The sequence below is a fragment of the Alosa pseudoharengus genome, unplaced genomic scaffold, assembly GCF_046254945.1.
Source record: "Alosa pseudoharengus isolate Yale_2024_CS ecotype anadromous, Long Island Sound unplaced genomic scaffold, YU_APseudo_1.1 YU_APseudo_1.1_scf_1, whole genome shotgun sequence".
Taxonomy (NCBI): domain Eukaryota; kingdom Metazoa; phylum Chordata; class Actinopteri; order Clupeiformes; family Clupeidae; genus Alosa; species Alosa pseudoharengus.
The window spans coordinates 58,454,319-58,518,126 of NW_027468564.1; the positions used below are offsets into that span (position 1 = coordinate 58,454,319).

The 63,808-nt window shown below is 41.4% G+C and overlaps 5 protein-coding genes across 6 annotated transcripts in view; 2 read left to right on the forward strand and 3 right to left on the reverse strand.

The window, feature by feature from the left end:
* Nucleotides 1-3,893, reverse strand: part of cct6a (chaperonin containing TCP1, subunit 6A (zeta 1)) — a 5,808-nt gene extending 1,915 nt beyond the window's left edge. Inside the window, exons 1-7 of the mRNA XM_076295529.1 lie at nucleotides 3,695-3,893; nucleotides 3,142-3,205; nucleotides 2,803-2,937; nucleotides 2,532-2,705; nucleotides 2,232-2,335; nucleotides 2,008-2,118; nucleotides 896-1,055 (exon numbers count right to left, since the gene is read on the reverse strand). Of these exons, the coding sequence (XP_076151644.1) occupies nucleotides 896-1,055; nucleotides 2,008-2,118; nucleotides 2,232-2,335; nucleotides 2,532-2,705; nucleotides 2,803-2,937; nucleotides 3,142-3,205; nucleotides 3,695-3,831 (885 nt within the window). The 5' untranslated portion in view covers nucleotides 3,832-3,893. The remainder of the gene's footprint in view (nucleotides 1-895; nucleotides 1,056-2,007; nucleotides 2,119-2,231; nucleotides 2,336-2,531; nucleotides 2,706-2,802; nucleotides 2,938-3,141; nucleotides 3,206-3,694) is intronic.
* A 2,981-nt stretch (nucleotides 3,894-6,874) lies between these two features.
* Nucleotides 6,875-24,405, reverse strand: vps54 (VPS54 subunit of GARP complex). Of its 2 annotated transcripts, none has more exons than XM_076295546.1 (23): nucleotides 24,320-24,405; nucleotides 22,937-23,110; nucleotides 21,879-22,120; nucleotides 21,596-21,680; nucleotides 21,099-21,133; nucleotides 20,857-20,985; nucleotides 20,125-20,510; nucleotides 19,522-19,648; nucleotides 18,534-18,641; nucleotides 18,353-18,408; nucleotides 14,269-14,365; nucleotides 13,718-14,121; nucleotides 13,263-13,389; nucleotides 12,968-13,149; nucleotides 12,756-12,868; nucleotides 12,597-12,660; nucleotides 12,356-12,461; nucleotides 12,014-12,101; nucleotides 10,382-10,503; nucleotides 10,042-10,122; nucleotides 9,839-9,946; nucleotides 9,490-9,584; nucleotides 6,875-8,801 (listed from the first exon to the last, which is right to left on the reverse strand). In XM_076295546.1, the coding sequence occupies exons 2-23, from the start codon at nucleotides 23,079-23,081 to the stop codon at nucleotides 8,696-8,698; spliced, it is 3,006 nt and encodes a 1,001-aa protein (XP_076151661.1). In that variant the 5' UTR covers nucleotides 23,082-23,110; nucleotides 24,320-24,405; the 3' UTR covers nucleotides 6,875-8,695. The 2 variants fall into 2 exon arrangements, with proteins under 2 accessions (XP_076151661.1, XP_076151652.1); XM_076295537.1 differs by having other exon boundaries at nucleotides 13,263-13,392.
* Nucleotides 24,406-26,328: 1,923 nt separating this feature from the next.
* peli1a (pellino E3 ubiquitin protein ligase 1a) lies at nucleotides 26,329-39,255 on the reverse strand. The gene is made up of 7 exons (XM_076295571.1): nucleotides 38,469-39,255; nucleotides 34,014-34,234; nucleotides 32,829-32,958; nucleotides 32,237-32,338; nucleotides 31,703-31,912; nucleotides 30,620-30,808; nucleotides 26,329-26,985 (listed from the first exon to the last, which is right to left on the reverse strand). Exons 2-7 carry the CDS (start codon nucleotides 34,121-34,123, stop codon nucleotides 26,356-26,358), a joined length of 1,371 nt encoding a protein of 456 aa, XP_076151686.1. The 5' UTR covers nucleotides 34,124-34,234; nucleotides 38,469-39,255; the 3' UTR covers nucleotides 26,329-26,355.
* Nucleotides 39,256-43,472: 4,217 nt separating this feature from the next.
* aftpha (aftiphilin a) lies at nucleotides 43,473-53,530 on the forward strand. Its single transcript, XM_076295584.1, has 9 exons — nucleotides 43,473-43,613; nucleotides 45,345-47,090; nucleotides 47,411-47,565; nucleotides 47,717-47,846; nucleotides 48,317-48,373; nucleotides 48,795-48,917; nucleotides 50,005-50,065; nucleotides 51,056-51,179; nucleotides 51,996-53,530. Exons 2-9 carry the CDS (start codon nucleotides 45,384-45,386, stop codon nucleotides 52,141-52,143), a joined length of 2,505 nt encoding a protein of 834 aa, XP_076151699.1. The 5' UTR covers nucleotides 43,473-43,613; nucleotides 45,345-45,383; the 3' UTR covers nucleotides 52,144-53,530.
* A 4,150-nt stretch (nucleotides 53,531-57,680) lies between these two features.
* On the forward strand, nucleotides 57,681-60,412 carry mb (myoglobin). Its single transcript, XM_076295597.1, has 4 exons — nucleotides 57,681-57,748; nucleotides 59,054-59,139; nucleotides 59,428-59,647; nucleotides 59,869-60,412. Exons 2-4 carry the CDS (start codon nucleotides 59,057-59,059, stop codon nucleotides 60,007-60,009), a joined length of 444 nt encoding a protein of 147 aa, XP_076151712.1. The 5' UTR covers nucleotides 57,681-57,748; nucleotides 59,054-59,056; the 3' UTR covers nucleotides 60,010-60,412.
* Nucleotides 60,413-63,808: the final 3,396 nt, after the last annotated feature.

The window sequence follows — 63,808 nt, forward strand, 5'->3', positions numbered from 1 at the left end:
ATTTGGGAGGCATCAGAGCCGTACACCAAAAAAATAATAAAGTTTGGGTACACAGATTATGTATCTGACAACGAAAAAATAAATGAACAGCAGTCTGCACTGTCTGCAACGCGCAAATTAGCAACATAACCACCACCACGTCGAATTTCATCCGTCGGAAGTTAGCCGTGATAGAGACCTAAACGTCAAGTTTGAGGCATATTAAGAGTTTCTTTGAATCGTTTATGCTTTTTGAAAATGTTTTCTTGTCTAAGCATAATCCTGATTTGTATCCTAGCAAAAACATTGGCAATTAAAGCTAAAGTAAGCCATCTCTTTCTCCCTTGCTCAAACACGTCCCTGTTCCATAAGTTACAGTAGTAGTAAGTCAGTACATAAACTGCCACCAATCGGCATAGAAATGTTTTACATGTTGGGCTTGTGCATAATATTATATATTATATATGCAAGCGTTGAGGGTCCTAAAATCTCTTCCCCCTTTGCTTATGCAGCTCTAAGGTTATGCCGTCGCACTTGTCAAAGTTTGGCAGACATCGACCGCAGCCTCATCTTTTTCCATGTGGGGAAACAAACAAAAAAAGCAACCCATGGCTTCTAAAAGGTTTCCACGACAATCGTGTGACACACTGGAGCAGTTTTTGCACAGAGCAGTGTCTTTCAGGCATCAACTACCTCCACTGCTAACACAAACAATGTGAACACGTTCTGGTGGGTATCCTCTTAAAATGACGGATGTTGTCCTCGGGGGCGGGGCGCTGTGTTGTGACGACGTCTCCTCATTCTCAATATGTGTTCAATATACAAAAGCATCAGCAAAGCTACACTGAATGGCCTCAACTGTTGACTGCATATCATTTCAACAGATCCAAGCTGACTGAACAATGATTTTCAGTACCTTCTGATTGATGACCACAAAGCCTTTGGAAGCATCTGTGCACACTTTGTCCTTGAGGGCAATGATCTTCTTAACACGCTCCTCAATGAACTTCCTCTCAGCTTTGACCAGTTTGTCCCTCTCCTCCGCACTCTTATAGAAGAACCCAGAGTTCACCTCTCTGTGGACACAGAAACACATTAGAACACACATACACACAGACTGCTCCAATCACGCCAAGTGATTGGCTACAACCAGAATGAACATTCTACAAACCACTGTGCATCTTTACAAATGTAGTAAGGTCATCACATTCGTATGTGGAACACTTCAAATTACAGCATCTACACCTACTGTAACTAAGAAAAGTGTAGCTATACGCTTGATTTACGCCACCTATTGCATGTGAGTGAGCATTTCAACAAGATCTTTTTAGGTAATTTGCATAAAATCTTGCAAGTTAAATGGAGTTAAATGCAAGTTAAATGAATTTTGCTATTTGCTTTAAATACACGGAATAGCACCCAATCCACAATGTGACAAAGGTTGATGGCTTATTCACATAATCACTGCACCATTCGCACAATTTCTCTGCCTTTCATTAGAGTTCCCACAGCTGTTCACAACTCCTCACAGGGGTGTCCATTTTAAGTTTGCACAACACAGCTGACGGAAACTAGCCTAGTATAACCAGACCAGAAGATTGGTTCTTGGGTTTTTGGTGATTCAGATATCGCCAAAAGAGACTGACCTATAGAGCAACTTGTAATGCACTCACAGATTTGTCTGGATTCACCCAGGATAATAATAATAATACTCATTATTCTGCTAATGCAGAAGTGTCGGATCATTCACACCAGGAAGACTTGACATTCAACAGTTAAATCTTTTTAAGTCAGTCTTTGGAAAGTGAAAAACAATGTTTCAAGACTTGTAGTGCTGGCTGAGTGCAAAAGTATTTTTCTTACAAAATGTACCTGTTTAGCTTTAGAATACATTGCAAGTCTACATATTGACCCCAATATCTACACACACATCTAGCATCCTGAATATTTACTGCTGGTCTATACATCATGCACATCATCACATTCCAGTCACACTAACTAGAACAGAAACAGAAGCGCTCCACCTACGTTTTCTCATATTCCAATGACACATTACAAGTGAGGATGTAGGCATCTTCCACTCTCTTCTTCATGTCGGGGTGCCTGGCTCCATGATCCAGCACCAACCCCCTGATCAATCTGAACAGAGAGGGGCCACAGAAACATGAATGGCAGATCACTTACCCAAAACACTGTAAAAAAGGAACAATTAAGGCCACCATTTCTGAGACCAATCTGAAAGGTATACTCACACTGTGTCGCTTTCTGTCTTATGCTTCATCTCCATGATCTCGACCATGTAGAGGTCAATCGGCTCATTGGGCTTACGGATAGCCAGCACTGCATCCACCACAGCCTGTTAACAAAACATGAAACCCATTAATATATAATGTGGGCAAACTGAGGAAGTACCAAAGAAGCACCGGGACACAACCATCTAATTTCCAAATGAAACAACATTTTCCCTTGTTTCTTGCTGGTAAGTTGCTAATACCAAGAAATGCTATGGCTGTTACATGCATGTACAAAAGTAGTCTTAAGTTCTGCGTTACCTCAGTAAGAAGATCCGCAAGTTCAGCATGAACCTTTGTCCGAAGGGATGTTCTAGCAACATTGATTAGAGTCTCTCTGTCCATCTCTTTAGTCACCTTCAGCTTATCAAGAACTTCAAGAGCCTTATCTTTAGCAGTTTCAAAGCCTTCTGCAATGATTCTAGGATGGACCCCCTGTTTAGGAACAAACACAAACATGTGAAATATTGGACAGGGGTTAAATACAACTTGAAGTGATTTAATGACACTTTACCTTAAGGGGAGTACTAACCTCAGAGACATAAAGATCTGCCTGTTTCAGGAGTTCACCAATGATAAGCACATTGGAGGTGGTTCCATCACCTGTGATGTCATCTTGAGCTGTTGCGACCTTTGCAATCAGGGATGCTGTGGGATGTTGAATTTGCTATGGAAAAAAGTCCTTTGTTATATTTCACACAGCCTCCACTCAAAGCAGGCCAAACAATTATATTTCTGACAGAATAAGCCTTCAATGGCTAAAGTAAAGAACACCCCTAAGAAGAAATGTAAACACTACACAAACAAAAAGATAGAAAAGATCATTCTACATTAATATTCATTGCATAATAATATAATAAAATATGTTTACCATCTCATGCAGTAGAACATTGCCATCCTTGGTGAGCTTAATGTCTCCTGAACCAGATACAAGCCTAAAAAAAATATAAGGTAAATTTAAGGTGAGGTTGCATTGGCAACACAACGAAACAATTCCAACACTTATTAAGATCGCATTCAGCACACTATTAAAAAATGTCTTCTGTACATTTCAATCTGTACCTTTCAGACGCCCAAGCCTCAATACTATCAATCACTTACGCCCCTTACAGGATTGCTTAGGGACCATCAACTCGCTTAGTAGCTTGATAGCCTGGTAGCCAAAAGAATTAGCAGGCTAGCAAGCTAACTATCTGACAACACAAATGTGACGACTTAAGTTATCCATTAACATTACAAAATAGCAGGTTGCTAAAAGACTAGTCGATCAGTTAATTAAGCCAGTGTCCGAATCATTTATGTTTAGGAAAGGAAATATATTTTATCTTCGTAAGTTTGAGATTAGCGTTAAGCTAGTTGGGCATGCGCTTAAACACAATGGTTCCGGTAGACATGACGGTAGGCATGATGCTCACAGAACTCACATTTTCATGGTCCCCTTTGGTCCCAAATTGCTTTTAAGCACATCTTGAAGTCCCCGAGCGGCACTGATGTTGACAGCAAGAGCTGCTTGTGCCCTGGCTACTTCGGCTTTCGGATTAAGTGCTTTCACAGCAGACATGATGCAGCCGAACACGAGAAACAACGGCGTGCCGGGTGATGCTGGCTGAGGAGAGGGTGGGGAAGAGCTTCGCTTCTAGAAACCTCCCTGCCTCGACGTGGTCCTGCCCTTTCTCCACACTCACAAGCCAAAAAGGCAAGCCTCTGATTGGCTGGTGGACTTGTCTGTTACTTTTCCTTCAAACCGAGCAAGCGCTTTGAGCACGTGTTTTCGTTTATGAACGGAACATCCTTTTTTACTGTCTATGGTGGTGATATGGTTCAGACCAGACTGCTAAACTAGCGCCACCACTTCATGCCAGACAGGGGAGTGCTACCACACGCCTACCATAAATGGTAGCCAGGGTCTTTTAGATCTAGGCGTTTTTAAAATATATAAAATAATAATTTGGCAAGTAACCGACGTGATAGGCTACCGATATGTTTTTCTTTGTATAATTGTTTACATTTTGTTGTTCATTTAGAGTGGAAATAAAAAAAAAATTCATAGGCCTATCTTTCAGGCCTTCATAACAACTGCGGAGATCCACATAGGTTTGGTCATTGAACCTCGAATGCCAATCAATCAATTTATTGTTTATACCACCATGCATGGTCTTAATACACTTTACACAAACAAATTAACAAAGCCATGAGGTCACTGTAAAGTCTTCATTTGTGTCAAGTGATTAGCCAACATCATCAATAATGTTAAAGATCAAGAAGGTTATGAGGTGAAGGTTTTTATTCTGCATGAGTGACACATTTCTTTTAAAAAGGGTAAATTATGTTCTGTGTGATTAAAATGTTTACCAAACACCATTAAATAATACAAATGATAGGCTAATATAAACCATTACATTTTCATATTAATGTTATAACAATTGTATCATTTTATGTATTTATATTTTTAAAGATGGTGCCCCCACCCCCCTTTCCTGTGAACATTTTTGGCTAAGAATCATGTTTTGTGATATCATACAGAAATCAAATTTTACATTGCAGGAGCACCATGGAAACAAGTTTTACTTAGTACAGTAAACACACTAGATAAGAGTGTGGTTGATATTTGAATTTGCTCATTCATTTGTTGTGTTTTACTTCTCCAAATGGCTTTGAAACGCCACCATCATTGTTTGGGTGTGTGCCCTGTGCTGGCTTGAACCAGGGTTCACTGGCTGGAATGTTTCAACATTCCTAACAGTGCCCAAGCAGTGGGCCAGTACTCCCGGCATTTCACCGGATCCCTTCAGTGCTCTGAATCAATTCGCCCTGCAGCTGATGCTCAAACAGGTACACAATGCTCATAAGAGAGTGAAGGTAACCCCATTTAGACCCACAGAGGTCGAGCCCCGCTCCAAGGAGCACGAGCTCATCATGAGAGGACCAGGCATGGAGGTGAAGGAGCTGCTGTTAGAGGACACAGATATGAAGTGTTTAAGAGAGAGAAGAAAAGCAGTCAGCCACAGCAGAGCTAACAGCTAGAGTCCTGAGGTGTAGAGAGCAGAGAAGACGTCTCTCCACGGGACAGCAGTGACAGATCCTGTCCACAGAGTGGAAACAGAGACTAACACATCGGGTGCAATTGTATATGGGTGATCTCCTTTCATCGCGTGTCTGCTGGCTACCATGGGCCTCTTGGCCAGGATCACCACCTGGATAATTGTGCAGGTAAAAACACATGGCAGAGGAGTAGGAAAACAAGGGTGATTAGGTTTAGTTCGGAGTCCCGAGTTTGAACCTTAAAGTTAGAGTTAGGAAAATGTGTGAGATAAGTTGTTGCTGATGTTTTCCTTCCTCTCACAGAACACAGATGCGCCAGATAAGTCGTCCAAGTCTGAGGGACAAAGAGAGTAGAATCGGCCTGGTAACTGCCCCATCACTGTGGTCCAGAACAGACCTGCTGGTCCTCACGCTGCCACCACCAGGAGAAAAAGGGAATAAGAGGGATGCGGAGCTGCAACGGCTGCTAACCTTTAACCTTTAGCCTCTGCCCATCAAGTTATTATCTCATATTAGACTTGAAATAACATTAAACTTGATTATTTTTCTGTAAACTGTTTCAAACAGTATTTTTTCAATGGAATTATGAAGAAAGTTGTGTTCAATTTTATAATATTTTACATTTTCTTATCAGGGATTACCTATAAACATGAATAGCTTTCAACTCATACAAGTGAAGTCCATTAGCCTAGAAATCTAGACGCGCCCCTAGCGGCAGCAAATTACATTTGCTGCCAGGGCTAGTCTAGCAACTCTCCGTTGGCTTGTGAGCTCCAGAAATCGAAACTTAATCAGGCATTGAAATCGTGTATAGAGTCGTTTGGTGGGCTTAACATAATGATTGATGGCAGAGTTGCAACGGTTTGGCTTGAATTCCCTGCTACTTGAAAACAAATATCCTGTCCTATTGCGTGCAGAGGGAATTTGAAATACAACTGATTATCCCGCCCCTCGGACTGAGCACTGCGAACGGTGAGTGCCCAGACCCTACATTTTAATGTGGGTCTGGCTCGCCAGGCTAGAAGTCCATATAACAGAAAAGAGTTCTTAGATTCCAGTGTTTACATAGCATACTATAGGGCTGTAGCAACATGGGGGATGCAAAGGTGCACAGCGGTGAAATCAGTTCCTGCCATTCTATAAAATTTGGTATGGGGTGGTGTTTTCTTTTTTCAATAATGTGTAAAAGGACTGTTTCCCGTTTTCATGTCATTCTATCTGTAGGCTAAACCATATCTATAAACAAAAATCATATTAACACAAATATACAAAAATATACAGATATTGTGGCCAAAACTCAAAAACATGAAATTTCATTTAAAAAAAATCATTATTTCTTAATAAAAGATTACTTTTATTCAAAATAAATACCCCTTTGAACCTCTTAAGGTTGGATTTGTCATATTTTTCAATATTTAGGTAATGCATTAAAAAATGCTTTTACTCATATTGGGGTGCCAATATGGAGGGCACTACTTTGCCACACAATCACACAATACACATAAAAAGACAATGGCAGAAAACAAAAACAGTAGAATAATAAGAATAAAAGCACACAAATAAAACGTCCCATATGGCTTTATTGAAAAAAAAATAAAAGAAAAAGAAATCGCTTGATTTACCACATTTTTAAAAAAAAATGCTCAAGCATGCTCTAAGATTTTGTTTGTCTTGCACTTCCTCACTGGCGCCCATGAAGGGGCCAAGATACACATACAGCAAATTCACATGCACTCCCTTGTTCGCACGCACACACACACGCAAGCACGCACTCACACACACACACACACACACACGCACACGCACACACGCACACACACAGAAGAGTGGTACAGTTAGGCACTCTTTAGAGTCTGATAAAGTCTATGGTATAAATCAAAAGTATAGGCACTTTTGAATTCGACAGCACTGTTGCTTCTGACTGGTGCAGTGCTTTCCAACACACTGTGAATACTTAATACCCATAATTTAACACCCCCTCGCCCTCTCTTTGCCAACACCAAGATTTGATCAGTCGTCAAACACTACAACAGGACATCATACTTGGACCAAGGTTAATAAATATTCAATCATGAATGAAAAGATAATCAAGCATGTAAGCAATTGAAACAAATATTTGTATAGGGACATTTGGCAGCAAATTTCTCTGGTATTCTGATGGTCTGAGGTTTAGATTTCAGTGTCATTCTTCTTTCCAATTCAATTATCATCCTCCTCCTCTCATATTTCTGGATTCCCTTACACAGCAGCTGTTTATGCATTTGTCTGGGGAGAATGCTTGGAAATACATTTTGCCATCATGCATAGCAGTCAGTGGTCTGTGTGCATAGATATGGACTGACCAGGGAAAAGGACAATACTTCACTAACAAGCTATACACATAATCCCATCTATCAAATATGAAGACATACTCAAACAAACAGAGTGTCCTCTATAACATTTTTTAAATATTAAGATATACTTTTAGAGTTTTTTTATTTTATTTTACTGATAATCTTGGAGCGGTCTGTCCAAGTGCTTGTTTAAATCAAGCATATCAAGAGCCAAGAGGTCAGTTAGTAACTTAAACAATGGCTTCCATGAACGCCTCTGTACTGTTTACAGAAATATTAGAATTCTGTTAAAGCTGTGGCATGTGACATGTATACATTATATTCCCATTTTAAACAATTTTAAACAGAATCTTGATTTCCATTTCATTGAGATCTAGGCTACATGTGTCTGCATCCATCTGGACAATTAGCTGACCTGATCATTATTTCTTCCCCCTCTTCACATCCAATCTGCTAAAAACCACAGTTTAAAACCTTAGAAAATGTACAGGAAATAAAATGATACTTAATGTTTTTACCATTGTTGAGATTAACTCCTTCTTAATCTCAAACATCTTTGTACATGAGTCGATCCTCATTTATTTATCCTCATTGCATTGCACACAATGGCGAGATATACTGTATCTTGTGCATGTAGTGACAGAAGGAGGCACTAGTATGCACTCAGAAAAATGACCCCTGTCCAAAACAGGAAGGAACAAAATAGAAAAAAGGCTGAGAGAAACGCTGCCTTTCAGCAATGTCCAGTTTGGTCCCCACATATTAATGCAAGTTTTTCCTCAATTTTGTTTTCTCCCAATGTAAAGACGTAACGACCTTACCACTCCAGGCTCTCCCCAACCACTTATGCGCCCTTCTGGGTAGGACCAGAGAAAGGCAAGCGGGCAAGTGACTGGGCATTGGGATCCCGGACATGCTGGGTGGTAAGACAGATACATACAGCCGTCCTCTCGACAGGAGTCTTGATATCCCTTTCTTGTGGCGCTAAATGGCGTGTCTGTCAGAGAAAGCGTAGGAATAGCATCACACTACTATGCCATCCAGCTGCCATCACCTCTTCTGCTCCCAGATTGCAGCCATGTTCAAGTCCAGCCTCTCTAGAGACCGCAGAACCTGGACATTCTCTGTGTAGAACGCTACATCAACAACCACCAGCCTGTAGATGAGGGGAGAGAGACACACGTCAGATGAGGAGATAAAGGTGGAAGAAGAGGCTTCATCCTCTTCCAAAAAGGCCACTTTATCACTACAAAACAATTGCAATCTCACAACCGATTTGACTGAAGGTTTGTTGTTAACTCAACAGCTAATCAAATGACATCCCATTCTACACTCCTGAGAGTTGTTTCTCTAGACCAGTGTTTCTCAAACATTTTCAGACCAAGGACCACTTAACCAATAATAATTAAAAAAAACACACAATAGGCCTACTTGAACCACCTTGCTTATTGTCTTTGCACCTTGCTTACGGTGTCAGGCATAGCTTACATGGGCAGTGTTGCAGAACTGTTTGGATTTACATACAAGTTGGTTCAATACTGCAAAGAACTCATTTATATTATATTTTACCACGTCTGCTCACGGACCACTTGGGGTAGTTTGCGGACCACACTTTGAGAAACACAGCTCTAGACTAACTGGGATGGTGTCTGGCTCATCTGACCAACTCTGTTTCCAGTGCCAGAGCCACAGAGCCAGGACTTGGCACATATAGTTTGGAGTGTTAACACTAGATGGGCAGCTAGAGCGAAGTGAGGAGAACTGTTCTGAACACAGTGAAAAGTAGAACATGTTATAACCATGGGCTGCATCTATTGAGGGATGAAGATAAAAAATAAACTGACCCATGTTGAGGACCACCGTCGTTGATCACACCTAGTTTGGCCAATTGCCTTTTTAGGTGCATTCTAAAGCTGGCATTTATCTTCAGAAACAGCATCTACAAACAAACAAGTGGGTAACGGGTCAATTCTACCTTTTTTCAAGGAAAATTATTTAATAAGCTAGTTTTTTAAGTAAGTAAGGTTAAGTGTTCTGCAACAAGCAATCATTACATACCATACTATAGTGGATGTTTGAGCATGAATGTACATTATATATGTGCTCATTTACCTCAACACTTGATAAACTAATTTAACACTTGATAATTACACCAAACCTGTTATCTCTGTATTTCTGTATATCTGGGGTTACCTGAGTCTGCTCTTCTGGCAGTAGATCAGAGATGGCCTCATGCATTTTAGCCATCTGCTTACAGATGTTTCGGAAACAAGCTGAAGGCATAGGAGCCTTTACTTCATACTGTAGCAGGGTAAACGTTGCATTAAATTGCACATTTAATTAATATACCAGAATTACAAATGTTCTGATTAGCATTCCCACCTAGGGAGACTTACCTTTGACAGGACTTTCTCAAACAGACTGTCCATGATTGCCACCAGTTTGGCTGAAATTTCAGCTATATGATCATTGTAATCCTGCAACGAGACAGAAACTATAATATCTGGAAACGCGATTTCTGAGAATGCTTCAAAAGGTGCCAGACTTGCAAGACACATAACCGTGCAGATGTCACAAGACGGACTCATAACTATACTGAAACAAAACTATTCTCAATTAAATGTAGTGCATCATTTTGTGTAGGTATTTACTATTCAGAATCGAACTGCAATGATTTTTCTCTTGTCTGTGCATGTAGATTTAGCCAACTCCTTGAGTGTATGTACATAAGCTTACCTTTGTGATGTGGTCAAAGTGCCTGAGGACACTGTACTGTTTTGGCTGCAGCTTGGTCTCAAAATGGGCCCTGATTATGGGAATGTAATGAACCACCAGCTGCAGACAGCGTGACACCAGGGCTGTGTACAGAAGAGAGAAGAGATAAAGATGATCTTGTCACACTGCTGCTGCTAGTATGCCGAGCTTCCATGTACATTTGATTGAATTGGCATTGTTGTTTATTATTCCTATTCTCCTAAATATAGTCTGACCAACATCTTAAATTGTCCCCTTTTAAATTTAAGTATTATATTGTTTTGTATTTGTAAGTTGCTTTGGACAAAATCCCATAACCATAAACAGTTAAGGCCTAGTTAGGTTCAAACAAGTAGGATTGGTTCAATTATATAAGAAAATTCACACTAAGGCCATTTACAGTTTTTTTCAGTCGCTAACAAGCATTTGTCTAACCGGTTGTCACGTTTTCAAAACTCTAAACACAATTAGCACAGCATCAGTCTTTTGTGGCCATACCATTCACACATTTCATGCCGTTTTCACACAATATGCAGTCAGTGAACACATTTACACAATGCTTACATTTTCTTAACAGACAAGCTATACCTCCCAACAAAACTATGGATTGTTTTTGTAGTATTTACGAATGTTAACACACAACATCCCACAATAGCAAACACAATATTCCAAACATTAGATACACTATAAAAACCTCTGCTTCTGCTCTGCTTCTGCTACCAAATGGTTTTATCCCAGGTGCATCGCCTTGGATAATATCAGATGCGATGTTGATGAAAACATGTGGCCTAGCCCTGAAGATCGCAGAGACTAGAAACAGTAATTTTGTGTTTTTTTTTAGCCCCCCCCCCCTTTTTTATCTGGGCTTTTTGCTGTTGTTTTTTTGTTCAGAATGCTGTGTTTCATGGATATTTTGTTCACTCTAAGCAATACTGTAAAACTTTTTCTGTTCTATCATACTGTAAACAGTATTTATATTGTACCTCCTGTAGTAAACAGTATAGGGAAAAAACTGATTTGCTTTTTACTAGAATGCTTTTGAATGTGAACATTACATGTGGACATACAGTTCCCAACCAAGAAATGTAGTGTAAAAACTGTGGATAGAGCATGTTTTGCATGCAAATACCTGTAAAACTGAAACATAAAAGTCTATGCAGTTTTTGTAATGTCAACAATAGCCAGTATTTTGAAACCTGGTGTACTTTGATTGACTGCATGTACCTCGTGAAGTGAAAACAAGGGTTATTCTTTGACAGAATAATTTCATTTTGAGTCAGATTTCCAGTGTTTTGGTAAAGTTAGTGTGTGCAGAGAAAGATGTGTTCTGTTTTGAAATGAAGAGTTAGTATATATTTAACAAAATGTGTTTTTGTGAAGAAAATGATCCATTTGGCCAATTGTGTTTTGTAGGTGTGAGTCTGTGTTAAGAGTTTAGAAAAAGTAGCTGAAGTATGGGTACGCGCTTGTTAGCGATTAAGTTGTAGTAGTTCCATTGACTTCTACTGTTCGTATCAATTTGTATGTCACATTTCAGATGAGATTTTCAGAAATCCCTAAGAGGTTGAAAAACATTCTAGCATCATGTGTGGCTCCATGAGACTATAGGCGTACCCAGGTTCTTTGTAGTGATTGTCTTCAGTCCAACAACCTGCAGCGCTCCGGCTCCTAGCACAAGCTGACAGCTCCGTGAGTTGAAGTGCTGTTACCACATGCACAGAAACAAAGAAGAAACTCAGTTTCTCATGTTTGAAAAGCATAACCAACTTAAACATGCCATCACAAAATGAACTATAGATATAATTTTTACGGATACACTGCCACTACCCTTCACCGATTTATTGACTGTTTAAGTGAATTAATTGATAGTTCTTTGAAAACATCAATATAATAAATCATTCAAATGACAAGTCGGGGAGAGTGAGGAACAAGCATGGCTTAGAATCCCGGTCTTACCTTAAGTAAATCTGAGAGGCGAGTCAGCATATCTGTGGCAATGGAGGGGATGTCGTTCACACACTGGCAATACTCCAGAAAGATCCGGATTAGCAGCAGTACAGTGCTAAACAGTACAGTACAAAAACATTAGTTTAATTGACTTGGGCTTTTCCCCTGTATAATATGGAGTGGATCCACACACACACACTCTCTTTTAGATGGGTTTTGAGAAAGATGGTGCTCAGTATATACAGCATACCCAACAACAGCATATCTTTGTCCATCTACGGTTAAGTAATCACTTGGTTTTCGCTCTTCGGTGCCTGGAGTGGAGACAGGAACTGAGGGTTAAAATGGGCCTGCTGGAGGGCTTGAGTACAACATATAAAGGGACACATGTGAAGTGTGAGAGCTGTACCTGAGGGTTTACGGTCAGGTAACGTGATCCTTCCATCAGCAATGGAGTTGACCAGGTCCTGAAACTCTGCAGGTACCTCTGCCTGCTTCCAGCGCTCATTGTCCAGCAGCAAACTAAGAGAGCAACAGGTCAGAGAAAGAGACCAGTCAGGACGCCAGAACATGGACAACTATTTTTTCGCCTGCTTTTGGGAGTGTGTTTTGTGCTCGAACCTGAGCTTGGTCTTGCGCTCCTCGTGGAAGCGGTGGACGAAGCGGTTGGCCTGGCTCTGCAGGGCCCCTCTGAGGGAGACGCTGCGGCGGCCGCACAGCTCCTCCGTGTCCTTCACGAAAGCCTCCACCGCCTGGGACAGGCGCACAAACTCCGCCGAGCTCAGCCGCTCCAGGGAACCATCCTGAGAGGCAGAGACAGACATGGTGCATGAAGACACAAATAAGTCTTGCAAAACAGGCCATTCCACCCAACCACTGTGTTCTGTGCTAACTGAGCCTGCCCTGTGGGATGTACCTTGGCTCTGGTGATAAGAACCTTGACACAGCGGTCATGGCTGACGTCCGAGGCAGTATATAGCAGCTCCTGGACGTTGTTGGCCACGCGACCCAGCTCAAGATCTGAGGGCATCACGTCTTCACTGCTGCTGAGTAGAGATGAGAGGTGCATGACAAACGACACCCAAAAAGACAAACCCGCTGCAGCTACATTCACGTGAATCTTATGCATCATATGAATCTCTAAATCATAGCAGCATCCACCCTACAATGACACCATTGAGACACCTGCATGGGGCAACAGCCCAGACCAATGAGTAGTGAATCAACATTAGCTCAACTGAGCAGAGTTTTTAACAATAATATTTGTGCCAAAACATGACCTGTAAGTCAAATAACAAGACTTAAGTCTATCCAATGAATTAACAGTGTAACGGCATAACAGCATTCAAAGTGCAGGTAGATGTGACTCACAGGCCAGTGGCAAGCCCTCCTGGCAGGGTGGACGTAGTGTTGGACGTGTGCTCTCTGCTTGAGGAGGATTCAGTGGTGGCCGAGGCGGAGTCGCTCCCACACACGTCCCTGCGCGTCTGCGTCAGGGCCTGCGTGCTGGTGCTGCGCACCTCTGGCTGCTGCTGCTGCTGCTGCTGCTGCTCCGCCTCATTCATGGCGTCGCTGATGAAGAGGCCCTCGTGGGTGAGGTAGGCCAGCTCCGACCCCGCCCGCAGATTGCCATCCAGAGGCTCCTCCTCCTCATCTTGGTCTCCTCCTCCTCCTCCACCCGCCCCCGCCCGCTCTCGCCCTTCGGCCATCTGCCGGCTCCGCTGGCTGCTGTCCAGCACCTCCAGGACCACCGCCCTGACCACGCTTAGAGTGGCCTACAGCATCGCCGGCACAGAGGAGGACACCAGAGGAGACAAATAAGCTACAGGTGAAGACCCGCTCCCTGTTTCACACACTGCCATGCTGTTGCATGCAGAAGTGCAAAAAGACAGTTGTGGAAACATGCTCATCTAGGCCATTACCTTGATCCTCTTGAGGAAGAGAATGAAGTGCTCAAATATATCCTGCAGCAGCTCAAACCACTGGCAGAACGCCATCAGCCGCATCTGGTCTGGCAGCCTGTGGGCCACACAGGACATTCAACATCATCTAAACATCTTCCAAAACGAAGGTGGTCATCAACTAACACATGACTACATGTACAGACATCCTAGATCCTGAATTAAATGAATCCAAACATCAGTGTACATACAAATAATACGCAAATGTGGAAATACCAGTTCCTTGCTATACCATTCTTACCATTCTATGATGACACTTGAAATACTGAGGTTGACAAGTATCTTCTATTCATACAACAGTTACACCAAGTGCATCAACCAGTACAAAGAAGCACACAACGTTTATAATGAGGTGCAAAGTACAAAGTGTATAGTAAAGTTGGTGTCGTGAGTTTTTAGAGGGGGTGGTGTTTTTAAGTGTAGCTGGACTAAGTAGATTCTTAACGTTAGCTTTACTGAACTCAACTCGTGTTTTTTCTGGATCTGCGTCCGCACTTTTATAGTAATTTCATGGGAGTCTCGTGCTGTTAAGGGATTTGTTTATGTAGTTGTCATTGTTACAAGTTGGTAAACTAGTTATTAGCCGTAGTGGGTAGTGGTAGTTGATTTTGTTTTCATTACGGCTGTCTGTTTAATTGCGCTTAGACTGGCCTTGGTGTCGTGAGTTTTTAGAGGGGGTGGTTTTCCACGTGATCAATTAGGACTAGCATTTAAAGTGTTTATTGTGCTGGAGCGTCAGCAGAGGCGTCAGCGCTCGTGTGCAGCCGTCCTCGTGTCAAGACTTACTTGTGTCAAGACGAATTGAGTCTACCTGCGACGAGTCCACCGAGCAAGGACACAAGCAAGGCACCTCTCAGATAAGTTTCACGCTTGTTTCACCTTGTCTTGTTAGCTGACAATCCTTCTAATAATGTGCCTTCAACATATCCCTGTATCCGGTCAGGTTAATAAGCGCACTGGTGTTGAAAGGCAACAATCAGTTCAGCAAGCTTGTCCTACTTTTTCTGTAGGGTTGTGGAATTGCCAATCTGCAGTAAATAAAGCGGACTTCATTCCTGCTCTGGCCTCACAGTTATCGCTTCAATTGCTTGCGCTTACAGAGACGTGGATTAGGCCAGAGAATACTGCCACACCTGCAGCGTTGTCAACCAATTATGCTTTTTCGCATACCAGTCGTTCGTCTGGTAGAGGAGGCGGGACAGGCTTTCTCGTCTCTGATGATTGGAGGTTTACACAGTTGCTGCCTGCTCAAATCCACAACTCGTTTGAATATCATGCCATCATACTTGGTGGTTATTTATCGCCCTCCAGGACAACTTGGGAACTTTGTGAATGAGTTGGACATTCTACTGTCTGCTATTCCAATGGATGCATGCCCATTATTAATCCTTGGCGATTTTAATATTCATTTGGATAACTCGTCTTCAATTGACTTCCTGTCCTTACTCTCCTCATTTAATATCACACGTGTCCACAGTCCTCCTACTCACAAGGCTGGTAAAGATCTTGATTTAATTCTGGTACGTAACTGTAATACAGACAACGTTTTGGTTAATCCATTACATGTATCGGATCATCACTTTATCAGATTCTCTGTGCGTCTCCTGGATAACCCAGCAGCTCCTCCTCCGACAATTTCGTTCCGGCGTAATCTCAGAAGCCTCTCAAGCGACCATTTTGCAACATTAGTAACATCTGCTTTACCTACTCCTAGCTCATTCTTGGCACTGGAGGTTAATGACGCTACAGAGACTCTCTGCTCTACACTGGCATCTTGTCTGAATGCAGCATGTCCTCTTTCCTCAAGACCTACTCGTTCTAAACCTCGCCATCCATGGCTGACGAACAGTATAGTCTCAGTACGAAAGGAACTTAAATGCTCCTATAAGGAGGGCTTTGCCTTGTGTTAGTATGACCGCATCACTCTTTCTCTCCTCTTGATGAGGAGGCAGTCTCTCAATTGCTTTAGCGATGTTGTCCAACAACATGCCCATTAGATCCTGTCCCGTCCACTCTTCTACAGTCTCTCTCACCCGCTGTTCTACCAGCAGTCACACATGTATTTAATGCTTCACTCAGTTCTGGAATAGTTCCTTATTCTTTTAAACAGGCTAGGGTTACACCTCTGCTAAAGAAAAGTACACTTAATCCAACTGAGGTGAAGAACTACAGACCTGTCTCCCTTCTTCCTTTCTTGTCAAAGGTTTTGGAGAAAGTGGTCTTCAAGCAAGTTTGTGACTTTCTTCATCAGAATAATCTACTAGACCCTATGCAGTCTGGTTTCAAGTGGTCATTCTACTGAAACTGCTCTTCTGTCTGTGACTGAAGCATTGAGAGTAGCTAAGTCCTCTGCTCAGTCATCAGTATTAATTCTACTAGATTTATCTGCAGCCTTTGATACTGTTAACCATGACATTCTCCTATCTATACTATCTGAACTGGGAATTTCTGGAAAAGCTCTTGACTGGTTTGAATCTTACCTTAAAGGCCGTTCTTTCAATGTGTCTTGGCAGGGACAGGTATCTAAGTCTCATGACCTCACCACAGGTGTGCCTCAGGGATCAGTATTAGGACCCTTGCTTTTCTCTATTTACACCACTTCCTTAGGTGATACCATTCGCTCCCATGGATTTGACTTTCACTGTTATGCAGACGACACTCAACTTTACCTGTCTTTCCCACCTGATGACTCTAGTGTTTCCCACCGGATTTCTGCATGCCTTAAGGATATTTCAGCCTGGATGAAAGATCGGCACCTTCAGCTTAATCTCTCAAAAACAGAGTTTTTGGTGTTTCCAGCTAAAACAGCTATTCCCCAACAGATTAACATCCAGCCTGACTCAATTTCACTGACCCCAACTAGATCGGCACGAAACTTGGGCGTTGTAATTGATGACCGACTTAACTTCTCTGAGCATATAGCTTCTATTGCAAAATCATGTCGGTTTATGCTTTACAACATTAGGAAGATCAGACCTTATCTGACAAGATTCCACACAACTTCTTGTTCAGACTATTGTAATTCACTATTAGCTGGCTTACCCGCTTGTATAACAAGATCATTACAGCTGATTCAGAATGCTGGAGCACGCCTGGTCTTCAATCAGCCAAAGAGGACACATGTAACTCCTCTCCTAGTTACTCTCCATTGGCTCCCTATAGTAGCCAGAATTAAATTTAAATCTCTCACTTTGGCCTATAGGACACTAACTAGATCTGCTCCTAGTTATTTTAATTCAATAATCAAGCCTTACATCCCCAACCGCCCACTGCGGTCTTCTGGTGAGCGCATGTTGTGTCGACCAGTCATGAAAACTGGGTCTAATTCCAGACTCTTTTCTTCAGTGGTTCCATGTTGGTGGAATGAATTGCCCAGTGCTCTCCGTTCCTGTGGTAGTTTTGGGTCGTTTAAGAGGGGTCTAAAGAGATTCCTATTCAACATATACTTAGTTGTTTAAGCGCTTATGTGTTATGGTTTGTATAATGTTGTTTTATTTTAATTGGGCTGTTAATTAATTTGACATTATTGTTTATTATTGATATTCTCCTTAATGTAGTCTTAGCATGTCATTGTTTTTATATTATCGATTGAATGGACATTATTGTTTATTATTGCCTTTCCCCTTTTTTTTCCATTGCTTTTTTATTAGGCTATTGATTGAATTGATATTATTGTGTACTATAACTTTTCTCCTTACTATATTTGACCTACATTCTAATCTGTTCCCTGTTCAATTTTAAATATTATTATGTTGTTTTGTATTTATGTGTCGCTTTGGACAAAGGCGTCTCCTAAATCCATAACCATAACCATAACCATAAAGTATAAGGAAGTACACTAAGTCTTTATGGCCAGTGTTATATACATCTGTAGCACACACACACAACACACACACACAACACACACACACACACACACACTTAGATTACATCTACATAACTGCATTTCATTGTCTTTGTGCTTGTACTCTACACAATGACAATCAAGTTGAATCTAATCTAATATAAAGAAGAACCCTTTTCTGGACCAGGAGTCCATACTCACTTCATGACCACGTCTGTGTCGATCTCATCAATCTGAGACACGGTTCGGAGGACACACTACAATTGGAGGGCAACAGAGGTGATCAGAGAGCATTTCATTCACAATACTTCTTTTGTATTCATTCTGTGAAACTGCTCTTCCTCATTCTGAGCATTCCACGCTGCCACACGACTGAACATACCTGTCGGACTATTCCCTTGGCCGCCTGAATGATCTCATCACTGTAGATGTCCAGGAAGTCCAGCTTCCTTTGCCTGAGCAGCCCAAAGACCAGAGACTGCAGGCGGTCCTGTAGGGAAGCACACGTCAGACTGACCTGGAATCTGTATGCAACTGCACTGACCACACTCAGTACATTCAACTAGACATCACAACTGTACAGAGAACTGTAAATACAGGAACTTAAATTGATTAAATGATGATAGGAATCGTGCAAAATTGATTTTGTGTTGTTGGAAAATCAATATAAATCTGTAAAAAATCCTTGGATTCATTTCCAAGTGTACCAAGTTACTCACTCCTCCCCAATCATGGTGCTTATTATTTGTCAGACTTCCACACACTACAGTAGGCACGTTTACATGGACAATCTGACCCATTCCGATTAGAATTCTGGAGCAGGGATTTTTATTCTGATTCAAGTGTTTAAGAGAATTTGTATTCCCATTGAGCCGTTATTCCTTTTCTAATGGGATTAAAAGTGTCCATGTTATTGTGGCTAGTGAGGAACAGAATTACAGGCCACGATTATGATGATTTAGAATTACCAACAGACCATTTTCCTCATTACCAATAATGCCCTCTGAGCTATTGTTTCCAATGAGGGGTTAATTAGTTCTTCATTGGTCTACCTCAGCATGAAACACTCAAACAAACCTTTCCCCTTGCATTGTTGTGGTTTTTCAGAGATGCCAAAAACCAACCTTGCGCACTGGTCTGACCAACCTAACCAAACCACATACGAGAATCAACCCACAGAGGACACACAATTCCCTCAATAGAGTACTAGCTCCACACATGCAAACCTAATTCACACTTTTGAACATGACCTTTGCAAGGCTCCTATCATACGGTGTCAGAGTAACTATGAGCATTGGTAGAATAGACTGCGTATCAGAGTAACTATGAGCATTGGTAGAATAGACTGTGCATCTTGTGGGGCCTCGTACCTTCTCCAGAACCTGACTGTCCTCCTCAAAAGGGCGGTTCAGATCACTCTTGGCGTATGTGGTGAAGTCTGCCACCATCATCTTATCAATGAGACGCTCCATCTCACACAGCTGAGAGCCCAGGTGCCTGAAGAGGAAGTGGAGAACAGGAAGTATGGAGCTATTCTACCTTGTAGAACTAGATCCTTCTATTTAGTTCACAATCACATACAGTGCAGCGGCTGGATTGAGCAGTACTTAATTAAGGTGACAACAACAGATCTAGAACAACACAAAGAGCGATCTGAGGCTTCATATGAATGAAAAAAGACACAACATCTAATTGGTGTGTGTTTGTGTGGATGAATCCTAGGCAGGTATAGGTGTAGGCATCCATGAACTGTATACTAATAATATTACTCTGAGCTATACATTAGACATGTGTGCTGTACACTATTACTCTGAGCTATACATTAGACATGTGTGCTGTACACTATTACTCTGAGCTATACATTAGACATGTGTGCTGTACACTATTACTCTGAGCTATACATTAGACACGTGTGCTGTACACTATTACTCTGAGCTATACATTAGACAGGTGTGCGTGGGCGTTTTATCCACCTGAAGCTGTGTATGCCCTGTAGCTCCTGCTGCAGCACCTCCTTGGTGGTGGCGATGAGCTCCAGCGCTCCCACAAACTCGGAGGTGGAGAGCAGCAGCTGCACGGTGGGCTGGGTCTGGTGCACGGCCGCCATCAGCTTCAGCTTGTCGTGCAGGCGCACGCAGTTGCTGCGCGTGAGCGTCTGCTGCAGGGCCTTCAGCGGGCCCTCGCACATCACCCGCTCCATGGAGGCCATGCGGCCGCGCAGAGTGGACACCGCGTGCGCCGTCTTCTGCAGCCGGTCCTGCAGCTCGTGTTGGGAGGACATGGCGTGGAAGAATGCCTCCGAGCGCAGGGAGATTTGCCGAGCGATGCAAACCTCCACCACATCCAGGTAGTGACTCAGCTGGAATAAGGGAGAGGAATGTAAAGAGGCGTGAGGTTATGAGGTCCACGGGGAAAGGAGAGCGATGAATCACTTACATCCAAAGAGTTTCTTCAGTGAAACCCAACAAATCATGACATATTACAAATGCAACTGTTTATAGTCTAGGACTGTCATTATTAACATATTATTTTGGAGCATATAAATATAGTTATAGAACTTCTATGACTCATTCATAACCATTTCTTAAAAACACAAATGACACTTAGAAAGCCGTGTTGTGTTTGGCCTTGTTAATCCTCAGATCTCTTCCATGAAATGAACACCACAACAAACGGCACAGCTGCATGTGTGCATGAGCACTCACCTTTTCTTGCAGTAACCGGGACGATGCCCCATCCCGATTCTTCCCACTGGCAACGCTGAAGTGTGACCACGGTAAAACGGCATTGAAAGTCACAGGGTCATTCAACGCAAAATCTGGCTTCATGAAGATCTGTTAAACAAGAAGTGGTTAAAAGCTGAAGAAGTAAAGGACATGAGACAGAGAGAGAGATTAAAGGACCGCCTCTCAAAAAGTAGAGAGTAGAGAAGACATGCAACCCTCACCTTAGGTACCTGCTCCAGTTCTTCTCTGGCCTTTTCTGTGGAGAGAAACACAAATGTCTGATTAGAGGAGGATCAGTCATTACAGCACATAAAATGCTAAAACGTCATTCATGTAGCATAAAGCATGTAAAAGCATGGCTATGTAGTACAAGCTGGTCTGTCAGGTAAGTCAAGGTGGGATCACAGTAAAATTGCAGAGAGTACATGGGTTTGTGTATGGGAGGGTGTAAGTCAAGTATTCTCACCATGGTTATGTGTTATACTGGAGACAGAGTCAGGGTTCTCACCATGGTTATGTGTTATACTGGAGACAGAGTCAGGGTTCTCACCATGGTTATGTGTTATACTGGAGACAGAGTCAGGGTTCTCACCATGGTTATGTGTTATACTGGAGACAGAGTCAGGGTTCTCACCATGGTTATGTGTTATACTGGAGACAGAGTCAGGGTTCTCACCATGGTTATGTGTTATACTGGAGACAGAGTCAGGGTTCTTACCATGGTTATGTGTTATACTGGAGACAGAGTCAGGGTCGTCCTTGTTGGGACAGATGGCTTTACAACGCTCATGGATTTTCTCTTTCTGATATGGAACAAATAATTATTTTTAAACACACAAATACACATAAACATTTCCATTTCTCTCAATATGAAATAATCTCACAATTTTTTTTATTAACAATGCAACATTTTGCCAATGTCGTCCATAGTGAACTACGGCTAACAGTGACTGTCAGAGACGCTGAATAATTGAAGTTGGAGGGACGGGTTTGGACGTTACCTGAGCCGTCTCCTGCAGGTATGGAGTGAAGTGCTCCTTTGTGATGTTGGGGAGGTAGAAAGAGGGCATGACTTCAGTTTCCACAAAGTCAAGACCCCAGGTTTTGGTGAAGAAGTCCGACTCTCTCTTGGCCAGACGAGGGTCATTTAACGCAGCCGGTAGATTAACCTTTGAACTGTAGATGGTCCAGCGGTGCTGATCGGCCACCACAGACGGGCCGTCACAGAGCCCACGGGCCTCCCCTGGAAGACAGAGCGGCATTCACATTTCTCAATGAAAACACGCTGCATGCTGCATGCTCACTCAAGCAGAAGGCCTACTACTGCATTCTGCTTGCTTGATGAGCAAGCAAGACCTACTTCAGCAAAACAAGCAGGAGATCCACCACATTTGCTTAAGTGGCAAAGAAATGAGCACCAACTTCCTCTTTGTGCTGGAATATGTACAAAACCGTAACATTTTGGAGAAAACATGTGAGGTCATACCAGAGCAGCTCATTATAATGAAATATACACAAGTAGGCTGATATTCAAAGCTAAATAATTACAGATAACCATCTTCCCCACACTATACAAACACCATCACCTCTAGTATCACCATGAACATCACCAGGACTATCAAGCATCACTATCGCACCTATACCCACCAACAGCAGCAACAATACCAAAAGCAGCCCTTCAATTAATCTTTCAAAGGGAAAATACCATCCTGTCAAGACAGAAGAACTTTGCACTTGCTGAACACACTGGACCAAAGGAGGCCAAAGAGTTACAAATTCCCATCTATGGGCAACATTTATTCATGGTTGTGAATATTACTATTATTAGCAGCCTAACTTTCCATTCTAGGGCTGAATTATTTCTCAACTCAACACAATACATGAGAGGGCAATTTAAGCCTGAGAAATAAAGAATGCATTTGCATTTGCAAGCTTTTTACCTTTACAGGATTGCACTGGGCAGTGCACCAGTCAGCCTTAACCAGTACATTTCTCAAGTTAAGAGGAGCCAAACCGTATGCTTTCTGAGGTTGCCTACGAGCTGCTGTTGCACTCTTACCTGTGGGCTCTTTGGGGCAGACATCAGGCAAGGAGCAGACAGATCGGTAGTGTCTAGATGAGGGTTCTGGACCCTTCCGGTAAAACCCATCACTGCTGCCTCTGCTTGAGTGAGGCACTGGAGAGGAGCCGTGGCTGGACGCCATGGCATTGGGCTCCTCTTTCAGGAGGCTAGCTGAAGAGGCAGACAAAAAGCAAACAACACCGCTCAAAGACAAGTTTCACCCTGAACTATGAAATGCTCTTATTGTGTTTGTGAGTTGGCACACGCCAGAACACACAAGGCAAGTCAAAAATTGATACACACCACAAACTTAAAAGAGACTGTCGATTCAATGCAAAACATATTGTTGAACCTGAATATCCAGGAAATTATTCAAATCGAAACAACTGAGGTTTACAGGCAAATGATAAGCAGCAGGATGTGATGCAGTAACAATAACAGACTGTATTGTCTGATCATTGAAAAAAGGCTAAAAAGGTCAGCTGCAACAATTCGAAGGTCCCCTAAATGGAGTCGAAAGTCATTAAGTCAGAAGTACTTATAATGTATGTAATACCGGCATTTCAGAGGTGTTTTCAGTCATGTATGGACTGCTTTTGTCTTAACGTTAGTGTGATTTTACCCGTGATTAAACCAAACAAATTAGTTACGTTCCTTACTTGGGCATAACATGAAAACAAACGCAGAGCGTGACTTTTTAATGCATCTCTGATACATTAGTGAGACTGAGATAGCATGCTAACGTTAGCTGATCCTACTACCGTTCAAACCCTTTCCAAACCAGTTATCCTAGGTGCGTTCAGCGTTGACGTGTCGTTTGCCAAATCAAGAGGTAGCAATAACGTTATGCCCTTTGGAATGCAAAATACTCTGACATTTCAACAAACGGCAACCAACACTAGTTAAATTCAAGCTAACGTTAATCAACAGGGCGACTGGCAAGCTGGCCATAGCTATTACTCCTAATATGAAGTTAAACCACCTCACCGAGCAGGCTAACTTTCCCATAGCTCCCTTGCTAAACTGGATAAACACAATTCGTTAGCATTGCTTTAGGTAGCATGTTGTCAAATACACACAACATATTAGATATTCTAAACTGATCAAGACAAATCGATCTGTCTGTCTTCAATTTAATCGTATTCCATTCGTACAGTGAGGCCTTCAGACAACCAAACCACTAACTGCACGACAGTCAATCCCTTGCTAGATGCTAACTGGTTGACGTTAGTGCTAACGTTAGATAGATCTAGAGACCTTGCTACCCTGCTGCATTAGCAGCTACTAGTATGATAGGCTACTTGCACAGAAACAAAACAAGCCAGTGGTGGTTTACACTTAGTATGGAAAGAGAAGATGCTGAAAACACACGAGAAATACCTGTTGTTTGTAACACAGCAGCTCCTTTTCCTCACATCCACCATCACAATCTCATACACAACAAGCCAACTACAACAAGCGAAACGACCGACCCGGCACAGTACCCACAATGCAACGCCAAAATTGATTCCTCGAGTCATATGCCTCGAGTCCAATTCACAAGATTAGCCATGGAAAAGAATAGAAAAGATAGGAAACTATCACAATTTACATTATGCAAATTGCAGATATGTGACAACTGACTACATATACAGTGGACTGTGATGTGCTTATATTAGACATATATGTATTAGCCAATGTGCACCATGGCAAATTGTCTTAATCAAATATTACTTTTTGTAGGCCTATGGCCTGTAATTGTCTAGGCCAGAACACCTGTAATTTCTATAGCCGTTTCTAACAACAGGATAGGCCTTATCGTTGTCATAAAATACTGAGAATCTTTGTTAAAGAGATAGAGAGGACTTGCATTGTAGGCTATGTCTCATTGGTTCATGCCATTCAATAAAAACTTTTAAAAAACAGCTTGCTAATGGAAACAAATGCAACAGATAGGGTCATTCGATGCCAACAACTCACCTGATGCCTATGTTAGATTTGTACACATTTTTATTTTGCCTACACACATGTGCACTCACGATGCACATACGAATCTTTTTTTTATTTATTTATTTTTTATTCATATTTTCATTATAGGCCTATGGGGTGCTTACTTCACAGAGGTGAAAGATTCTCGCTTGCGTTTTGGCATGGATTTGACAGCAAGTGTTCAAGATTCAAGATTGTCTTTATTACATCTCATTATATGTGTATAAGAGAAATAATATTAAAAATAAATAATAAATGTGGTGTGTGTGTGTGTGTGGAGAAAAAGAAAAAAAAGAAAAGTGTTGTAGTGCAATGACTGACAGTACGCACAACTCTTTGTAGTGCTTTTCGTTTGGTTGCAGAGCAGCTTCCAAACCATGCATTGATGCCTCCAGTCAGGATGTTCTCTGCAGTGCCTCTGTAAAAGGCCTTCAGGATCTTGGATCACATACCAAACTTCCTTAGTCATCTGAGGTGGAAGAGCCGCTGTTGTTATTAATTATATTATTTTATGTTGGGGACAACAAAACTGACATAGCCTATTTGTCTTCACATGGCTCTGTGCAGCGTATACGCTATTCACGTATGCACATACTAGGCTACCCACGTTCATGTAATTAAGGACATCTAATTTCTTTAACTTGAGAGAGGAGGAGAGTACAGCAATGATTAATAATAATGATACTGAGCATCCTATGCAAACTGTGAAGGGCCCTCATTTTAGGATGTCAGGTCTCTAGCTCGAGTTGCTGCAGCCAACAGCTAGAGCTACCAGGCAGCCATAGTGCCACACTCTCGAGGCATGTTCATGTTTATGCCCCCAGAGTGTAGCACTATAGCTCTGTCAAGAAATAGAGATCTACATGTAAGTGAAAAATATCCGGAATTCTCTTTTAATAATACATAGCCTCTGCATGAAATGTGGATGTGGCGAACAATTTTCACAAGGATTAACCAATGACAAATATTACAATGTAAAATGTTGACCTATAGCCTGGCAGCACATGAGAGATGAAATCACACAGAGGCACGCATTCATGCAAACACACTCCATTTTGCATGTATACGGACGCATACAGGTATACACACACAAACACAGACACACACCAGTGCACAAATACATTAAGAAGCCGGCACACAATTGAATCATCAAACAGGCCACACCTGCCTGATACTGCATAATTTGCATCAGTACATCGATTGCCAAAACATCTTGCTACGATTCTAGGATTCTCTAAAACCACTGAAAACAGTCTTTTTGAGTTCACACATAACAAATTGCTTACAGTTTCAAAAGGTCATGTGAAACGACATGTTTAGAGACAGGAGACGCTGTCCATCACTCTCACGTATAAAGGCTGCATAATGTATATTACATGAAAATTAGAAAAATGAGGGGATGACCCCCCCCCCCCCCCCCCCCCCCACACACACACACACACACACACTTAGTCCAGCGGTCCCTGAAAGATGAGTCTGATGTATCGCCTCTCCCGACGCAGAGGCCGCACACAGAAGGGGCAGGTAGCATGGAAGGTGTGTGTTCCTTGCGGCAGTGGGATCTGACTCCAAAATGCTGCCGTCTTCTCTGAGCACACGTGGCCGCAGGGGACAAACGCGTGGGTCGGAGGCGCTGCGTCCAAGTAGAAGGCTGACTCGCACCCAAGCCAGAGTGGCACGTAGGGCCCACGGGTGCGACACATGGGACACTCCCGCTCCCTGGAGCCGAGGTCCTGTTCATTCTGCCCAGGCAACTCCTCCTCCTCCTCTTCCTCCTCCTCCTCCTGAGACTGCTGAGATCGGCCTGACCAACCGTGATAGCCATGAACGTGTCCACACTTCAGGTAAACCCAGGGCTGCTTGGCGTCCAGGATCTCCCTGCTGCGCAGGCTGGGAAAGGCCAGTGTGTTGAGGCCCACCGGACACTGGGGCCGCGCTGCGTTCAGCTCCTGCCTCAGCTCCTCCAGGTGTTTGACCGTGGGAGTCTGGGCCAGACCTTCAGCGGTGCGCCAGAGCAGGGTAGCACCACACAGGTCAATCAGGGAGCCATCTCGCAGCTCGTGACTTTCCTTCTCCACCTGTGTGGAAAAATGAAGGTTTGAGTTTTTTTATGCAATGAACACATCTTCAGCCATTCCTATACATCTGTCTGTCCACATGCAGAGGACTGTATGGAGACTGAGACTTTTTTTACAAACTTATTGTATACATTATGTGACTCTTAAATGACTGTCCACAGAACCACAACTCATTAGTATGGTGGAAGCATCACATTCATAGTTCTCGTGAAGTTGGTCAGGGAACCGCATCTCCTCCAAGGGATTTGGTCATTTGGACCATCTGAATGCACCAACAAGTTCGCCATGATCCCATGCAGAGTAATTGTATTCAGATTTGCAAATAAATAAAGCATTTATGAGATATCTTGCGATATCTTTTTCTCTAACAGGCATTGTGAACATGGTGGAAAACATACAAAGATATCAGACATGCAACTCACAGTCTATAATAATTAAATGTAAGTATCTGTTACAAATGCTACACAAGAGATGTTAGGAAATTTGCTTTGCATAACAATATTTCTTCACTGCTCTAAAATCACTGCAAACCTCCTTTGTGTTATCGCACAACACTAACAGACATCTGATGTCATTGATTAACCTTAGTGTTACACCATGCAACTGCCGAAGGCGCATCTTCCACTAAACACTCTAGTTTTCCTTGCAATGTTGTTGTGCCTACTCTAGAGGGAGCTCCACTACTTGGTCATGCTTCAGAGAGTTTCACACAGCAGTCATTGACTAATCATCTCTAAGCAAACAAGTTCATCAGCTACCCCATCATTAGAGTTTACTCTCATCTCATAGCTCATATTAACTTAATGAATGCAGTGCTAATATCAGGACCCAGGCTCACAAGACAAATCTAACAATGACCACACATATTTTTGACAACCAACTTCTAGGCAACCACCACTTTCCACATCTATTTGCAAAACACGGATCAGAGAGATGGGGATAGGAATGGGCTAAAGAGCCCTCTGGGACAGAAAGAATAACACTCTGCAGTTTGGGCAACACTGAACAGGGAAATCAGCTTTTGAAAAATGACAAACACAGCCCACAGCAGCATGTGGGTCGGGAACTTCAGATGGCAGATATGTTATCATGCATCGTCAGCCAAACATAGATAAGAGAAGCTATGACAACGGGCAAATATAAACTTCATCCATTATTACTGTAAATAAACACTTAATTAACAACATCAAGAGAACAAGAACAAGAGAAGCACATGCGGTGTGCTGATTAGGAGTGTGCTGAGGGGTCATGGGACTCAGTGGGAGTGACTAAGTGTGGGAATGTGTGTTATGGCTGTGTGTGTATGTCACCGTGGAAACGGGCTAGTTTGTTTTACACGTTGCATCTGCCAGTCCAATTTTTTGGCTTTGGTTCAGGGAAAGGGTGTGTGAGTGAGTATGAATGTTTCTGTGTGTGTGTGTGTGTGTGTGTGTGTGTGTGTGTGTGTGTGTGTGTGTGTGTGTGTGTGTGTGTGTGTGTGTGTGTGTGTGTGTGAGAGAGAGAGAGAGGTAGGGAGGGAGTTTGCAAATGTATGTGTGTATGTGTATGTGTGTGTGTGTGTGAGTTGGTGAGTATGTGAAATTCTGTGGTTAAATGTTCAATGACAAGACTGCATTAAACCCATTGACTTATGCTGTAAATTAATGGAAATATTGCAGTTCATTTGTGCTGGTTTGTGCTGATTACATGGAGGACCAGCTTCACAGAGGAGCTGAATTCATCAGTAGCTGCATTACCTTTTCTCTGAAAATGTGCTCATAGTTGTGAAATATTTGGGTTGTTTGAATTCGGAAAAAGAACATCAGACTTAACAACCGGATAAGTATGTATTAGAACCATACTGTCTATGTTTAGATATGACTCCAAAACGACATAGATAGAAACCATAAATCATGCATTTCTGTGGTCATTTTCATCCCCATACTTGAAATTCCCCAAATGCTAATTCAAACATTTTCAAGCATTCAAACAAAAATGTTCACTGTGGGGGAAACCCCTGAAACCTCTCAATGTTTTTTCTTGTTTTCTTGTTTTCTTGTTTTTTCTGTCACCAAACGACTATGGTCCTCTTGAATCTATGTGTCAGTGTATAGAACAAATCAACACCTGGATGTCTCAAAATTGTCTTCAGCTGAACAAAGAAAAAACTGAAGTAATTATATTTGGTAAAAAGGAGGAAAGACTTAGGGTTGCCACTCTCCTTGACACAAAAGGGTTGAAGGCAAAGGATACAGTTAAAAATCTTGGTGTATTAATTGACAGTGATCTAAATTTCAACAGCCACATGAAAGCGACAACTAAATCAGCTTTTTACCACCTCAAAAATATTGCCAGACTCAGAGGGCTGATGTCAAAATATGACTTAGAAAAACTCATTCATGCATTTATCTCCAGCAGGGTTGATTACTGCAATGGACTGTTCACAGGCCTTCCTAAAAAGACTATTAAACAGCTTTAGATGATACAAAATACAGCAGCTAGGATTCTAACAAAAACTAAAAGAACTGACCACATTACTCCAATTCTTAAGTCCTTGCACTGGCTTCCAGTAAGTCACAGAATTGACTTTAAAGCTCTATTGCTTGTTTATAAATCAGTAATTGGAGCTGGACCTAAATACCTGTCAGACATGCTTCAGCAGTACACACCTTCTCGTCCTCTCAGGTCCCAGGTGAAAAACCTGCTAGTAAAACCTACTGTTAGAACTAAACATGGTGAAGCAGCTTTTAGCTGCTATGCGGCTCAGCTGTGGAATCAACTTTCGGATAACATCAAAAAGGCCCCAACTGTAGCCAGTTTTAAATCTAGACTTAAGACCAAACTGTTCTCAGATGCTTTCTGCTAACTGTGCCGAGTTACACATTCTGAATCTGCCTTGATAATTATTCTACTTTATCTTTTATTACTTTTTTTACTACTTTTGCCTTTGTTTTTTGCTTACTAATTATCCTTTATTTTTAAATTATTTTACCTTGTGTTTTATGTTTTCTTTTTATTATGATCTTTACTTTTTAACTATTCTTTGACTATATTGCCTTTCTATGCTTTTTATTTGTTATTATTGTTTGGTTTTGTTTATGTAAAGCACATTGAATGACCTCTGTGTATAAAATGCGCTATATAAATAAACTTGACTTGACTTGACTTGTTACAAAAAAATTACTTATCATTCACCATTAAACTGTAAAATATTGCCTTTTGTTGTTGTCATGGTTGCAAGTTAACAACATTGTAAATGGACCGCATTTACAGCATTTCTACTGCTCCAAGTACTCAAAGCACTTACAGATGAATGCCCCCACATTCACCCATTCACACACCAGTGGTGAAGCTGCCATGCAAGGCATCAACCTGCACATAGGGAGCATTTAGGGGTTCAGTGTCTTGCTCAAGGACATTTCAACAGGGTCAGGAGGAGCCAGGTGCAAACCAGCAACAGTCAATTGCTCTACTTCCTGAGCCACTGCTGTCCGTGAACTATTGCCAAACAGTGTCTTTTCATGTCATCTACAGTACGACTGCACCACCATCACACCCCTGCCCACTCCAACCTCATCCCACTGCCCAGGCTTGGCCCCTGCTATGTCCAACACCTCCCTATGCCACTGTGTGCATGTGAGTGCCCTGTGCTCACCATCTTGCCACGCTGCTGTGCCGAGCGGGTCTCGCGGAGGCTGAACACATTGCCACAGACGGAGATCTCTCTCCAGGCACTGGGCCGGGAGTCCTGAGTGAAGCCATGACGGGGGTGCATCACAAGAACACCATTGGTGGTCAGTCCGTCCATCAGGCCATCAGGGGTCTTCCACTTGGCAGCCTTCTCCTTTAGGATTGTGTAAAGCAATTCACACATTTGGTTATATGCCTCTAAGTGTATGTGTTGTAAACATAAATGATACATTCATGGAATCCCGTTCTTCTGACCACTCTCTCTTCTTACATCTCACCCCCACCCCCCATATTAAAATCTGTAGCAACTGGATTAATAGTTGTAAAAAGGACATTTATATTCACAATGACATCACTGTAAACTATGGTTATGTACAGTTGCCCCCAGAATTATTGGCACCTCTGCTAAAGTTGACTAGTATAACATGTGATGGGCAAGCAGGCCTCTAGCAGTAACCTTTCTTCTCCTTACTCTAGCGTATGTTGTGTCGACCAGTCATGAAAACTGGGTCTAATTCCAGACTCTTTTCTTCAGTGGTTCCATGTTGGTGGAATGAACTGCCCAGTGCTCTCCGTTCCTGTGGTAGTTTTGGGTCGTTTAAGAGGGGTCTAAAGACATTCCTATTCAACATATACTTAGTTGTTTAAGCGCTTATGTGTTATGGTTTATATAATGTTGTTTTATTTTAATTGGGCTGTTAATTCATTTGACATTATTGTTTATTATTGATATTCTCCTTAATGTAGTCTTAGCATGTCATTGTTTTTATATTATTGATTGAATTGACATTATTGTTTTATTATTGCCTTTCCCCTTTTTTACATTGCTTTTTTTATTAGGCTATTGATTGAATTGATATTATTGTGTACTACAACTATTCTCCTTACTATATTTGACCTACATTTTAATCTGTTCCCTGTTCAATTTTAAATATTATTATGTTGTTTTGTATTTGTGTCGCTTTGGACAAAGGCGTCTGCTAAATCCATAACCATAACCATAACCATAACCATACTCTAGAGTTGGCTTGGTCTGACTCATGCATACCCCCAGAAAGATGTTCTTGGACGAGTCGAAGCCAGCTGCGTAGATGCGGGCAGTGTACGGCGGGTGGCGTTGGCATATGATCCGGCAGGCAAAGCGCGAGATAGTGCTCTGTGACGACAACGTCGTGCTGTCGCTGTAGCCATGGCTGAGTCGACCCGGTACCGTGTCAGTCACCACAAAGTCAATGGGGCTCTCGGTGGAGCGGCCAATCTGTCACACGAGGAAGAGAGGAGTTAGGTCCTTTTCATGCTGCTGTTTTTTTTTGTCATTTTCATGCAGTCGTTTTTGACATGTTCATGCAGTTAATTATCTGTGAGGTTGACTAAATCATACAATTACAGAGATGATTGTGAGTTCTCAAGAGTTTGTACACGCCAGAACTCTGCTCTGCTCTGGCATACTGATTTTATACATTTTCATCAGGCCCAGCCAGGGCCCAACCAGTCAAAATTAGCCATACAGAGCAGACAAACCACTTCATGAAATCCTACATGTCAGAGTTTGTATGGCTGAGAGGATATCAGTGTTGGATACCTGGAACATGTCAGTGGTGCTGTCATGAGTGTACTCCACCACCACGGTCTGAGCTCGCGACAGCGTGTACGAGATGCTGTGCTGGTCCTTATTACTGATGGCCTACAGAGAGGAAAGTTAGACAGCATGACTAACAGTGCTCAAAGACGCTCACACACGCAGCCTAGGGCTGTCTGTCTGTACAGCAAACAGCAGTCTCCCTGGATAGCTTAGAAGTGCCGTACAATAAGGAAGTGTAATTCTCCATATATAGAGAGAGAATCTTTAAAATTCAGACGGAGACACATTTTGTCACATAGAGTGGACTGAAGAAAGGCTAAGAAATCTTATTCTAAATCTATTATTAGGCAACTTTGCAATGATATTGTTATTGTTTATAGTAATATCTATATATGTTATTGTATTTTATGTATTTTAATTATTGTATGTCATGCACATTGAGACCAAAGCAAATTCCTTATATGTGAAAACTTACTTGGCAATAAACCTGATTCTGATTCTAATATGGTAGTTTGGGCTCATAGACTCACAGAACTATTGTAACTCTATTGGTGTAAGAGAAAGTCTTTGCTCAACTGCTGGGTTCTTATACCTTGGCAGCCTGTGGCGAACAGACAGAATGAACTGTACTGGGCTTCACCCCATTGGCTCTGGGCCTCTTAAAGAGAGAGAAACGACTCTTCCGTCGGCCTCGATCACCGTTTGGAAGGGAGCCATTGTACCTGTGAAATGTAGCATCATGTTTAGGTAATAGTTGCAAGGTAAATGACCTTGACTGGGGCTATAAACTTGTAACAAATCATTGTTAACAGCCTTTCTGCAGCTCAGCCGGATGCCTACCTGTTTTATGGTTGATGACAACTTCATGACAAGAATCTAACTGTGTTATGGCAACAGTAGCAGTGTTGTGACAACGCTGACCTTCCAGTTTTTTGTGACAGGTGAAGGTTTTCTTTAATTGATGCAGTTGACACACACTGTACTATACTCCACCAGTAACAATGAGAGTCTTTATGCTGTTGTTAGTCTGGCCACTCGCCTGAAACCAATCCGGTATGGTTAGACCTTCCAGGGACCACAGTCCCCTCCGGCATAGCTTTCAGGGTCTTAGAGGCACACAAGCCTCTCCACCACGACAAGGTCACAGCATGAGGAGAAGTGAGACAAGTACTGTACACTGAGTGCTTATATTAATAACTATATCTTTATACTGAGTAAACACCAGGATAAATGAGTCAATGTCTGGGTATTGGGTGTGGATATTGATGAAAAATAGAACACAATACAAAGTTTGGTAATGTTCATTGTGAATATGGTGTACAAATAACATAGTTACACTTCTTTCAACTGAAGAGACTTTCCAAGAGACCAAATGATTAGCAAATACTTTTCTTGAGTGCAATAAGTTCCGTGGTTGACAGAAACTTGACACTCCACCAGGATAAAGATCATTTGCAGCAGAATTATCAGAACTATTTAACATAAAACAAGTAAGCCAAGCAATAACATAAGGACCCAAAATGATTTTTGAATCGAAATGTTTTAAGGACTTCTCAAAAGAAAATACAGATTTAATCTACGACAACTCCTCCCTCTTTGACTGCTGTCAATAAGCATATTTTGGTTAAGATTTGTTTTCCTGATTTCCAGTCTCAGTGTTTGGGAAACATTTAACTGTTAACACTCTGGCTTGTTCAAAGACTAGTAACAAACATCAAGTCAACATATTTAGCATTAAGCATTAATATTAGGGAATGCCTTTCCCGATCTCTCTTACCCTAAAATAATGAGCTCCCCATACTTGATAGGTGGCTTGCTAGGCATGGTGCAGCTTGAGATGTCCTGTTCCACAGAGAACATTGGTGAGGCTATCAGATCTTCCAGCATAGAGCCCTTCCTTCTTCTTAGCTCGCAAGCTTCTCCTCCTCACCCCTCTTCTTTTGTCTTCTTCTTATAAACATCAACTGCTTCTTTTTGCTGTTATTTCCGGCTACCAGCCTAATAAATGAACAGAATAGATGGAATAGATTCTATTTGCTTTAATATATAAATACATGCACACACACACACACACACACGCACACGCGCACACGCACACACACACACACTGACAATATGTCTGTTGGTCAACAATCTGAAAAAAACATTTTGTGCACACACTGACTCACTCTTTGACAAACAAATCTGACATCACTTCATAAGCCTAAACTGGATTGCTGTTGTTGGTGAGGGTGTTCTTTGGTGAGAACTGCTAGTGTGGAGAGTCTGACCAGTGGGTGTGGTGGTGAAAGCCCCACTGCTCAAAACCTATTGGAACATGATCAAAACCTATCCCCAGTCCCAATCCCAATTTAAACATCACATTGAACATGCTGGGGAAGTGATGTAGGTCACAATGCACACAAATATAGACCAAAAAAGAAAATGCTGTTAACCAACTGTCAAAATCCGGCACATTGTGAATGGAAGAAAACATTTGATCTCTGAAGCACTTTTTCTATCCTCTTGTCTGTCTGCTTCAAATGATGTTTGAATAGCTAGGCAACAAGAACACGTCAAAAGCTGCTTTTGAAAGAGTCCAAAATGAACAACTGAATTTGGAATGAGCCAACATGTTCAACATGTGAAAGAGGACAACTGGATTTCTAAAATGTTAGCAGTTAAAAGAAATGTGTATCAGTTTGTAAACATGCCTGCTTTAACAAAAGACAACAGAAACAGCTTCTTTGTTTGTTTGTTTATAGCTGCTGCTCTTTAGTGAATTTTGTATAAGAAACACAAATGTGGCCAAGTTCAAGATCAGATTCATATGTTGGGTGGTTATTGAGATATTGCAATGCATTAGCTTAGCAGTGATGACATTTTACTAATTTGGCTTGTGACTGAGTAAATAAAATGTCATGCAGTTTATTACAAGCTATTGGCTGTGAAGTATTGCTGGGCCACACCTTAAAAAAAATATCAGTTCAAGTATCAAGTATATCAGTAAAATATCAGTATCAAGTATCAGTTTTGCACAATTTCACAAATCAAAATTCTTTTGATCATTTTTTTGCTAACAACGCCTTGCCACTGCTGCCACCAAGAAGTTGAAGCTTGAAATTTAAAAACAGCAAAAAATATTTCCAGGTAGACACCTGAATTGGGATTTCTCAAGGCATCACAGGAAAATAATGTTTGTCATTTTGTGTTTGACAAGCATGTGCATAATTAAAGCAACACTAAAGCACTTTTCCTCTGTTGCACACATGCTATTTGTTTATCCAGCATCTGCTTTGCAAATAACAATGTCCACAGACACGGTACAGTATGATTTAATGAAAGTATGATGTATTGTGACATCATACATAACAAATTTGTAGTTTCTTATGTCTCATTCTATCGAACTACAGATCCGCTACCCGATCTGGCAAACTTACATAGTGCGCTTATAGCCAATAGAGGGCCAATAAGCGAATGCAGAAGTGCCGTTCACCCTGTTACGTGTTGATGAACCACTGAAACGATTTTGGAAACATTATATTAAGGTACAAAAAACTCTTTGGAGTTGCTTTAATCTAATCTGGTTAAGATTGAATATACCTATAGGCTAATTGGGAAACATGGGTATGTGGTATAGCCTACAGCACCTCAGAATAAAACACTGTTCAAGAACAGAATGCACATAAGGAGTAAAGAGAGCAAAGGGAGATAAGCAAGGTCAACTGATATACGCTTAGAGGGCAGTTAGATCAATTATGATTAACCATGGCACACTTCCCCTGTGAAGTGCAGAGGCACTGGCACATAATGATTCTCATTCCAACCCCTGACACTGGGTGCCAGGCAGAACAGGCAACACATCTCAGAGGAGTAGATAATGCAGCCACTGTTCTGGGGGAGAGGGTCACACACCCCACCAAGAATGTGAGCCAGAAGCTCTAACACAACACACACACACACACACACACACACACACACACACACACACACACACACACGGGCACATAATCCCTGAATTTATGCTGTTTCCTTTTTCTCCTCTCATTTCAGTCTGTCTTTTACATACACACATAAACACACAGACTTAACGTAAACACACACACACACACACACACACACACACACACACACACACACACATCCGGCCTGTTTCTGAATCAGCGTCAGTCTAGGACTGGCAGAGGCATAGAGTAAAATAAACTGGTTTGTTTCCATGGTGACATGCATACTAAAAACAGTGGTGAAATCTCAGCACAGTACACACACACACACACAAGGGACAAAGTATTACACACATACAAGGGAAAGTGTTGGCCTGATTACCAATAAAAACACTTATTTGAAAAATGCACTCATCTTTACGCCATGATGCTCTAAGAGTAGACTTATTCATAGTCTCAAACTTGATCTTGTAACAGTCAGGATATTGGAGCAGGATGTTTCTTTGTCTGTAGTGCCATGGGTTGTTACAGTTAGACCCTGAACTTATTTGAAAAAAAAAAAAAAAAACACTCATCTGAACACATTTGTGATCTTGGCACTCAGAGTGTTGGTGAATAAACTCAGTATCACAGAGCCTCATTCACACAGCACATGGACAATGGGACCACTCAGGACCTTGCTCAAACCACACTCACAAAGGCTTTGGCTTATCTCAATTGCAACTTCTTTATCAACTTCTTGGCTTATTTCAATTGCAACTACTTCAACTTATTTTACGTATACAATTACGAATACAATATATATATATATATATATATATATATATATATATATATATAGAAGGTTACAATCACTAGCCTAGGTGACATACTTTAAAGGATCTAGGCATATGTGAAAGTCGAGCTGAGACGTTAAAAAAAAACTGCAACTGCAAAGGTTATGTAATGTATCTGTCTGTGAAGAGTATTTTAGTATCACCCTATACTGACAGCTTACAGCTTGAATGAGGTGTCTCACTGCAGATGGAGATACAGTCACATAAACTGAAAACATTAACTGACCTTAAAATAATATGATAAGAGAGCTTACAATGCTGTAGGCTAAACAACAGCAGTTGAACATATTGTATCCTTATTCTGTATAATTGTCTTATTCGTATGGCTTATTCATGGGTAGCCTAGCCTACATCTTGACATACCGGTAGCCTAATAGGCCTAAGCCTATAATGCCAAAAACATTGGGGAAATATGGGAATAGTAGGCTAAAGCACAAATATTGCAACTTAAAATATGAATAGCCTATACAGTAGTACTAGACTCAATCAGAGGCCAATTCTTCAAACACAGTTTTTTCTCAACCTTCCATGAATGCATGTTTACATTGGGGGAAATGCACATGATTTCTTTATGAACTTTTTTACTGACGGCCTACAGCCTGCAACCTACTGACAGGGATGTGGTACACTTGGGATCAGTGCATATCATAGGCCTGTCAAACTCCATCCCACTAGATTAACAACAGCGACATTAACTTGAAAAAGTAATTCAAACCTTTTGAGGCTTGGAACAACCTGTGTAAGAGTGATATGATGCAGTTATTTATAAACCAAGTAAAGCATCCAGGCTAATGCAGACAAGGCTCGCTGCAGAGAAGGCAGTGGAAGACTCGCCCTATTTGAGCTGGGGGTCAATGGCGTGTGAACCCACTGGCATTGTTAATGAAGACATTTACTAAGCCAAGGAAGAACATCCTAGATAATCAAATGACAAATTCAAATGAGTTAAGATGTAACAACCTGGAGAAAGCTGGCAACAGAATAAAAAGGGCAAAAAGTTATTTGTAGTTAATTGCAAATTCCAATATAATTTTATGACCCAAAGTAGGCATAAATTCAGACTCCCTATATCCAATGAATTTCATTTCAATATAGGACTATACTACAACTGTACAGTAGCCTAGCTTCATGTCTCATGTCTAAATTCATAGTATTGCAACAGTGACCTTGTCTTGGCCTGCCTTTATATATATATATATATATATATATATATATATGCCAAAATATATGCCAACAGTTCTGTTGTTTATCATCGACAATTGTTTATTGTCGATATTGTCGACTATCACCACGACCAGTCTATTTGTCCAAGTTGTAGCCTTGCCCATTATTGTAGGATAAGGTCTTATACAATCATTCTATACAGCTTAATGATAGCCTACTAATTCGTCCTACAAAATACAATTATTTCAATTTGACAAAAAAAGGCTTGCGTGTATGCCGCAACAAAAATACTGAATCAAAGCCACTTACCAGACTGAAAGCCTTGAAACAGTTGTCCACTGAATGTGGGACTGGTCGATGCAATTTCAATTTCAAAGTTGAAGCTCCCTACTCTACGTGATAAGCTTCGATTGTAAGTAGCCTAAAGGTTTAAGTAAAGGTTTTAAAATAAGGAATACATTTAATCGACACTGTGTAGCTTCACTGACTGTTCTGCACACATCCTAGATAAACCGAGGATGACCGGGGCACGCGCATAATGAAGGTGCAATTTTTGTGTCTCCCCCTCTTCCCAACACACAACATTGCGTCACATGTCACCAGCCCAATTAACGTTGCAGCTTCGTTCGGCTATATGAAATATTTTTAGTCTATATATACATATAATTTAGCCTACAAACAGAAGTATGTTTTTGCTAAAATCATAAATATAGTCTAGCCTACAACCCAGCACAATCTATCTTAAATAATCCAACCTATCACTAATGTATGAAAATGAAATTAAGGAATTGCCTAAAATCCACTGTGGTGAGGCTATAGCAACTGCCTGATGGAAGCTAAAAAGTTCATTGCCTCAGTGAATTACTTTTTTAAGAGACAAAATGTAGCCTAACTAATAGACGGCGAAATCTATAGGCTAATGTCCTAACTAGGATGTTCCGAAACGTAACTCGACCCTGGCAATAATGCATTCATTCAGTTCCGCAGTCCTTGCCACACTCCCCAGCTCAAACCCCGAGGCTTTTTCCCCCCCTAGCCTACTCCAGATGTTCCCTGAAGGAAGCGCTTGAACTTGCGTTTGTTGGTGCCGTTGCACTCCAACACATCAACATAGCAACAAGCTCGGGCTAAGTGTTCCTGACTTCAATGAGAATGCAGAAAGCTTGCGCAGTCTAAACGCTCTGCTGCTACGGATTACATAATAAAAATGTTATGCTAACGCTAAGCAAATATTAAGTTTCCCTGGCTGCCAAGTGCCTAGGCAGGCTGTGGGCTGTTGTCATGCCGCCATGACGACAGTAACCATGCGCACGGCTATATTTACAGTGTGTTTAAATACCCAGGACTTGGGAGGGAACAAAAGACTTGGCCGGATTCCTCTGTGTGTGTGTGTGTGTGTGTGTGAGAGAGAGAGAGAGAGAGAGAGAGAGAGAGAGAGAGAGAGAGAGAGAGAGAGAGAGAGATTGATTAACCTATGCTTAAACAGTGACTAAAATGGTGAAGGGTAGAATCTAGATAGAGAGACAGAGAGAGGATGCAAAAATGTTTGCTGAACTTAGACTAAGATATGTAAAAATGGTAGCCTATAGAAATGTATCCGATTAGTGTAGACCTATCACATTCAACTGCTCAACTTCAGTAGCCTAGGCCTATTATGGAGGCTAGCTGATAGGCTAATGATTAACACATGTTTAATTGTCTTTCTAGATAGCCTAGGCTACCACACAAAAAATAAACCCACACTATTGAAGTCCTAATTGGCTTAGAACAGGGTGTTCTTGAGTGGATCTGTGTTAACAGCCCCACCTATTGGCCAATGAAAAATAAACATTGTTGTGTGCAAGGGTAGGCCTAATTTTTCTATAACCTAAGATCATTAGGCTACCATTTACTGTATTCTAGGTTAACTCTACACACTGGTGTTAGAGTTAGGTGACCTGCAAAATGGAGAGGAAGATCTACAAAATAGATCGCACCCACTGTCACTTGGAGGGCCTGACCTGAATGAAGATGGAGATTGTCTGAGAGTTGTGGTTCCATTTCCACAGTGTTCATCACCACCTGTCAGAGACCTGAGAGTCTGCTATCCTCAGGGCACTGGCAAATAAAGACATGCTCTGCCTGGGTGCTGATGCAGTGCCTATAAAAAAGTACTCACCCCCCTTGGATATTTCCCCTTTTATTGGTTTTATAAATGGTCAATTTAAATAAATTATTTTTTATTTAAATTAATTTATTTAATTAAAAATATATAATGCAAAATAAGTGATTGCATAAATATTCACCCCCTTCAAGTCAGCATTTAGATGCACCTTTGGTTGCAATTAAAGCATGGAGTATGCGTGGATAGGTCTGAATTAGGCTTGCACATCTGAATACTGCACTTTTACTCCATTGTCTTTGCAAAACTGCTCAAGCTCTGTCATGTTCAATTCAATCCAATAAAAAAAAACTTTATTTATCCCTGAGGGGCAATTTCTCAATGCAGGCATAGTGACATATCAGGCATAACACAACATATAAGACAGGACAAAAGAAACAACAGGACAGGGGTATTAGTCCCAGGAGAGGGAGGAGGAGGGGGCTGGAGCATATTCAAGTTCAAAAGGTGAATAGTCCCAAAAGTAAAGCCTTCCTCCTGTTAGTCCTAGCCAGAGGACAGGGCAGACGCCTGCCAGAGGGCAGCCATTCAAAAGCTCTATGTACATGGGTAGAGTCTTCTAAGATGTAGTTGGCTCTCCTTAGTGTTGCCTTGTCGTGCAGTGATGTCAGAGACTGAAGAGGGTGGCCAATGATTTTAGAACATGTGTTCACAATGCTCTTGAGGTGTTTCTTATTTTTGATTGAGAGGCAAGGGTATCGGGTGTGAACAGCCCTTTTCAAGTCCAGCCACAGATTTTGTATTGGATTTAGGTCTGTGCTTTGACTCGGCTTCTTCAGAACGTTCACCTTGTTGTCTTTAAACCATTTCTGTGACGTCGATGCTTCGGCTCATTGTCTGAAAGTAATTATTGTCCCAAGTCGTAGTTCTCTTGCAGACTGAATCAGATTGTCCTCCAGAATTTCCATATATTTTGCTCATTATGTCATTAGGTAATTCATTTTACCTTTACATTTACAAGCCTTCCAGGCAGAGCCTGCTATCGAGAAGCATCCCCACAGCATGATGCTACCATAACCATGCTTCAAATTAGGGATGGTGCATTTGTGGTCAGAAGTTTCCACCATTTGACCCTGGAGTCTCACACATGTCTTTGGGCTTTTAGACGAGATTTAATAAGAGCTTTGGCACTCAATAGAGCTTTGACTGGTGAAGAACTCTGGCAATAGTTGTTGTATGCAGAGTTTCTCCCATCTCAGCTGCTGAAACTTTTAACTCTTTCAGAGTTGTAGATGCCGTGGTGGCCTCCCCACCAGTATTTTTCTTTAATGGTCACTCAGTTTGTGGGGGCGGCCTGCTCTAGGCAGATTTATACATATGCCATATTCCTTATATTCCTTAATAATGGATTTCACTAAACTCCAGAGGATGTTCAGTGATTTGAGCATTCCCCCCCCTTTCCCCTCACTTATGCTTTTCAATTACATTTTCTCTGAGTTGCTTAGAGTGTTCTTTTGTCTTCATGGTGGAATTGTATACAGGAATCCTGATTATCCAGTGACTGGACTTTCCAGACACAGGTGTCTTTATATTGCTATACTATACCAAAGTCCTTTTTAGGCATGTACCCCCACTCGGCGGCCATGTTGCAACGCACTTTGGGCAGCTATTTCAGCAGAACTGCGTGTGTGTGTGTCCAGCTGCGAGATCATAACACATGACTGGCACAATGTATTCACAACATAGGCTACCACATGATTGGCACGGTGTATTCACATGTCGACTTCTGGCAGTGGAAGAGGCGGGATATAGACAGCTGCCATATTGACGTTACAAACTCCATACATTTCTATGGAGGAATCTTTGAGTGCTGTGTCTCCTCATTAGAAAATCTCTGACTATACACATCCACTGCACTTTCACTGATTGTGAGGCTATAGCACCAATTGGCTGGACTGCTATTGATATAAGTCAGTCACTTTAAGTTTTATACAACCACTTATTCTACATTATATATTTTTTAATTAATTAACTTTGTAGAAATCTGTTTTCACTTTGACATTGATTTTTTGTAAATTAAAAAAAGGCCCAATTAAATAGACCAATTCCATTTGTAAAAGCAAAAAAGAGGAAGATATCAAAGGGAGATGAATACTTGTTTATAGGCACTGCATTATGACACCTCACGACATGATAGTGAAAGCCATTGATGGATCTCCACAGTGCTGCTGACAACTTGTGGGTCTCTGCATCGTTCCTGCGGACCGGAGGGGTCTCCGAACCATTCCAGCTAACCTTGGTGTCTCCGCTATATTCCTACTAATCATGAGGTCTCCGGATCGCTCCTGCCAACTAGAGAGGTCTTTAAGAGACCGTCTTTCACATCGTTCCTGTCAAGATGGGGCCTTTGATGGGCCTCCACAGCGTCCTGTAGGAACATTTGACGCACCACTGTTTTTATGGCAGCTTTTTTTTCTGTGCTGTTGTGAGGAAAAATGTGGCTTTACCTTCCCACGTATGTTCAGTGTTGCTGTGTGGGACTTATTATTTCACCCATGTGAGTGTGTGTGTGTGTGTGTGTGTGTGTGTGTGTGTGTGTGTGTGTGTGTGTGTGTGCATTTGTGTGTATTGAAAATGACTTTTGGGCAGTTTGGCTTTGTCTCCACATTTCTGAGATGGCCTTTTTAACGTGGGCGTGGTGAAGCATCAGTAACATCATCAACTACAACTGACCAACCTGGGTTCAATTCCCGAATCTGCCGTTGTGATTGCTTTAGATAAAAGTCTGCTGCTAAGTATTAAGCTTAGTCTACTTTAACTTTCCCTATGTCAGCCATTTGAGAGACATACCATAGTTTGAGAGCCATGCATTTGTCACGTTGATGTTTATCTGCCTAAATTGTAGCTTTTGGCTGATGTTAGGATGAATCCTGACATTTTATCATGTTTCTTGATGTATTCAGTTTCAGAAATTCAGTTTGGGATGGGCAATGTAGTGCCTAGACAGTAACAACACCTAGAAAAAGTTGGCAACATTTAGGTGCAGATTTGGGAAAGATAAATGTGTCAAATGGGGTAGGTCTGCTATTTCATTAGCAGGTCCCACTGTCAACCTTTCCTACATGGGACAGGCACGACAGTGGGGACGGTCTGGGGACAGACTCACCTGCTATCCTAAACATCTTGATGCATTCTGGGTAATAATAGCAGAGGCAGAGGGTACCATTACCCGGCAGAATCAATCTTTACTGGATATATGCATCGTAACCATAAACATCAGGATCAATCAGTATTGTGCTGCTTGTATCTGTCTTATTCCTGAATAATGTTGTTGAATCGTCAAGGTCCCTGAGGTGACGTTAAGTTCTTATTTTTTTCTATCTAGGCTTCTAGCAAACACAGGTTGATGACTCGGACGCGGAAAGAGAGCACTCATGGATTTATGCTAAATGACGTTAGCCATTGTTAGCATCATTGAGTAATAAAACCTTGAGAATGACGAAGTAACCCGTTTAACGTTATTGGAAGTAACAGTAGTCAGCGATAGAAGTAGTGGTGGTAAGGTCAATTAAGTGTCCATTCAGTTGAGCGTTATTATTTACAATTATTGCCTCCAAGCTGAATAGCTAGCTAGCTACGTCATTATTTGGCTTAGCTATGTTGCTAAGCTTAACGTTAACATTAATGTTGTAGTGAGCGTGCTAGCTAACGCCCATAGCCTGTAGCTAAATTAGCTAACTATTTTGTGAGACCAAGATAGTTTGCTAGTTAGTCTCTCAAGACAGATGTTAAATATATCCTTACTTGAAATGTGAATTTATTGAGTTAGCAACGTGTACTCACACGTGTATTCATAGTAGCGGGGAGTGATGATAACGTTACTAGCTGGAATAGATTTCTCAGGTGAGGTCATGTTCAGTTAGCTTAGTGTTGGCCTGTTTGCTAGCCAGCTGTTAGCAAGCTGTCAGTGACAAATGTAAACACCGGCCTTCGTCAGATTTCTAGAGGTCTCAGACAGTGTACAGACAGAGTGGGCTAGTCACACGCTGGGAAACAGTAGCTGCAAGTTGTGTGAAATAGTTGTTCTCGTGCTAAGGTAAATTGCAACTGATTTCGCTGTTCTGCAAGGCTGACGTTACATTCCCCATTGCTCTATCCTAACGCTAGGTATTTGTCATCCTAAATGTTGATTTAAAGTGGCACAGGGTTAAACGATAGTTGCTGACAACCACATTCTCTGGTTGGATGCCAAATTCGTGTATTGGAACATCAGTCGGTGACATTTTAGCCTCGCAGTCTAATAATGCTATATTAAGCTATATAAGTAATTTTACTTCTCCAAAATGTATGGTGATCTTATAGCAGCTGTGAGTTCAAGTTGTGGTTGGAATATATTAACACAAACCATTTACTGAGAGAGCTGTGGATAGTGTAGAGTAGGCTTGTTATCTGCAAAATGAAGACTTATCGCACACTGCCTTGTACTTCCCAAGATAATGATTAGGCCTAGCCTACATGATTTGATACAGCAGTGTTTCCCAGAGAACTGAATTCCATTTGTGGTGGTTGGTTTGCAGAATTAACTTGATTGCAATTTCACAAATTAGCACAGCGTGGTTATGATGCTAACCAGAATTAAGCACAATTTAGTACAACCTGAAAAATCATTGTGTGGTGGTCAATGTTGATATTGTGGTGGGCCGCCACAAATAAGTCAATGTACGGGGAAACACTGTACAGACACAACTTTATACAAAATTTAACCTCAATGCAAGGTCAGTGATACATACTGTGTATAGCCTTTTTATTTCTGAGAGGAGTGGTACTACTTTTGCCATTCATTCAACACTTTCTTTAATGTTAGTGAATAGGCCTGGTGAGCTTTAGTTCAGCTTCAAAATTGTATTAATTTAAAAGTTTTTGTTTTTTACTAGACATTCATTTAGCTGTTGTTTGTGTCCCTTTGAAAGCTATTTTCCTTTTACTTTTAAAGGATGTTTTGACATGTTTTGGGAAAAAGTAGTCTAGCTTGGAAAGTCAGTCTTTAGTTTGCCTTGATGCTAATTTGTGTTGTCTACATACAGGTGTGACCCTGTGGTTCTGGTGTGACTGGCACAGGGACGATGGAGCCCGATGTCATCCGCATGTACTCTTCTTCTCCTCCTCCGATGGAGGATGGTGCAGAGGAGGATGATGACGAGTTCGGTGACTTCTCTGGAGTACCCAACAGCATCAGCCTCACTGAGTTTAACATAGCAACGACATTCAGCCAGTCACAGAACCCCACTGCTACCTCTCCCCCAGAGCTCCTCAACAACGGTGGACTCTCGGACCATGGGGGATCTGCAAAGGCTAATGGTGTAGTCATGGGGCAAGGAGATGGGGAGGCCCCGGGGCACAGAGTTAGCACAGAGGAGCTTAAACAGTTAGCAGAGCATTCACAAACCGCTACCCACACAGACTCCATGTTAATCAGTGGGAGAGACTGGACTGAGGTGGACAGTGCGGACTGTAATGGCAGTCCGGAGGACACAAGTCGACTCACAAATGGTTTTGCAGCTTGTGATGAACAGGGAACCCCTCCCCTCGACACTCATGCACCTGTAAAATCCAGAGGCCCAGACGCTGCTACTGAGTGCTGCCGGACTTTGAGTGGCATCGAAAATGAGGATGACTTTGCAGATTTTGCAACATTCTCCAACACTAACAGTCACGGTCAGAGCAATGACCTCTCGAACCAGAACACTAACTGGGGAAACCCATTTGTTGCTGAATGGAAAGCGGAAAACGCCCCCCATCCAAGCTCTGATGGAGAGTGCTCCATTCAGTCAGGCTTGGAAGAGAATGCGTTTAGGGACCCTTGTGCTGCTGGGATGGACGGGCAGTCGCTCTCCACTGGTACCTCGGAGGGAGTGAAAAATGGAGATGGAGGCAGTGTCCACTCGTGGCCTGATGCTGACACTGAAAGGGACACGGAGACTGACACCTCACGTACTGCATACACAGAGCAGACAGAGATCACTCTTAATGGCGAGGTGCAAGATGGCTCAGAAGATGAAGGTGCCAAGGTTCACAGCCCAGGCTCGTCTAGCATCCAGTGCACAGATGAGCAGTCAGAAGAGAAGCAACATAGCTCGGGGAATGACAGTGAGCCAGAGACAGAAACAGAGACGTCGTTTGGCCGGCCGCTGTCCACTGATGCCCTGGAGGAGTTTGGTGATTTTAGCACTACAGGCTCTGTTCCCTCGCCCCCGCTACAAGAGGAGACGGCCACGCCAGTTGACCACAGTCAGATGGCTGAGGATGGAGACGAGGAAGAGTTTGGTGATTTTGGGGACTTCTCATCAACGCCGGGAGGCTTTGGTGGTGGACAGGAATTCACCAGCTTCACCCACCCACAGAGACTACAGGTGCCAGGTGTGGTTACAGCAGATGCACACGCCGATTTTAGGGAAGACTCGAAATTGCAGACAGAGGAGTTGAGCTCCGTTTCCTCCAGAGACCCAACAGAGTCTGAATATAAGGCAGACAATGAACAGCAGCCAGAAGAGGATCCTGGGAATATACCAGTCAGTGACAGTTTCGCAGACTTCCACTCGGCTCCAGTGGGAGGCGATGAGAGTGGGGGGACAGACGACTGGACGGCCTTTGAGGAGCAGCAGGAAGAGAAGGACGCGGGTCCTGAAGAAGAATCGTGGGCAACCTTCGGGCCACAGCAGTCAACAGCACTTTCGGAGGATGCTTCAGAGGAAGACTGGCAAGAGAGCCAGCAGCCACTCACAGTGCCTCCCAGCTGCACCAGCGACAGCAGCAGGACCGATGGTGCAACAGTGAGTGTGTTTGTTGTCTAGGAAACAGCCATTGTACTTGCATTGTAGCCACACCTGGCATTACCTGCATGAGGTTCTGTTTGTTTTGCTTCGGCAGGATAGTTAGCATTATATAGTGTTTAAATATTACATTGACAGTTATGCACTGTCATCAATATCCCATCTGACATCTGCTGATCTACAGTGTGTCAGTGCATTCATCATGCACATAACTGTACTGTCAAACTATGCTTTCAAACTATGTTTTCTCTTGAGTTGCACGCTCACACTGGCTTTTGGGTCTGCTCTTTTGTTGATGTTTTGTTGATACGTTTCTGAAGGCTGCACTGTTGAGTCGGTTGGAGAAGCTCTTCCAGAGCAGTTTTCCTGAGGCACCCATGGCACCTGTAGAAGAGGAAGTATTTCACCTCCAGAGCTTCCTCAAGCCAGCAGATCAATCACAAGCAGAGGGGTTGGAGGGTGCAGCAAGGAACAAGTGAGTGCAGTCTCACTATCTCACCGTCTCTCTCCTCTTCATTTGCATTGGATCAATGGAAGTGCTCAAAGTGATGTCCAAAACAGATCAAAGTGTCTACAGGAACTCAGTACATTTGATATCCATTATCTTTTCGTGTGTGCGTGTGTAGTAGGGGAGTTCGGGACGTGTGGAGGCAGTTGCAGGACATTCACAATGCCTTTGGCCTCCAGCACCAGTGGGGTGGTTCCCATAGCAACAAGATGTTGTTGTGCTCTCTGGGAATTGACACAAGGAACATAGTAAGTTTAAGTTCTGTTAATTATTGTTGTTGCTCATGAATTTACTTAGGTTGATGGAAAAGAACTTGCCACACTAGGATCAGAGATGTCAACAAACAGAATTCATCCTCCTTTACAAGCCCAACTTAACTACCCAATTCAGAGACAGTTTTTATCCACAAGTCATTGGGATAACGTCAGTAACACTCACAACATTTCATTATTCAAAGCGTACCCATTCCATATGATCACCCTACACATGTCTCGGTGTTTACAGGGCCTTTACTGATTGCACTGCTTACCATTGCCTCTTTAATTATATCTCCTTATATCTTTCTTTTTGCACTTAGTACTTTCTATTAGGAGAAACAGATGAGATCTCAATAAGAGCTAATTTATTTGTCTTGAGACAAAGAAAAGACATTTTTGAGATAAGAAATCTTCCTTTGGGATGTTTTTGCTACATCTTCTGTGTCCTCTCTCTTACACAGTTGTTCACTGGTCAGAAGAAGCAGCCAGTCATTGTTCCCATGTATGCTGCCAGCCTGGTGAGTGAACGTGCCAGGTGTTGGTCATTTTATTGGTAGGGATGTGATGATACAGGAATGTACTGGTTTGGTTTTATCCTCTTTTCACAGTTCTGTTCCATGCTCATTTTTGTGTCAAAAAATGTATTTATAGCACACAGCCCTACTTACATGTATGTGTGTCATGTTCCACACGTCTTGGTCTTGGCACACAAAAAGTTAAACACTGTATTTCCACCCCACCTTGTTAAACAGATTTGTTTTTAAAACCTAACAGAGTTGTCCATTCTGAGCATACCCTCAGTGTCAGTGTAAGGCTGTAGTCTCCATATCAATTCATGCTGTCAGTGTTTGACTGTCTGTACAGTAGCATGTTGATTTTCTGCATAGCAAAGGTTGCTGACTGTGTCTGGGGTTCTGTCCTGTCTTCCTCTATGTGCAGGGAATGCTGGAGCCTACCAAAGAACCAGTGAAGCCAGTCTCCGCTGCCGAGATGATCGCCTCTATAGCACAGATGCCAGCAGTGGCCACTGAAATAAGCACCACGACTACAGACCCAGGCCAGGTACAGTAGAGAATAAGCAGCACCACTAGACACAGGCCAGGTAGAGTAGAGAATAAGCAGCACCACTAGACACAGGCCAGGTAGAGTAGAGAATAAGCAGCACCACTAGACACAGGCCAGGTAGAGTAGAGAATAAGCAGCACCACTAGACACAGGCCAGGTAGAGTAGAGAATAAGCAGCACCACTAGACACAGGCCAGGTAGAGTAGAGAATAAGCAGCACAACCACATACACAGGCCAGGTAGAGTGCAGAATGCAGACATCTCAAAGCTAGGTGTAGTTTACAGAGCTGGTTTCCCTGAAATCTCAGGAATTGTCCTGGAGTTGAGTTTTCCCTTATTTGGCTATTGCTTTGTAATCCTAATTATGTCCCACTGCCTGATTCTAAACAGCATGTTGAACATACATTCACTAGCAAAGCTACCATGTTTAAAATTAAAGGAAAGAAGATAATCACTAATGTGCCCTAGTGGTTTTGTCATGTTTAGAGCCAATCCATATGTAATATAGAATATGAATAAGATAAATTATTGCTTTATAAGGCACATCATAAACATGTTAGGCAAACAGCATAATTATAAGTCAGGTAACACACTTAACATGGGATGTATGTTAACTTTGTTTGTTTTAAATTGAAGAGAGAGAATACATATCATTTAGTATTCTATTTGCATGACATTTAAGATCATCTTTTTGAGTAATGGTGAAGGCAGGGGTCCGAATGGTGGTGAACATGTACAGTTTTAATAACTTCTATTCAAAATTGTGAAAGCAGTCATAAAACCAGGGCAATGAGGGATGCGTGGGGGCAGATATCGTCCTGATTAATATCGATTCAGAAGTATTTGGACCTATTCTTTTATTTCCACATTTGATAATCAGCAGGCTTGCCACACCAGCCTACACTCACTACACTACACACATAATCAATTTAATTTGCTATTAATATTTCTTCTAATTAAAAAAAAAAAATGTAAAAAAGTGAGCGGGTCACAATGCACTGCATATGCCTGGTCTGTATGACTGTAGGCCCAAACGCTTTGGTCATTGTATGATTTGATCCGAGTTTCACTTTCTCACCACTAGGAGGTGCTCCCCCCTGTCCAGTTTGATTGGAGCAGCAGCGGCCTTACGAACCCTCTGGATGGCAAGTCTCTCTCCCACGCTCTCATTCCTTTCTCATGTCTGCCTTTCTGATTGATCTTGAAACATTTTAGTTTTGTCATACATGAAAATCAGTGGCATTTTACTAACAGTGCTTTTGAGCGATGATGTTCAAGCAAAGCGCAAGCCCCTAATGCGGGCACCAACAAATACCTTATCACATACTTCACTTTTAAAACACATTTTTCAGTCAATGCTCTTTGTAGCTGTGGCTGTTAACAATACAATCAGAAACATAACCAAAGAAAAAACCTTGATGCAGTCCTTGTGCAGGCACTAATATCAACAATTGCCAACAAAATCTTCAGACATACATACATACATACATACATACATACATACATACATACATACATACATACATACATAGTACATATTCAAAATAAAATGTTATTATACAATCAAAGTCTTTGAATATCAGATGCATGTTAAATGATCTCTCTATTTAACCTGTCTAACTAATGTTTAACATCTCATTTTCTCTCTTTCTCTGTCATTTTCTCCTCCTCTATCTGTTATTTTCCTGCCTTTCACATGCTTACTTGCCATATATCTTCCTCATTGTCAACCCTCTGCTCTCCATGCCTCTATTCCTCTGCCGTGTGTGTGTGCGTGTGCGTGTGCGTGTGCGTGTGTGTGGCTCATAGCGAGTGGTGGCTCCTCTCTTCTTAACCTGGACTTCTTTGGGCCAGTGGAGGAGCTTGTCCCCGGCAGTGGCACGTCCATCCCAGGTCAGCTACCACCACACCTGCCCCTCACTCAGATGTGCCTGCCCTTACTCTCATTTAACAACCTCTCCTGTCTCTGCCCTTCCCATAGGAGTAATATCTCTCTTTCAGTAGTGTTTGTTTGTTTGTTTGTTTGTTTGTTTGTTTGTTTTTGTATAAAAGAACGTCTTCACTGTGTGTATGAATGCAACGGCCCTTATCTTTGTCAGAGCATCTAAAACAAGGCGCCTGTGTGTTGGTTGCAGGTGTGGATCCTGAGTTGTATGAGCTCACTACAGCTAAGCTGGAACAGAGTGGCACAGGCAGCCGGGTAGCCGACGCCTTCGCTCGCCTTATGTCCACTGTGGAGAAAACCAGCACGTCCACCAGGTATGCGCTGCAAGCTCCTCACACACTTCTGTGGAGTTTGAAAATGGCCCAGCAGATCAGATGCAGAGTCAGTGTTGCAAAAATGAAACTTTTCAGCAAAATCCACAACACACCTTTCTGGGTTTTTAGAGTCTGCAACAACTTAACTTAAATTGATTTAAAAATAGTTTCAAACAGAATAGTTGTTGCTCACATAAATTAGCTCTTAAATATAGTTTATGGATTAATGTCACCTTGCTATAAAAAGATTGACAACTGCTAGCACATCTGAACATTTCAAATCTAATTTTTATCTCTTTCATCTCAATTTTGTGTATAAAAATGAGTCATTTGCTGTTCATCGGAAGAGGTATGCTTTATTATGGGTCCATCAGTAATATTCTTCCACTTTTTTTTTCACTATTAATCAGATGTTATGTCAGCTCTTCGATCAGGCACACAAATAAGACAACGGGGGAAATAAGTATTGAATGCGTCAACATTTTTTCTTTCCTGTGTCATTCCACTTTATTACACATAACGTTATTTATGGACTTAAATGTTTGGTTTTATTAGTTTTGTTTATATGTGTGGATTTCCTGAGTTAGTATTAATGTCTGGTGAATATTTCATATGAATAGCCTCATTGGAAATATACTTACTAAAAAAATTTTTGACGCGTTTAATACTTTATTTCCCCCGCTGGAGATTGCAGGGGGAAATCGTAATTAGCCATGCTTTTTCCACTACTACTATTAAGCTTAGTTGAGTGACCACTGAAGTAAAGCTCTGCCCGTGTTGATCTGTGTTTGTCTTTGGGTGCGTTTCCCCTGGCAGAAAGCCCCGCAAGGAGGAGAACCTTAGTGCAGAGGCTCTGAAGGTCATCACCAGCCTGCCCGACCTGTCCTTCATGCAGGCCAAAGTGCTGATGTTCCCCACCTCCCTCACGCCTCTGGCCTCAGCCTCCTCCCACATAGCTGACTGACGGCCGTCTGGCCTGTCTGATCCACTACTGTCCTCTGCTGTGCTTCATCCTGGGCCTGAGGGACTTGCTCTCCAGCCATCTGAGGGTCACCTTCACTGTCTTGGTTCTCATATCATTTTTTACCTTCAGCGTTCTTTTTCTTTTTTCTTTTTTTATGGGTTTTAATTATTTTTTAGTAATATTTAATAATAGCCAGTTATGTGGAGGAGTTGGTGGGTTCGACCAGGGAATATTATTGTGGTTGCAGAACAAGAACTGGAAATGATACTGTTTGAATGAAGAGAATGCGTACACATTGGTTTGTAGATCATGTTCTTAAAGAAGTTTGATTACAAGAATTTGTTAGAAGAATCAGTCTGTATATAATCAGGGATGATTTTTGCTCTTTATTCATTTGAGGATTACTTAAATCAACAGTGTGGGTGAGCTGTATAATATGTGTGTCTTAAATGAGGAAACAATGGTTTAAAATCCTTTAGGTGAGGTGCAAATTAAGTGATATGAAGATATATAACTTGAATACCACACTGCCTGCAAGATCCAGCTGTCATCTTTGTGCTCTTGCTGAGTTTAATCTGTTTGGTTCTGAGGGTGCACCCACGTTTTGTTCACACTTGATTTTCCAGCATACACAGTATGCACCATTACTATTATAAGAGTTTTTTTTCAACTTTGTGTTGGCCTGTACTTTCATCACGTCTCCCTTGAGGAAAACACATCTAAAATCACAACCACAAGGTACAGGTGGCAGCATTCTGTAGCTGTGTGTGTATAATGTGTGTACGTATGACGCGTGTGTACGTGTGTGTGTGTGCGTATGTGAGTGTGTGTGTGAGATCGAGAGAGAGAATGTTACACCTGCTGTAATCTGGGGAATATTGTGTGGAGTTCATGCACCTTTTTGTTCTTTTTTATATATATTTGTAGTTTAAGTCAAAACCACTGGCAAATTTTTATTTTGAAGGAACAGAAAAGCAAGAGTGAAGGGTCGGCTCACTAGGGAACAAGGGACCAATTTCTGCTTCTTTTTTTGTGTGTGTACCCTGTGGTTTAAAAGTGCTTTCTTTTCTCATCTGCTGTCATTATTCTGTATCTCTAATTTGCATTTTCTTTCCTCTTCATTTTTGTCAGTACCACTGTTAACCTGTCTCCTGGAGGATTTTGCACATTGTAATGATAAAGTGGATGTACCGTCATAGTTCTCTGTGGCTGCTGACAACAGATGAAACTATGGCCTGTAAAATGTATGGGGGAGTTCCTATGGAAAACGAGTCACTTGAAGAGCCTGTACAGACGTACGTGCATGCCAGGGTTCTTTTCAGATTATACGTGTGTAAATTTACTTTTAGTGTACACAACAAATAAAACATGTAATTTAAGAGTAAAATGGGCCAGTTTTTGTTTAGTTTTTTTGTACTTAAGACCTTGACATGCAAAGGAACAGCAGAATTACACAGGAGCAGCAATAGCAAAACAATACAAAAAACATGATGGAGATTCTGGACTTTTTGCCCTACAAAAATAAAATATGCAACAGGTAACAAAGAAACAGCATGACCAAGCCTGAAGAATGATCCCAGACTTGGCCAGTGTTTCTGATGGTATATCAGTTCTGCTCCTCTGAGGCTAGTTCTTGTTGAACCTGGAGTAATTCCATTGTGTTGACTGATAGCTCTACAGGAGGAAACATGGTGTTGACACATCAACAGTTGTGAGGAGGTCCAGGTAAATCCACAGTGAGTGACAGTAAGATTATGTTTTAATAAGAATATCGACAAAAACAACTATCGACAAGAACTACGACAGAAAAATAGCAACAACTATTTCTGAAATCAGGTTATCCTGTAGGTTCAGACAACTGCAAGATAATGCATATGATGTTTTATAAAAGTTAACTTTATGCGCTGGTTTGAGTCAAAGGTGAATTTGATTTGTAATTGTTGGGATAGCTAATTTGCTGTTTCAAGACAACAAAGTTGACTTGATTCTAATATATCAGTGATATATCTATAAAGAGGTTGACAGTGGATCCAGCTTTACCTAGAGCAGTGGTTCTCAAATGGGGGTACGTGGGGGTACCAATATGCATATATACATATATTTAAAAGGTAGAATACATGCAAAAATACTTTTCTTTACAATTATTTAATAAATATTTCAGGAAAATATAAGTTCATAAAATTAATTTTATATTTCAGTAGACTGTTCAATTTCATTATCCTAAAAACCCAGAGTCCCCCCCATACCAGGATGGTTCGACCCAACCTGTCACATGCCACCCGCCATCACCTGTCAAAACTCAAACGATGGAGTCGTGGTTGAAGCGTAGCGGTAATTCACGCTGGTTAGGGGGTACTTGGCTGAAAAAATATTTCACAGGGGGTACATCACTGAAAAAAGGTTGAGAACCACTGACCTAGAGGGTGACTCTCAGGGCTGTTTCCTCATCCCTCTCACTAGGGGCTCTTGAGAGAACAAAAATCCACCTTCAGGCTGCCACATACTCCCCCCACATAGCAGACCCCCCAGCATCCATGCCAGTACCGTGAGCAGACCCCCCCGCCCCCCATTGTTCATGGCCCCGCCCCCGTACACCTCCCCAGATCTCCAGCTGGCCCTTCTTCTGTGCTCTCTCTGCACGTGTGAGCTGTTCCTCCCAGCAGATGCACAAGGATTCACTGCATGGGAACAGATTCAGATTCATGGTAAACCCTGCTCAATGTTTGTTATATTTATCTAAAATATGACATTCTATAACAAACATGGCAACAAATATATCAAATATATTACACATCACATTGACATGAGTTTCTATAGTGCCTGAAATGTCCAATGAGCTTTCAGTAAGGGATGATAAATGAAACTAGCTGATGTCCCAATGTTCCAATCTAGATTATCTCACTTATTAAGAACATGGATAGAATTAAGGGGAAATGACATGGCCTGGCCAAGTGACCAAGGGGTAAGAATCCTGGAACCAAAAGCAGAGTCCGGCAAGAATGACACTTAAAGATGTTATTTGCAAATGCAACTAGAAAATCATCAGGGGGGTATTTCAAATATGTGGTTTAGTAGCAAACCTGGGTAAGTTAACTCAGAGTAAGTGGTAAACCTCCTACAACAAGAGCCCTATGGCATTGTTTTGTAGGAGGATGAAGCCATACAGCTCTTCTATTAGAAGGTTTACCTCTTACTCTGACTGAGTTAACTTATCCAGGTTTGTCACTAAACCACACACTTGGAATAACCCCCAAACTGTGCAGCAGTTTACAAAACAATGGTACACAGCCACTCCATCAGGACAGACAGAGTTTGTAAACAATGTTCAAACTATCCAAAAACACAAAATCATAGTGAAAATACAAAGGACAAGGCAAAAATATAAATACAAAGGATATGAGCAGTATTAGCTAGGGGGCAGCCGTGGCTACTGGTTAGCACTTCAGACTTGTAACCGGAGGGTTGCTGGTTCGAACCCTGACCAGTATAACGGCTGAAGTGCCCTTGAGCAAGGCACCTAACCCCTCACTGCTCCCCGAGCGCTGCTGTAGCAGGCAGCTCACTGCGTCGGGATTAGTGTGTGTTTCACTAGTTCCAGATTGGGATAAATGCAGAGACCAAATTTCCCTCATGGGATCAAAAGAGTAAATAAACTATATAGTACAGTAGCTCAAGACTTCTTAGACTGGCTCATAGTATCAGGACGCATAAAAAGAATTAGCATTGTTAAGAAAAAAAATCTCATCTCATGTAACAGAAGTCAGTCTCTACAGCCTTCTCATGCAGTTTTTATGTTAAGCAAATTTAAACAGAAACTGAGTTATTCTTATAGATTTGGCATGGCATCAGTCATGGTTTATATGCACAGGGAAAATACCCGGGAAAAGTAAGAGCTCAAATAGTTCTAGGAGCTTGTAGATTTTTCTTTTTTTTGTGGAAGGCAAACCAATATGGCAACAACTGTACATCACCTTTGTCAGTAACCTTTGCCTCTGCTGTTCTTACCATCATTTATTTAATGTCAATGCAATTGTCAGGCTCCAATTTGTCAGAACCAGAGCATGACACCCATTGAGTACAACATTCATGGACTCTGCTTACAACCAAATTTAAGTCAATTTCTGTGATTTGATGGAATGCGATCAAATGGTCGTACATGTTGGTAAGTTTGACTCCTCCCAGTAGCCCTGAGGGCCGCATGCAGAGGCCTCATCTGGGACCTGATGGCTTTACAAGTGCAGTTATCAACCACAAAGGGGAGGTGTTCACATACTACTGAGGGACAAGTTTGAAGTTCTAGTTGGGAATAGGAAATGTGATGGATTCACGTATCAGGGTCCTTTTGTCTTTTGTATAATTTTGCCACAAATGTTTATTACATATACCAAAGGTGAATTATAATCTGAATAACCATTTTCCTGCATAATGCAAAACTCTATTCTAGTTCCTCTGCTGACTGATAGAATTACAGGTGGATATGAAATATGCATATGAAATTACATGATTATTTATTTATTCAATACATTTTGACCCTAGATAATTGTGTGTATTTCTCAACCTAAGCTATGCCTACTCTGACATATATGACTATATTCTACGTTACATCTTCAAAGATTTCCCTGATTCTTAAGATGTTCTGAAATGAGCATATACATTATTCTGTTAAATTCCATTAAATCTATGACTAATATTGTTACTTCTATCATTATTATTATTATTATTATTATTATTTAGACTATATGATGTTACTTTAAACATTAAATCTATTTTACAAAAATAATATTATTCATTGTCATGGTAAATCACTTTGTACAAAAATGTCTAAGAAATCAATATAAATATAACATACACATGTACAGACAGAAATAATATGAATGTTAAGTCACTTTGGCTCCTTGTTAATCCCGTGACTGGATGAGAGCAGGGCACCCTCTCCTGGAACCACTGTCCCCATGAGTCCATGCCCTCGCCCAATATAACTGGCTTTTCAAGAAGACTGTAAAATAGTCACATGTTGTAAAGGAGACGTCACATTACCCATAACGGGTTGCCGAAACGGTTCTCCTAATTTGTGCGTCTGGTTCTCCTAACTATTACAAAAATTTGACTTATTTCAAAGTAGAATAGATTTATCATGCCTATGTCCTCCAGCACTACATAATTCCTTACTGGATATTATACCATAACTTTTGATGGGGTTAATAGAATTTAAAATAGACAAAATTAACTAACATTGATAAATTGCCATTTTTATGTCAATTCTTCAAAATCGCATTTAACATTATCACAAATGTTAACAAAGCATCTTAAAGTACAGTTGACATTGTTGGACAGGGAAAAAGGTAGAGGGGGAGCTACTGTTACACATGGAGATAGAGGGAAAGGCATGAGACTGACAGGAAGGGAGAGAGAGAGAGAGAGAGAGAGAGAGAGAGAGAGAGAGAGAGAGAGAGAGAGAGAGAGAGAGAATGTATTGGCTGGATTTGAAGAATGGCAATGGATGACTGGTATAAAAGGTGAAGTTTGGGAGCAAATCAGCAAATCGTCCTCTAGGACTTTGAAGAGACACACATTTGATCAAGGAAATCAGCATCATTTTTTGCAGGTAGGCAAATAATAGGAAACCTGTCTTTTAAATCAAACTGAATTAAATTATTTATAAGTTTATAGTTTATGGTGTGCGGGGATGTATTTTAGTGTGACATTTTTAATCATCAAAGACAAAATATATGACGCATGATATTATTATAACAAGCAAAATGCCTAAAAGCATTAATCATTCGATTTTCTCTCCACAAAAAAATGAAAATAACTCTAACTGCTAACATTGAACAGCAGCCTGCAGCTGGCATACATTATGAGTATGTGCCTTTTTAGCTGAATTAAAATGGGAGTTTTGTAATTCCCAAAACTTTACAGAAGTTCAGTAAAACTGATAGTATTTCAGTGAAAATGGAAGCCTTCTTCCCCTCCTTCAGATAAAAGATGACCTTCAGAGATATGTTTGTTTTTGTTTAGGCTACTTTTTGTTTGCTTCAGTACTGAAACTCAGAGCACAAACAGAGCACATTATTTTATAACACTGTACTGTACAGATTTCCAAACTACAAAGCTATCAGCTCAATCGGTAGTCTGAAAGAAGTCATAAAATGCATAATTGCCATTAAAAATTGAGATTTGAGTATTATTTGTTGGACAAAGAGCACTACTTTCCTTCTGTCAATCATTTCATTTCCAATCTGTAATTAATGGACAGATAGCGGTAAGCCCAGAAGAGCAATGCAGTGGCACTTGGTGTCCTCAGATGCCCTCTGTCTGGTGCCGCCTCCCTCTCTCACTCTAATCTCCTGACCAGGGCCACCTGCTCCACTGACTTTCCTCTTCTCTGTTAACATGCTTTTGAGTGGGTATTTGGTGGCCATCCATCTTTTCCCAGAGGACTTTTCTCCCTGAACTCTGCCTGTGGTGCCAGGAGCATCACAACAGTGCCACTGTTACTGAAACTGTAGCTCAGCCTCCGTAACAGACGCTAATGGGTTTGTTTTTCTCCAAGGCATCCTTTGTACTCAATCCTCGAAGGATGCAGAATGACGTTTAACCTAACTGAGAAACATCTTACTTTCCAGATCAGAATGACTTCAATTCTTCCAAATAAATGGCTATTATCCTGTACCTGTGTTAGTCTGAGTGAGCTGCCATCAACTCAAATGGCACTCAGACCTTCTATTGCTGTCATCTTTTTGTTAGCTGATCTGTCAAGGGTCACCTTGAAGACTGAATGAATGAAAGTCACAGATGATTCAGAAACACACGTTTTAAAAAGCAATTGTGATAAGTGATAACAAAAGGCAAAGCTGAAAGAAATGAGAAGAAATGGCCTAACACAAACATATTTGACATTGCTTTGTAGAACATGGCTGACTATGACCTGGTTCTGAAGTGCTGGGGTCCAGTGGAGGCTGACTACACTGCACATGGAGGAGAGGTCCTCTCACGGTATAGAGACAATAACATCTCTAAACGTCATCAGAACATACACACACACACACACACACACACACATATGGTATAGAGACAATAACATCTCTAAACATCATCAGAACAGCTCTTGCTTCCCAATTCAATTTTATTGTGAAAGTGTGTTTTAGGGGACCATGACTTAGTTGCACATTCAGTAGAGAAAAAAACATATTATATACAACATATTATAACCAATATACTGCAACTGACACCCCTCTCTATCAGTGTCACCGTGTCAGTCATATTGTCATTCCTTATCTGCAGCTTATTCAAGGAGCATCCTGATACCCAGAAGCTTTTTCCTAAATTTGTTGGCATTGCTGCGGGTGATCTGGCCGGCAATGCAGCTGTTGCTGCTCATGGCGCCACTGTGTTGAGGAAACTAGGAGATCTACTGAAAGCCAAAGGTTCCCATGCTGACATCCTCAAACCTCTGGCCACCACACATGCTAATAACCACAAAATTCCTCTGAATAACTTCAAGGTAAAAAAGCCACTGCACTCCCTCTTCATTCACAGAAGGTAGATTTAATGTAGCCTAATACATTTATTTCATCCAAAACATCTGTCATACAAATAAAAATGTAATATCTGCTTGTAATGTAAGTTTAACTGTAAATTCCATGAAGTGTGTGTGTGTGTGTGTGTGTGTGTGTGTGTGTGTGTCTGAGTGTCCCTCTGACTCTCCTCTTTGCATCCTTAAAGCTGATCACTGAGGTGATAGCCAAAGTGATGTGTGAAAAGGCTGGTCTGGACGCTGGTGGTCAAGACGCACTGAGGAAAGTCATGGGTGTTGTCATCAATGACATTGACGCCTTCTACAAAGAGCTGGGCTACGCTGGATGAAACCACCAAGCAAACACCCAGTGCCCCTGAGACGGAAAGCGGTGTGATTGGGGTTAATACATCTGATTGTAAAACAGAATACTTTCTCATTACAATTAAGTCAAATCTTGGTAATCATAAACACACATAGTACTAACAACTTTTGTCGCTTTGGAGAAAAGTGTCTGCTAAGTAAACATAAACATAAACATAAACACAAACATAAATTCTGTGTCAAAGTGATTTGGAGGTAGACAAAACATAAACACAACTACTGATATTAAGTGCATCACTTTTAACATCAATATTCTGTCCATTCAGATGTTATACTACTATTTGTAATCTAACAGTAGAGTTGACAAGTCTGAATATGTTGTGCTTATACTTTTTCCAAATAAACCTTTAATCAGCAACTATGAAGAAATGTCTCTGTTTTCATTTATAGCTACCATGAGTTATCTTCTCAAATTTTTCTCTTCTAAAGAATTATAAAATGGTGTTTTTGAAAAAAAAAAAAAACATGCAACTATATAACTGTAGAGTACATTTCATTTTGTAATGCTTGTATTAAAGTCTATGCTAGATTAAAATGCATAAAATAATATTTAAAGGCTAAATAAGCTACAGTGTCCTTGCCTTACCTTGATAAACTACAGTGTATTGTGGATACATTCAAACTATTATTTATATACACATAACCATCAGTAACCTGGAGACATTTTCTCTGCATTAAAGAGCACTTCCTTATTCCTAATGAACTCTTTATGAACCAAACACTTCCATGACCCTAGCCTGTACCCATATAAAAACAGTTGTCCGATGATTCAATCTGGAACGGGTGACAGGGTGGCTGCAACTTTGCATTCTTATTTGGAGTCAATTGGCAGAACTAACGCATGAATAGAATAATTTCTCCACTTTGACACTTGGCTGCCACCAAGGTGCAAACAGCCAACTGCATGTAAGATTCTCACAATAATTGTATACAAATAAAATCTGTGAAAATAATTCCATATTTACACACTGTTGTGTGCACCTCATCCTTTGGGGTAGGTGCTGGATGGCTTATAGGCCCAGTCATCTGAGGTGACATGAGGAGAATAAAGAGGCTGAGGAGATCCTTTTACCCTGATCTCAATTGCCCTTTGAGGACTGTTTTATCTCTGGCAGACACTCCTGCTGGCCAGTGGCTGGCCCTCTCTCACATTCTCTCTCTCCGTAGTGAAGCAGGGGGTTATTCTGGTCCGTCAGCACCTCTGACCTCACTTGGATGGAAGTCCTGCTTCTGCGACAGCAAGTTCAACTATCGGTCAGTCCGGGGTCCTTCCACACCCATCCAAGGGAACAGATGCTAATGTCATAGAATAAAGAAAGGGAAATCATCTGGGGGATTTGTGTAAAGGATAAACTATCCTTTTTAATGTCTAACAGTTCATAATTCTTTGTCTTTAGCCAAGGCCATTTCTACATGAATGAAAGAGTTGTTCACCCAGAGCATGATACCTGGATTTACATTCAGATAGGTGTTATTACTTCTTTCTGTAGTGGCTGATGTCCTCAAACCTACTCTTCACACTTCCTCTGGACATGGTGGACTCTTTCCGCCCTTATCAGAGTGGACGTGACTCCACACAGCTCTCCCTTGTGCCCTGCCTTTTGGGCTCACCTCCAGTAACCTCTGTCCCACTTCTAACTGCAGGAGGTATATCTGACAAAAAGACAGATCATGTACTGTACGATCAAATTGATCTGTCTACATGTATATAATGTATTTTAAGTGATGATATAGAAACTTGGCATTTTTCAAATGTCTGTTACGAGCAATATTTGACAACACAAACTGTAGCCGCCTCTGTCTAATAATAGAACATCTCTGAGTGCAGACGTGTAAGCAGACACTATGCTTCCCTCTCCATCTCTCCTCCTGTTCAGCCCCATGTCCTTACATCTCAGAAGGATTTTTTAATTACTGTATTTTTCCATGTCTGTCTCTATGCTTCTGTGCCATTTGTGTCTACTCTCCACAATCCATTAGTTCCACACTCTTGCTAAATATTTCAACCATGTGCATAATCCACAGCATAACTTTCACTATTCTAAAGTTGTATGCATATAAAACATGGCAAAAATACCTAAAAGTAATCTCAATCAGTCACAATGACCTCAGGATGGGTGTAAAAAGTATGTTAAGTATAAAGTATGAAGGTCAAATGACCATGGCAACTTGAAAGGCTAATGATTCTGCTCTGCGTGACTGTCTACAGGGGAGGCAAAGTTGTACGTGCTAAAACTGCTTCTCCATGTTTAGTGACAGTACTCACTGCCAAAAGCTTCCTCTCCAGGGGCCTCATTACAGAAACTTCCAAACTCTGAAATCTTTTTTTTTTATCTCAGTTTAGGAAGGCATTTAGGATATTTGGTTATACAGAAGTATGTTTCCTAACTGCATTTAGGAAAAAATCCTTAGGAATCCTAAGTCAGGATGCCACGGACCCTGTCCTAAATTAAAAAGAAACTGCCAAAATTGACTGCAGCAGTCTTGTTAAGTCGTTGCCTAGCCTATGACAAGATATTGAATGACTGTCAGGGACACGATAAAGGCATATTTCGCTTAAAAGGTTTATTAAGTAAATGAAACAAGAAACCTGGACAGACTCCATCTTCAAAAAACTCCTGAAGACCCAGCTCTTCAGAGAATATCTCCTCTCGTAGCACTAAATACAACTAGCCTTGCTAATAGCACTTATCACCTGACTAGAACTGACACTTGACTGTATTAAAACAGCACTCACTGATACACTTGGTCTTATTGTACTCTACCTTTTAAATTGTTTTAAATTGTTCTAGAATTGTTGGGAGAATTGTTTTTTTAAAAAGCTTTAAACTGTTTACCATATTGTAAGTCACGGTTAAAAATGCATCAGCCAAATGTAATGTAATGTAAACAATAGTCTAAAGGTATATGTTTTAAAACATTTAGGCTACTTCCAGAAGAATAAATATAAACATTAGTCAACATCCACAACAGAATATATTTTTTATTTTCATCTTTTTATCCTACAACTCAAATGAATCAAAATTGACACACTCTCTAGTTTCTTGTCTTTTATAATATTCCTACATGAATTTTAATTTATCTCGTGTTATGGTTTGTCCATCTTGAGCAGCCAACGGTCAAAGATTCTTTAGAACAGTGTTTCCCAAAGTGTGGGCTGTGGCCCACTGGTGGGCCGTCAAGGTATTGCAGGTGGGCCGCCAGAGGTGGCCTACATTAATTCTTTTTTTATTTTCAATTTTGTAATTGTTGACATACTCTAAAAGTTAATGATTAAATAGTTCAAATTCAAAAGTAGCAAGATATATTTGAACCAAATTAGATATAAGCCTATTCATCAAACCAACGTTCATTTGACGATGATCAGTAACATGGGGTTGTCATTGACAGATTAGGTAACACAAGGCTGTAATCATACTATACTTTGAGTGCACCCCCCCACCCCCACCCCCACCCCAATATTCAACTATGCTCAAAATGCCCCAAAAAGACCAACATTGTTATAGCATATCACTCACCGCTTTCGCTTTTCACTTACAGATGTAATCACAAACTTAACTATTTTTAACTAGAATAAATTCTATAAGCCTATAGCCCAGAGCCTATGTAACCTGCAGACTGTACAAAATGTAACAATTAATAAAGCTACTGATAACCAGCCCCCAAGCCCCATGTCACCATCACATATCGTGCTATTTGAGTCAGTATAACATAATGAGGCACACAACCTTCAATGAACTTCCGAGAATAAATAAACGTTGAATG

Bases quoted from the DNA above. Each gene is read 5' to 3' on its own strand.
- vps54 (XM_076295537.1), bottom strand. From the start codon at position 23,081: ATGGCGTCCAGCCACGGCTCCTCTCCAGTGCCTCACTCAAGCAGAGGC. The intron at 19,649-20,124 runs GTGGATAAAACG...CTTCCTCTTCAG, and splicing joins CAGGGCATACACAGCTTCAG to GCACCTGGGCTCTCAGCTGT. The intron at 18,409-18,533 runs GTATGTTCAGTC...CTCCAATTGTAG, and splicing joins CCAAGGGAATAGTCCGACAG to TGTGTCCTCCGAACCGTGTC.
- peli1a (XM_076295571.1), bottom strand. From the start codon at position 34,123: ATGCTGGAAGATCTGATAGCCTCACCAATGTTCTCTGTGGAACAGGAC. The intron at 32,959-34,013 runs GTAAGAGAGATC...TACATTTCACAG, and splicing joins GGGGAGCTCATTATTTTAGG to GTACAATGGCTCCCTTCCAA. The intron at 30,809-31,702 runs GTATGCATGAGT...ACAATCCTAAAG, and splicing joins CCAAGAACATCTTTCTGGGG to GAGAAGGCTGCCAAGTGGAA.
- aftpha (XM_076295584.1), top strand. From the start codon at position 45,384: ATGGAGCCCGATGTCATCCGCATGTACTCTTCTTCTCCTCCTCCGATG. The intron at 47,091-47,410 runs GTGAGTGTGTTT...ACGTTTCTGAAG, and splicing joins GCAGGACCGATGGTGCAACA to GCTGCACTGTTGAGTCGGTT. The intron at 50,066-51,055 runs GCAAGTCTCTCT...TGTTGGTTGCAG, and splicing joins CCTTACGAACCCTCTGGATG to GTGTGGATCCTGAGTTGTAT.
- mb (XM_076295597.1), top strand. From the start codon at position 59,057: ATGGCTGACTATGACCTGGTTCTGAAGTGCTGGGGTCCAGTGGAGGCT. The intron at 59,140-59,427 runs GTATAGAGACAA...CCTTATCTGCAG, and splicing joins GGAGGAGAGGTCCTCTCACG to CTTATTCAAGGAGCATCCTG. The intron at 59,648-59,868 runs GTAAAAAAGCCA...GCATCCTTAAAG, and splicing joins TTCCTCTGAATAACTTCAAG to CTGATCACTGAGGTGATAGC.